This window comes from Gossypium hirsutum, chromosome A01 (assembly GCF_007990345.1).
Source record: "Gossypium hirsutum isolate 1008001.06 chromosome A01, Gossypium_hirsutum_v2.1, whole genome shotgun sequence".
Lineage (NCBI taxonomy): Eukaryota > Viridiplantae > Streptophyta > Magnoliopsida > Malvales > Malvaceae > Gossypium > Gossypium hirsutum.
Genome location: NC_053424.1, coordinates 6,978,528 through 7,050,616, shown reverse-complemented (window position 1 = coordinate 7,050,616; position 72,089 = coordinate 6,978,528). Strand labels below are relative to the sequence as shown.

Sequence of the window (72,089 nt, the reverse complement as noted above, 5' to 3'; positions counted from 1 at the left end):
ATTACTCGATCAATGGTGAGAATCAGATGAAGCAGAGGACAGCTTATTGGCAATGCTGTCGTGCTCATCTTCTTCGCCCTGAATTCGTGCTGGAACGCGAAACCCAGAGAATACACCAGGTGTGGTGAATCCAATGCCAGATAAAGCAGCGTGATGATGGATGTTTTCTGGGATTTGATGGTGGTGATGTTGTTGATGATGATGGTGTTGGTGTTGGTGTTGGTCGGTTGTGGAAATTGGCTGGTCTATCCAAGCACGAACCAAGGGCGTGTTACTGGACTGAAGGGGTCCCCTCTGAGAAAACAATTGGCTGTTTTGGCCAAAAGCCGTCGGCAGTGACTGCGGTGGAGGAGTGCCAAAGATAAATCCTCCTCCTACACCGCTACTGCCGCCAGCACCACCGCCACCGCTACTATCAGCAGCAGCACCGCTATTATTCCAGGCAAACAATCTCTGGAACCTTCCAATCTCCGCTGGGTGTTGGTGGTGATGTTCCCACCCAGCAGATGACCCATCGAAACCAGCTAATGAGCTGGCCCCAGAGAATAAAACAGGTTCACTGTGGTGTGCCTGAGCTGTAGCAGCTTGGGCGTGGTGGTGGTGGTGGTGCAAAAGAATCGGCTCCGGAAACGATTGTAGTGAAAGCCGAAGATCTTGACTGTGACTGCTGGTCCTCGACAACAAATCCGGCGGATAATTCTGGAACTGTATGGAAGAAGACGGCGTCTCACTTGAAGCTCCCAATGGGAAAAAAGACTTAATTGTATCCGCTATCTCATCAGAAACTAAAGAAGGTGGAAGAAAACCCGAATTATTATTGGGGTTATCTCCCATTTCTTGTTGCTGAAGACTTTGAACTTCATTCCCCATTATTGTAGCCGTTCTTCTCCGAGTACCCGACCCAGCAGCAAGGTTTTCCACCAGATTTCCACTATGGTTGATGTGGAACTGATACGGCTTATCATTGTCGGTTGCGGTTGTCGCGTTTTGGTCTTCTTGGTTACTAGTTTTAGCGATCGAAGTGGTTGTATTCAAAGTTTCAGGGTTCCAAGGAGGTAGTTCAGCGAGCTCGTCAATGGCAGGTTTGGCTTTTTTGATAAGCCAATCCACAGCTTTGCTAGGACGGTCGTAGCCAAGTCGGTCCTGGACGTCGTAGAACTGGATGGCGGTGTGAGCTGAGAGACGAACACGTCGGTCTCGAGGACCTTTGGCAGTACAAACTTTGCTGTGACGGTCTTTCCTTCCAGTTGACCGAACAATGTGACCTCCTTGGACCTCAACGATCTCCCCTCCAGAGTGCCTTATCCCCAATCTTGACGATGTTGCAGCTTGGTGGCGGCTATCTCCCATTTTTCTTGCATGTTGGGTTGATTTGGAACCAAAAGTTGAAGTAGAAGCCGACGGCAGATAAGAGCGTTTCTTGGGTGGTTGTGGGTACTCTTGCTGTTGTTGTTGCCCTTGCTGCTCTCGTAGTACTTGAGTTTCCAGGCTTGCATACAACTGTTGCCCTTGCTGTTGTTGATGATGGAGAAACAAGATTTGCTGTTGGTTCCTCGCAATTTCTTCTTCTTCTCCTCCTCCTCCTATATGAGATGGATTCTGATGTTGCTGTTGCTGCTGCTGCTGCTGCTGCTGCTGCTGATGATGATGCCTTTGAGGATCCAGAGTCAGGCCCTGGTGCTTTTGCTGTTCCAGCTTTTAATGGAGGATACCTTTTTTATGTTACTGGGTTGTAGTTGTTGTTCTTTGCTTGCTAATATCCTCTACCTGTATGAGCTACTGCCACCACACTGAAACCTGATACTGTGACCTATCTCAAAAGCCTCTGCCATTCAATGATTCTAATTCCATCATACCACACACACCAAACGGCCGGCCCCCCACCCACCACCACCACCACTCTTCCCTAACCAAGCCTGCCAACTAAAAAAAAAAACAAAAAAACCCCAGCCCCTATTATTCCCCCAGCCTAACCCATCGTTTTTTTCTCCTTGTTTCTCTTTCTATTTTCTCTCTAAAAAACTCAGCTTTTGGCAATATAGGAGCTCTCTGTTATTTATGTACTATTCTATTCAGCAACGAAACGGGTTTTCAAACACTTAGCCACCCACCACCAACAACAACAAAAACAAAATGTTCTCTTCTCAACAAGGATTTTCTTGGGAAACTATACTAACTAGAAACTCTTTCATGACAAGCTACAACTAAACGAAAAGAGAGAAAAAAAACTTGGTTTGTTTAGAAGAGCAAAATATATATAGGGCTTATAGCTTAATAGCTATAGTATAGGGAAGAGTAAACACACTTTTACTTTGGCCTATAGAAACACCCTTGATGTTGATGATGATGCCACTGCTAAGGGTGGCAGTGTTTTTGGGGTCAGACAAAAGATTAAAGATCTCTGTTCATCTCATCACTGCATTTGCTGCTGTTTTATTTTGTACTTTTACCCTAAAACTACACAAATCTAAAACACCATTTTTTCCCACCTCTCTCCCCATTTCAACCAACCTAAAATCCACCCTTTTTTTTTTTCAACTTTTCTCATTTCCAGTATAAATTATATAACCCTTTTTCTTATTTTTTACTAAGTATGGATAGATTTGATTTACATGACTTTAAATTTTCAACCTGTCTTAAAAATTGATAACCTAGTAAGTGGTAAGAAAGTAACAACCTTTTTAGTCTTTTTTCTTTTTTTTTTTTTAACTTAGTTCCATAGCTAGAAGTTAAGAAGTGTTGGTTATAGTTGAAGGGATTTGTCTGGATGCTTTGTTTTGATTAGATCAGATGAATGAATAGATCCTTTCTTTATATGCCACCATCACAACTTTTGACAGTGACCCCAATTCACAGCTTTTTTTAAAAAAATATTTATTTTTATGCTTTATTTATTTATTTTTCTTTATTGCTTCACTTAAAAGAAACAACATCATCTTCCCCACAAATTTCCCTTCTTCCAAACACCCTTTTTTGGGATTGTTGGATTACTCAACATAGCATCTCTTTTATTTTTTTTATTTGTTTACATTTTCTTGTTTTCACTGAGCAAATTGAAGGAAAGGTAGCAGCACTTGCCTTTCATTGTTTTGGAATTGGAATAGTTGTCCTTGTCCTCTTATATGCTTCTCTCAATTACTTACGTACCCTTTATCATTTGTTTACTGTAAACTTTTAAAATATTCATTTATGTAGGATTTAAATCACTTTTGGTTACTCATTAATTTATAATATTTTAATCACTAAATTGTTATTTTGAATAAAAATTTAAATTAAATTGCACATTTAATCCCTATACCCATTACCTTCAACTTTTCTCAGAGTTCTGTTGTTGTCTTGCTCATTGGCAATGAGAAAAACTTAGAGCTAATTGCAAGGGTTGAGTTACTTTATAAATGATAAGACCTAAGACAAAAGTGGAACTCAAAAAAGAAAGGACTAGATGATGGGAATTGGCAAAAGGTAAGAGAATAAGATAATTTTTTTTATATAATATGAATATATTATTAATTCATTTAAAATTGTTTTGGATTCTAATTTTTAGAAATTGTATTTGAGTTTAATTTTATTGATTGGGCTTAAGAATTTTATTATAATTCATGTATGGTTTAAAATATAATAACATCAACCCTTTGCTTTTCAAATTTTTTGTAAAGAAAAATAAAGAATTAAATTGCTTTTAAAGAAAAAGTATAAGGACTAAATGTGTAATTTAATCTAAATTTTTTGTCTAAAATAATTAATCAACATGTAGTTTATAGCTCAATTATCAAAATGTTACAAATCGATAACATTAATAACCATTTTATAACAAATTAAAGTGTAATTAATCTTTTATAACAACAGTCTACTATATTTTTTATATATTTTATTTTTACCTTCTATAACAACTTTTTATTTATGATAACAACAATCATAAAATATTAAGTGCAGTCGTTATTAACTTAGTTCTTTATCACAGCCTATTATCTTCATTTTTAATAAAATTAGTTATATTTCGTTAAGATAATATTTAATCAATGAAACTATTTTTTATATTTTATTAAAGATATATTAAAAATTTCACTAATTAACATTATTAATATATTATAAAATTTTAATTTAAATATTTTAAAAATTCAAATATGAGGTTGAGAGAGATGGATGGATGGATGAATGAGTACAAAAAAGGGCTAATATAACGATTCGTTTAATTCACCTACTTATTTTAATCTCTTGTTTGTTTAATCCTTATGAAATTTTGATTTCTCAATCGTACGGAACACAACATTCCTCTCCTTTTGTATTTCTTAAATAATATAAAACAAACAATGTGTTTCCTAGACAGGCGGCTATTACATTTACAGGTGGTTTTTTTTTCCTTTTATGGCTACTTAATAAATAATTATCGATCAATATGAATATTATTGTCAATATGAAAGAATGTACGTTCGGGTGTATTGAAGTGCATTCTTCTCCTATTTATAAGTTAGGAAAAGTAAATATGATTAAAACTTATAATGAACAATTAATTGTTGAAACTTAACTTATGAGTTAAGATTATACGTATTATATTATTAACAATTTTTTTTATCTATTATCACTCAAATTTTTTTAATTATACAAATTTAACAAATTACATTATGGGTTTTTATATATTTTTATTCTTTTAATCTTTTCTTATTCAACTTGAGACAATGACATTTTTGTCGTGTGTATAGGGAACTATAATTGAACTTAAACAAATATTAAGTCAAGTCCCCGTTAAGCACGAAGTCTTTTTTTTTAAATTAATAATTAATTATTCATCGAATCTTTCCATTTTTGGAGATTATACCATTGTCAGCATAGAGATGAGCAACATTAGCATTCCAAAGGGAAAATTTTTTAATTAATTAAATATGTCGAGAGATAGCATCATGTAAAAAAAACATGTGTAGCTACTTCCATATAATTAAAATTTTTAATGATAAATTTAATTAATAATGTTTACATATTTTATTAAAATAATTTTAGTTGTAATTTTAATTTTTTATCATTAATCTTTATCCTATTTTTTAAACTGTTTTTTTAATATATTTAATGAAAATGTCGTTAAAAAGGTCTAGGGGTGGTGTGAAATTTCATATGCAGAATTAGATGTAATTTATTATTTAGATAACACAATAAAATAATTATATGTGGAAAATAATAAAATAAATAAATAATTTATGAAGTTAAAAAAATAACTTTTATTTTAAAGAAAATAAATGTAATTATCTAAAAAAGAGTTTCAAAATGAATGCATACATTCATTATTTTTTGTTTGATTTATTAATTCTCATTTTGAAACCTTTTAGTAAAAAAACGTGTGCATTCTGTCGAAACCATTTTTTTATTTGAAAGAAAAAAACGGGAATCGACTTTTTTAAAACGAAAATGTGGAGTCGCCACCAATCTCTTGGTTTAGGTGTGATTGGGCCACCTACTAAAATGTTTTGTTCCATTAAAGACAATTTTGGTCCACGTAAAGTCTAAAATGGGTTCGGGAGTCAGTTACGCACGAGGAAGGGTGAGCACCCTCATTACGTCCAAAAATTGGTACCAAATTGATTCGATGCTATCCTTATATCAAAGGTTTTTTTAAAAAAGACCTTTCGAAGTATAATTCTTTTTAAAATGTTTGACTAGTTCAAATTAACAGTCAAATTCTCTCGTTTCAAAGATATGCAGCATCATATCCAGTACGATTGGACACAATCCCTTATACCTTCAAAAATACAATTGATTTTTGACCCTCAAAAAACTCATATGTTAAACTTATAAAAGGATATCCAAATATTTAGTTCACCGAAAAATCATACCCAGCATGGTAGGGCACGATTTCTCGAATTCTCCAAATATTGAATATTTCCTTATTTCAAAATTTTTGACTAATAAGGAAAATTGAAAATTAGCTCAAAACACGTTTATTTGTTTTAAAATAGATGGAATGCTTAATGTATTATAATGAAACATTTGTATAGAAAAGGATTAATAAACATGAAATAATAGGCACACATATAGTACAATAAACCACAATTAATAAATTCAACAATTATGTACAACTATTTTAAGTAAAATGGAACCAGATTCTTAATCATGGATTGAAAACAATTAATATAATGAATAAAACAATGACTAAATGATATACCTCAACAATAAATATGGCACAATATAAAACAACTCACAAAATATTTACAAAATAAAATGGAAATTTGAAGTGGTATAAAACATTTTCAAAGTAATGATGAATTAATAAACGCATAATATATATAATATATAAGTTGACAAATTTACATAAAAACTAAAGGTATATATTTATTGAAGTAAATTATAGAATATAAATTTAAACCAAATTATATGCAAAATGTTTTAAACACCAATTCATTTAAAAAAAAAACTAATAATGTACATGATAACTTAAATAATATATAAAATGTGAAAAGATAATAAAAATACATGATAAGATATAATATACATAATAGATTCACAAAACATGCATATATAAATTGAAGTAGGAATAATTATTTGTAAAAATAGTATGAGATTAATAATATATAAAAATAATAATTATGTATACAATGTATGAATTGAGTGATGCCTATAAATCAAACATATGTTTTAATATATATGTATGTGCAAATAGAATTTTGAAATAAACAATGTATAAATAATTTTACATGAAACAAATAGGTTTAGATTAGTGATACATCTTGATACTACATACATAAGGATAATAAGATATGAAAGTAAATACAATAAGTAAATTGTACGATTTTCTTAAAAGAAATGCCTTATACACATAAATAATGTTATAGGAAAGTATACATAAAAAAAAATATTTACATAAAGTAATATGAAACTAATAACGTGGACTATAGTAAAAATAATTTAATATGGGTAATGTACATGTGAAGAAATTTTAGAAATAATTGTATGTCAAAATAATATTGAATTAAAATATGAATTATAAGATTAACTTAATTTTATCATAAGTTATATATGTAATAAATTTAAAAACACAATTATATACAAATTTGCTAAAAACTATATGTATAAAATAACATAGCTTTAATAACGTATGTAAGTTAAATATAAGTACTAAATATATGCTTAATGATAACTTAAATGACACATAAAATAGATGAATTTCTAAAAAAGAATATAAATATTAAAATATGTGAATAAATTCAAAAGAAATTATAAAATAACATAAAATTAATAGCATACATAAACTAAAATGAACTCTATTACAAATAATATACAAATTATCAAAATGATAGAATAAAATAGGAAATATTATAATAATAGCTTCTAGAGCAAAATTCAATTATTAAAGCAACTCAAAATATCAAAACATGTAATCCAGCATGTAAAAGAGAATAAATGTGCAGTGACTAAAAATAGGATAAAAAGCTTAATTAAAACAAAATTGAAACAAAAGGGTCAATTTACAAATAAAGTAATCACAAATAGGATCAATGTGCAATGTGCGCAAATGTATAGGGACTAGAACTGAGAATAGTCTAGGCCCCAAAACGCAGTGTTGCATCGCAGACCCAATTGCAAAAACGCGCAAATTTTAGGAAAAATTTAAAAAGCAGGTGAAATGCAAAAACGCATAAATATCCCATTTGAAGCACAAAGGTGCGGATCCGGGTCCTGGAACGGGCTGACGCACGGACCCCCCTCCCTTAAACAGCGCCATTTCAATTTTGATTTAAAATTAAAAAGAAACTGAATGGCAATCTGCCATTTTTCAATCCACAATCCAAGCACCAATTTTTAAGGGTTTCGGCGCAGCAGTTCTAGGGTTTTCCACCCCCTTTCGGCCTTTTATCCACCATTTCACTATTGTAGTTAGTGAATGGCAGCGGTGCTCCTTATTTCCATCAAAGCTGGGACTCTCAGCTCATTTTCACTCAGAAATCCCCATTTCAAACTCTGATTTCGTCGGGGGAAACAAGGATTTCGATGGTGCATCTAGGTAAACCCTTTTCATTTCATTCATTCTTTTTTTTTTTAAATATTCTACGAAGCAAAATATATGCAAAAAAATGAAAAACAAAAATATTAAGGACGAAAGAAAGAAAAAAAAACTTGAAATCACCTTATGATTTTTTACTGATTCTTTGTATTATCTCAATATGCGTATAGTGTATGTGTATGCGTAAGATTACAGAGATGAAATCGACGGCTTTTTATAGCCAGATTTTTAGAATAAATAAAAATAAAAATAATTGTAACACCCCGTACCCGAGTCCGTCGCCGGAGTCGGACACGAGTGGTTTGCAGACTTAAATCACTTCTTTGCACAATCCATTTTAAATTTTTCAGGCAAGCTGGCTAACTGCGTCACTGTCACCTTAAAAATCATATCTTGAGTTTTACAACTCGAAAATCAGCTTCGTGATTTTTCCCTGAAACTAGACTCATATATGCATCTACAAATTTTTTTCTAGAATTTTTGGTCGGGCCAATTATTACAGTTTATTAGTCAAAGTCTCCCATGTTACAGGGATCGACTACACTGACCTTTGCGCATTACGACTTGGATATCTCCCTGTACAGGGCTTCAATACTGATGCCGTTTGTTTCTATAGAAACTAGACTCAAAAAGGAATCTATTCATATATGGCATGACTTCTAATTATCTCTGGTTAATTTATAATGAATTTCAAAATTCGGAACAGGGAATCCAGAAACCGTTCTGACCCTGTCTCACGAAAACTTTAGCATCTCATAATATACTGTTCATATGAACGTTTCGTTACTTTCCTATGAAAATAGATTCATCAAGGTTCGTTTGCATAATTTATTCACTATTTAATTCCATTTCTACTATTTTAGTGATTTTCCAAATCTACATCACTGCTGCTGTCAGCATCTGCCTTTAAGGTAGACTTTACCTATTTCATAGTTTCCATGATTCAACTAGCCCTTTTAGCATAAATAGCACAAATTATGATAGTGATTAACCATTCCCATGGCCAATCCTTGTTAAGCATATCCATACCAAATGAGTATAACATTATGCTCAAACATATATAAGCCATTTTCGCATGGCTATCCAAAATTATACAAATCCAAAGGGTCCATGACCCACAACAAAAAGGGTAGTCCTATACATGCCATTTCGAAGTTCAACCAAAATTGTACCAAAAGGGGCTTTGATAGTGTGGGAGACTTCGACTTCCAAAAATCCCGAGTCCGATAGCTGACGAGCCAAAATCTATAAAACAGAGAAACAAAGAAACGGAGTAAGCAATTTATGCTTAGTAAATTTTGAGCAAGGGATTCCAGCACAACAAAAGTATAGCATTCATGTAGCTAAACAGATAATTTCATATGCACAAATTTTCAGTATCATACTTACTTCACATTACCAACCCTTATATTCATACACAAAGATCAACTTAGCCAAAGGCCGGTAGCTCATTTATCAACTGAGCGAATACTTATTTGTAAGGGCTCAACTAATTCAAAGCACATACGAAACATACCTCAATGTTGGGATGTTTCAAGCGTATTAACTGAAATTTTTACAGCAAGATCGTTCATTCCCAAATCACGTACCTTCGGAATTTAACCGGATATAGCTACTCGTTCAAATGCCTTCGGGACATAGCCCGGTTATAATAACTCGCACAAATGCCTTCGGGACTTAACCCGGATTTAGTAACTCGCACAAATGCCTTCGGGACTTAACCCGGATTTAGTAACTCGCACCAATGCCTTCGGGCTTAGCCCGGAATTAGTATCTCGCACAAATGCCTTCGGATCTTAGTCCGGATATGGTCACTTAGCACAAAGCCTTCGGGACTTAGCCCGGACATCATTCGAATAACCATGCACATTTAACAATAAATCATGACACATTCGTATTTCATTTTCATTAGCAAAACTCAAACACAAGACACTTATCACTCTTGCAATTTCGGCTCAATAGCCACACACAAGGAGCATGATTTTGATTTGCTTAAAACATGATCTAATCAAATCATAATTTAAGCTCTATTACTCAAGAACTTACCTCGGATGTTGTCGAACGGTTTCAACGGCTATTCGACCACTTTTTCCTTCCCTTTATCGGATTTAGTTTCCCTTTGCTCTTGAGCTTAATTCAAACAAATTTAATTCATTAAAGTCTCATTTTGCTAGCTTATGGCCGAATATGACAAGGAGTTTGATAGGTCATATGGCCACATTTTAGCTCAAATACACAATGGTCATACGCATTTTTAATCACATCAAGCAATTTAATACAATTCATTCGAACATCAAAAGAGAAGCTCAAGGTACTTAGCCCATATATACATTAGACACTAAAGTCACATATGTACGAAATCACGAATCGAATTCAACATACTAGCTAATATTTCCCCTTAGCCGAATTTTCTAAGTCAAGCTAAAGCCATCAATAAGCTACCTATGGCCGAACATACACATAACTTATGTACTTATTCATGTGGCCGAACATACATGTCTATGTTGGGGCCGATTGCATCACAACACCATACCATTTCAATTTTTGGTCATGGTTAAACAAAGAACTTAATGTCTCACTCAAAAATGCTAAAAAGTAGATTCAAGAATCATTAATCCACCATCACATGCACCATTACAAAGCTTCACTTTTAGCATGCAAATGATATCAACACCAATCCACCTTGGCCGAATATCATCTCCATGACATAGTAAAGATTTGAACCATGGCTATTTAGAACTCAAGCTAACTGCTAAAACATGCATGCATCTCATGGAACATCATCAAACATACCTTAGTCTATCAAACCACCATAGCCGATTTCCTCAAAGCTCTTTTCCTTCTTTTTCTTTCTCCTATTCGGCCAAGAACAACATGAGAGCTTTTCTCTTCTTTTTTTTTGGTCATGCATAAGAATGATGAACACATTTTTTCTCTTTGTTTTCTTCATTCAATTTCTTATTAGTTTATTGCCCATGCTTCTTATTTTATTCTTCCATTAACACAACATGTTTCATGACATGTTTTGCCCATGCTTCTTATTTTATTTTTCCGTTAACACAACATGTTTCATGACATGTTTTGCCCATCATCCCTTGTCATGGCCGGCCACTAGTACTTAAATGGGGAGAAATTGACATGCAAGTCCACCCCTTTGATTACATGCACTATTAGGCCACTTGCATTGGCCTAGCACATTTCTAAATTTTCTCACATAAGTCCTATCAACTAAATTCACATGCAATTAACTAAATCGAAGCTTAAAACTTTCACACATTTATATTCACATACTTTAGGCAATAATTATCACAATCAAATAATTTGGTGACTCGGTCTAGCGGTCCCGAGACCGCTTTCCGACTAGGGTCACTTTAGGGCTGTCACAATAATATTTATTTGCTGTATTCTTGTTAGTGGTTCTTCTGGTGTATTCTTGTGCAGACTCGGCGGTACGGAGGAGCGGGGAGACGTGCGAAGGAGGCCGTGCGAGGAGCCACTCGTGGGAACCCAACTCTCTGGCCTATTCCAGAAGTTTCTGGTGCTCTCAGTTGCTGTACTCCTTTTTAGGTGTATTGGGCCTCGGGTTTGGGCTATTAGAATTAGGTTTTAGGATTTATTTAATTGGGCCGGATTTTATGTAATTGGATTAAGGGATTTTGGGTGTTTGTTTAGGCTATTATTTTTTGGGGCTAAATGAATTGTAAATAGACTTTAAATCCAGAAACATTTTAATTTATTATTTTATTTCTGTTTGGTTTATTATTATTTTTTTGTGTTTTGATTTTTTTCTACTTTTTTGGGTTTTCATAGGCCCGGGCAAATTGGGCCTATTACACATTCATTTTGAAACCTTTTTTTAGATAGTTACGTTTATTTTCTTTAAATTAAGAGTTATTTTTTAAAATTTCATATATGATTTATTTTATTATTTTTTACATGTAATTATCTTATTCAGTTACATCAGTAATAAATTACATCTCATTAAAAATATTCCACATCATCCCTATTAGTTTTTTTAATGATACTTTCCTCAAATTTGTTAGAAAAAATAATTTGAAAAAAAAAGATTAATGGTAAAAAAAGCTCAGAAATACAATTAGGACTATTTTAACAAAACATATAAACGTTAGTGGCCAAATTTATTATTAACCCTTAAAAAAACAATAAATTGTTTATGGTTGAGAACAAGTTTGTTGACTGTGGTTGAAGTTGATTTATTTATTTATTGAATGCATACATTTTTATAATAAAATCAAGGATCAAAAATATAATTTTTAAAGAAATTATAAGTAAACATTACATTTCAACAACTATAATTATAATAAATTATTATAGTACACTGTTTGATTGATAACAAGATTTTGGTTTATAATGTATTTATTATTTATAACAGTGTTTTTTTTCCTCTCTCTCTCTTTTCTGAGAGAAAACAAAATTACAATTATGTATTTTTTGATAATTATTTTTAATAAAAATCTAAAAGGAATTATGTAATGCAAACAAAATGAAGTGGGGAGGCTAAAGGTACAAGGATTAAGTAATACTATCTGTCAGTTTCCGATTTACAGTTTGTGGATAATTCTTATCTTTTGTTTCATTCTTCTTCAAGTTCTTGAAAAAACATGAAAAGAATACTGAATCTTTAGTATAAGATTTCAGAGCTATCTATTAATCACAACAAATTGGGAGCAAAATACGTAAAGATAAAAGGAAACTATGGATTGCGAGTATATTGGGAGTTGCTAGAGTTATGTGACTTAAATCTCAATACTTGTTAAAGAAAAAAAATAGAGAGGCAAAATAAAGGGATTTGTAGTTGCAAGCATATTGGGAGTTGTTAGAGTTATGTGACATTAATCTAGACACTTGTTAAATAAATAAAATAGAGAGGCAAAATAGGGGGATCTGTGGGGGCGAATAATCGAATGCCCGAGGCCATAGCCCGCCATAGCCCGCCATAAATCCTCATTAAGCACAAAAGTTGATTGGGGGGCAACCGGGGGTCCACCCTCGTGGTACGGACCATGCCGCCTGTGATTTTTTCCGATAAGAATTTTTCACATAAAATTTGTATGTTCTTTTTTTTTTCTTTCTTTCTTTCTTATTGCTTTGCAATCATTCTTACTGCCATTATCGACGTATAATATAACAGGAGTGAAGATAGTTCATCAACCAGGGAAAACTCTTATATATAATATGATAATGAAAACTACGAAGATGTTTTCTAGTAGACAATTGATTATATGCAAAACAAACTGGTTGGATGGAAATCTCAGTTGTTGTCGCGAGGAAGATTAACATTGATCAAATTGACTTTATCCTCCATCGCTATCTACTCCTTTACTTGTGTAAAAGCTCTAAAAGTAACAACAAACTAGATGGAGAAAATTTCTTAGGATTTTTGGTGGGGTCATCACAGTAAAGAGAGGAAATTATATATTTGTAGTTGGGGTCTATGCTTGAGATGAATGCATTTAATAAATTACGTTCTCTGTTGATACAATGTACAATAAGGGAGGAAGGAAATGAGGAACAATGAAGAGATTGAGATGGTTCTGTAGAGGTCGGTTCACCTAAAAAGATCGAGATCTTTCTCTTTCACCCATTTACATAGGAGGAGGATGCTCTTTTGATCAAAGCGGATGGTTGAGCAAAGTGTTGTTTTAGGCGGAGTCAATAGGAATGTCAACTCTACCTCTGATGTTGACACATGTCCAAGTGGTAGAGGGATATAATAATACAACTAGATCAAATATTTTTAAGGGATGGCTAATCATATTACAAGATGGTCAATATCTAAGCTACTTGAAAATTATAAAGCATAACCAATTAATTAGAGCAATATTGTAACTATTAAAGTCCACCACAAAAGTTATACCACCTGTACAAACACCATCCTTGCTGTAGGAGGTCAAGAGGAGCCTAAAAATGTCAACACTCCTATTGTCGTTACCATTGTGGCATTTGTTTGCCACACAATTGATCTGCCACAATTCATTGCGCCAAATTAAGGTTTTTTCGACACTTAACGAGCTTGTCTTATAGCAGTTTTATATTTTTTTTATTTTATTTTCAGTTTTTTATTACTTTGTGTTTAATTTATGCAAAATAAGCATTTTTACACAATTTTGAGTTATGTAACAACCTAATAGGCCATTGTGGGCCTAAGGATGATCTAACCACTCTATCTAATGTGCAGGACATCGTCTTTGGGCTTAGAATACGAATGATGACTACAGTGTCACGACATAAGGGAGTGGTGTCGGAACATCAAACTTTGAAGCCAAAATATCTAGAAAATGAAGGCAATGTCGCGACATCGATTCTATGGTGTCGCGACAACAAGTGACGAACTGGAATTTTAATGGATGTCTTATAATTAAGTTATGGAAATTTGAAGTATAATTACATGAAAATATCAAGGAATTAACCCTTGATAATTCGTTGATATCAAGTTCGTCTTTTAACATATCCCAACAGTATTTTTTCGTGTTCGGATGATAAATGAGCTGCTATAATTACAGGTAATGTATTGTTTTCACCAAAATACCCATATTTCAAATGTGTCAGAAATGGTTTCTATTGCAAGTTGGATGGCTTAATGATCGATGGAACCATCTTATCAAGTGAAGAACTTTTCACTTTTAATGGCTTTTTGCAATGTTTCCATTGGTCTATTTTGTAGATTCATTCTAACTGATGTCTTGTCACCTGCTCTTTTATCTCTTCCTCTATCCTATCTTTCAGATTAGATGTGTCTGAATTATCATCTACTGACTCCTCAGTCCTCGACCCAACTTGTTCACTTCTTAAAATTTTCTCCTCTATTTCAAAACCAACTACTTTATCCACTTTCATCGACATATCTATTGGTTTGTACTCGTGAATCTTTCTCCAAGTGTGATCATTGCTGTTTACTTTTTCCAATAACACAACTATTTCATGGATTGATTTAGCCCAAACACTTCTTCCTGCAATAATATCAAATTGATGTCGACTTTCGTAATCTAAACCCCCATAAAAATGTTGTAGTTGAACCACAAGATCAACACCCCCTCCGAGCATTTTTTGAAAAATCATTTTGAATCGGTCTCATACTTGTCTTAATGTTTTTATTGGGCTTTGTTTAAATTTCAACAATTCCTCGTATGTACTCAGAATGGTAGGCATAAGTATCAGTCTTCGCAGAAATAACTGTACAAACTCTTCCCATGACATTATAATGCTTAGTGGTAACGCCTCTAATCATTCATTAACTCGACCTCTAAGTGCAAAAGGGATTAATAATAATTTAATGGCTTCATCAGAAATTTTTGAATATCCTACGGTATTGCAAATTTGTTCAAATCTTCTAAAAAATGCCACTGGATCCAAATCTACCTCGTCACTGTATTGAAGGTTCATTAACACCCAAATTAGCAATATAGGATTAATTTCAAAGTGAATCTATTGTACAATGGGCTTTGCTATACTTGGTTGAATCCAGATCGTGTTGGATATTGTCCATCATAAGAATCTAAGTGGATTTGCACGGCTTAAGTAGCAAGCTCGTGTGGTCCACATGGCCTAGGACACGGCCGTGTGGCTCAAAATAGTGAGTTACACAGTCTAGCACACGGCTAAGCACACACCCGTTCGACTCACAACCCCTCACACTGTAACACCCCATATCTGTAACCCACATCGGAGCAGAATACGAGGCATTACCTAACTCGATCTTATGCACACAAAAGTTCACAAGTCACCCAGACTCGGTCCAATTTAAGTTTTTTCAATTTTTACTTTAAACCTCTTGTGATGGGTCTACGAGCCCCTAATCGACCATTGGGAACTATTTGGGATCAACCCGGTCCCTTAAACCATCTATAGAAAATTTGACTTTGAAACAAGGCACACGTCTGTGTAGAAGGACAACACGCCCGTGGCCCTGTCCCGTGTCCTACACACGGCCATGACATGCCCGTGTCCTAGCCCGTGTGTAAAAACATGGACATTCTGTTTCTGACGTCAGCATCCCCAAAATGACACAAGGCCAAGGCACACGCCCGTATGCTAGGCCGTGTCTCACACACGGCTGAGACACATGGCCATGTCTCTGCCTGTGTGTTTACTATCATGTATACTGACTTGGAATTTTTACGTGCAGAGGACACACAACCGGACCACACGCTCGTAGGGCAGATTGTGTGTCACATGCTGCCTAGACACATGCCCGTGTGTCTACCCGTGTGGACAATATAAGGCTATTTACCAAGCCTATTTGCCACCCTTACTTACACAACCTACACAAAGACAACCAAACCAATACAAGGATAACTTATTTAAACCAATCAGCCATAATAGACAACATTCCAATAATGCATTTTATTCATCTATGAAAATACATCTTTACATACAAATCAAAATGAATATTTGCCACCATTCAAAGCTTAATACAAAATGAAGGGTTTCCAACCCAAGGTAACACATTTGGCCAGTTCTTAATGACACAAAAACAGTAAAGTCTAAGCCCTATACATGCCATATTCAAAAATATAAATCAAACTATACCGAATGCTTTGATTGATAGTGTGATCGATATCTCTGACTTCATTTGATCCTTGAGCTAGATAGGCGGCACTATAAGAAAATGGAAAAGGAAATGGAGTAAGCATAAAGTTTAGTAAGTTGCACATAATTAATTATACAATATAACTTTACCATTTATCAACAGGCTCATAACATACGATTGGGCATAAGCAAAACTTACTCATCAATATTCAGTACACATCGTATATCATAAAAATTGGGCTCATATTCTATATATATACCAAAGAGGATACCTGTACCGCTCACAACACAGTTATACTTTCTTCGTCATCTTGGAATCGTAACTCACCGTTGAATTGTTTGGAACACTATCAGATATTCATTAAGCCTCAAACATGGGGTAAGGTGCCGATGCCATGTCCCAGACATAGTCTTACACTGACACATCTCGTAGCCGATGCATGTCCCAGACATATTTTACACTAACTTACGTCTCGAGGCCGATGCATGTCCTAGACATGTATTACACTAGCACTTGTCTCAATGCCGATGCCATGTCCCAGACATGGTCTTATACTGGCTCTTATAATGTGGCAGATGCATGTCCTAGACATGTCTTACACTAGATCACAATAGCCCATATGCTATGGCATAAATATCCGATTTATTTCCTAGGTTCAAATGGGAACTCTACTATCTCTATTATCATCTTGCTTTCTCAATTCCACAATCAAGCAATTCATGCTATATTAAGTTCAAGTATAATTCAACACATACATTAAAATTGTAGTTGTACTATTTACATACAACTTACCTCGGATTACAAAATGTGGCGATTAGTCGAAGTTGATTTACTTGGCTTTCCCCTGGTCTAGGTTCGGATTCGGCATTTCTTGATCTATAATAGCAAAATACACTGATTTAGTCACTAAATAAAATTAAACAATTAAGAATTCATATCTTTGGTAAAATGACAATTTTACCCCTATGCACGAAAATTGATTTTTATTCGAATTTCTTCATATCTTAAGCCTATTCAAACCCTTTTTACTCATATAGCAACTCCAAATTCCCACTATTTCACATACTTAACATCTATTTTACAACTTATGCAATATAGTCCTTTTAGGTGTTTTCATGTTAACACATTTCACAAAAATTGTTCATATTACACCCAAGACTTATTTTCTTCCATACAAAATTAGCAAACATTACAAACCCTTTCATGGAAAAACCCTACACTCTTAATCATATTGCAAAATAGTACCCTCATTTGAAAGCTCATGCTTCAAGGGTTTCAAAAGTACAAAAATATTCAACAAAGGGTTGGAAAATCACTTACTTGTGAAGGCTTAAAGTTTGCTGAAATTTTTAAGCTTTCAAACCCTTAACAATAGCTGAAAAATCAGTGGGAATGAAGAGAGAATGAAAGAAAAAGATGGTAGCTAGGCTTAGGTGTTATTTTATCACATAACATGACATTACTTACCTAACATTTTGACCATTCACCCTTCCTTGTCTCATGGCCGGTCAAGCTCTTTTAAAGGGGTCTAATTGCCCTTTAAAGACCCTAAAAATTTATCCTCTAGTTATTTGACACTTTTAGCTATCAAATTAGAACTTTTGCACATTATGCGATTTAGTCCTTTTACGCAATTAGACTCACAAACGTTAAAATTACTTCACCAAATTTTTCATTCACTATTAAAAACATGCTAAAATATCAAAATAATTATAAAAAAAATTATTCAACTCTGGATTTTTAATCCAGGGATCATTATTTCGACTAGGCCCTAAATCGGGCTGTTACACACACGGCCTAGACACATGCTTGTGCCCCTGACTTGTATGAACCTAAATCCAAAACAATGAATTACACAGCCTAGACACACGCCCATATCCCTAGCTTGTGTGTCACAAAATACAAACAATGAGTAATGCGACCTAGACACACGACTATGTCCCTAGTCCGTGTACCTGCAATTTGAAAACAATGAATTACACGGCCTGACACATGATCATATGGTGTCAAAAGCTATGTTTTTCGATGTTTGAAATTTACAAAAATTCAAATTTTTGTTACACACCTATTAGAGATTCGACGTAGAAGCAATAAGAAATGATCCAAGGCCCTAAAAACGACAATCAGAAGTTCAATCAATGACAAAAATGAAATAGTTAGCACAAACAACAGTCAACCAACTATGTCAAAAGTTCGACGCAAACCCCCAACTTAAAAACAACCAGTACCTTCGCACGATACAATAATTCACGAACCCAAGGTATTTAGGGAACGCTTTTCCTCAAGACATTCTCCTAACGAACACCAATTGATGATTTAGATAGAGAATTCGAGCAGTTTAATCAAAATACCAATTTTTGATCGAAAGCTAATAACAATGAACGTTAGCAGAAATTTAACACCAGAACTTATAGAATTAACTTTCAGTCTAAGAACAATGAAAACCGAAACTTTCCCGACCACAATAGTAAAAAATTTATCAAGTAGAATTCAAGAATCTTTATGGCGAAAGAGAAAAGAAAAAAAAGAAAAGAGAAAGAACAAAAAAAAAGGAACAAAAGAGGGAAGAAGGAATGCACGTTTAAAATAAAAATAAAACATATATTTCAAAGCAAAACTAAACTAATTCTGCTTAGTAGTAAAAACATATCTCCGCTTCACTTGCCTAAAGACTCGAATCCTTAACCACCAACACCTAATCAGGCCACAACACCACAAGTACAAAAGTTTGATATGTCATGATAATTGTATGAACTGTTATAATAATTGTATGCCTCATTGATTGATTGTATGTTTATTTTTGCTTAGATCACATTGACCCCCTAGGTGGCTCCTAATAGATAACCCACAAGATTAGGATCAAGCTCGACTTACAGAGTTCTCATCTTGGAATTTCAATTAATATAATATTTTCAAACTTACTTTATTTATTTTGGTTTTAATTTTGGGACTATAAATTATGTTAACATGGATTGTAAATTATGGGTTGTTTTACTTGGATTTTGCATGCATGAAATTTTGGTTAAAAATCGATCAAGTCTAATAACCGGCTTAATGCGGCCTAAAACATGGATTTTTATACAAAAATCAAATGCAACACTTTTTTCGCTGCGTAACGATAAAACAAAGTTTTAAAATGTTTGTTGGCAAAATCAATTGGTTTTTTTTTCAAATGACACAACCTTCTAATAAATTGAACTTGAATTATAGATGACCTAACAATCTGATGTTTTTAACGAACCTAATGCAACCGTGCTAAGTTTTTCGAAAATTGATCAAAATCTCGAATTCTAAACCAAATGTTGTTACTTGGCCATTTCGGTGGCTAATGTAACCTTCAAGATTCGACCATAACGTCTAGGTTGGGTTTGAGAGGTACAAGAACCTTTTTTTATGTTTTACTTTTACTTTTTGTAATAGCTTTTCATCTATAACAACAATATCCATAAATGATGAAGTACACTTTTTTACTAATTTAATCCTATATAAGAACCTCTTATCTAAAGTAAAATTAATTCTATTTTTAATTGAAATAAAAATAATATATTTTAATTAAGATATTATTTCAAAAATATTTAAATTTTATATAAAATATATTAACAACATTTTATTGAATAAAAATAAAATTTAATAAATAAAATTATTTCTAATAATATTAATAATATTTTATTAAATGAAAATAAAATTTAATAAATAGAATTATATTTGCAAATTTTGTTAAGATATAATCTAAATCTCACTAGTATTATAATTTTTTAATTTTAAAATTTTAAAAAATCAAATATAGTCAAAATCTTGAATGTTATTACGAGTGTTTGAAATTTTGTTAGAGATATATAACAATCATCTCTATATCTATATATATAAATATAATATTCTCAACTCCTAAGTGAGTAAATAAGGGTAAATAAGTAAAAACGAAGCTTTGATTTTGAGTATAATTATTTAAGTAAATAGGATTAATTGGATATAATGTTTTGTAACACCTCAAATTTTGGGTTGGAAGTTTTGAGTTTTGTGGTTAGGGTCAGTAAGAAGGTTGCGTCATTGTGTTTAGTTGCGCATTTAAGTGGTAAAATGAGTTTGCTAGTCTGGTGGTTTGTTGTGTGTTAATTTGTCTCTAGGTTTTGGGTTCGAGTCCATGTGTGTACGTCTTGAAGAAATATTTTTATGTTGTTTTGTTTTGTTAAATAATAGTTTTGTTTTAAGTTAAAAAAATATAACTATTTAATTTTGATAGTTCTTTTTATTTTATTTTTTTTCCTGGACGTTTCCCTTTCTTTTTCTTTTTCTCTGTTTTTTTTCCTTTAAAAACGGTTTTTGCTAGCGAAGTCTTCAAGTCAGCATCTGGATGTTTTCGATCGCGAATCAGGTGTGGGTTCTGTATCTTTTCTTATTTATTTGCGAATTCTAGATTCGACTTTGTGAGAGTCAACAATTTATGTGTGTGTTCACAAATCGGTTAGTTATGATGTTGTACCACTATTTTCATACTTAGAACTCATTTGATTTGGTATAGTTTTGGAGTTATCAAGGGCTAAAAAGTGCTTCAAGGGTGAAAGCACGTTTTTTGGGCCTGTATTTGGGTGGTTTCGTGACCACATGGTTGGTCACACGAGCGTGTGTCGATTCTCACAACTGTGTGCAGTTAGGAATTAGAGTTTTCAGGCAAAATTTTGTACCACATGACTTGCTCACACAGTCATGTGGCCGATTTGGGGATTTTTGTCTATTTTCACATGGCTGTGTCCCTTGGGCACAAGGGCATGTATGTTTGGGAACTAGGGATTTAGTGATTTGGTGCTACATGACTGTGTGGCTAATTTGGGGATTTAGGGATCCCACAAGGACGTGTGAGACTTTCACAAGTTCGTGTATGCCCTGCACTTTATTTTAGCACAAATGAACAGAGAGTTACACGGCCTGTCCACACGTCCGTGTCCCTGGTTCACACGGGCGTATGCCTCTGTGACACGGCCGTGTACTTCCATCCACACGGGTGTTTTGACCCTCACATAGCTTAGGTTTTTCCACACGGCCGGTGCACACGGCCGGGTGGCCTTAAGACACCAAATTTTAGTTTATGTATACTTTTTATCTGAAAATGTGTTTGTGTATTCTGACCCTTGGCTAGGCTTAAGTGAGGGTATTTAAATCTCTGTATTTTTAGGTCATGTACTCTACTTATGTGTTGTTTGTGACGGTGATGTGAGATGACTGATCCTGAACCTGGTTAGCTAGGTGTGTCTACATATCTGTTTCTGTCTAATTGTCTGTCAATGTGTTCATTATTTCTATGAGACTGTAAGCATTCATGCATTTGCATAAAGTATTTTGGTTATGAAGAGAAGGAAGACTAATTCTGTATCTAATCTGGCAGTCTTACTGCAACCTATTTGTACAGCAGTTTACCGCACTGTACCGTACGTACGTTAGCTATGCTGCATACCATTATCTGATCTGGCAGTTTAAACTACAAAGTGTTTGTACAACGGTTTACTGCACTATATCGTATGTACATCAGCTATGCTGCGTACCATTATCTGACCTGGCAGTTTAAACTGTAAAGTATTTGTACAGCGAATTACCGCATTACACTATACTACAAATACGCCAGCCCTGTAACACCCCAAACCTGGCCTAGACATTATGGCCGAATCTGGCGATGTCACATGATAGCGTGTAAAACTAGGTTGTTACGAAAAATCGTTCCGTCGCGATAAAACCATTTCCATTGAATTTCTTATCTTAATACCTTATTAGTTCCAAAATCGTGTTACTTGTTTAGTCGATAGTTTCAAAATGTTATCCGATGCGAAAGCTTTTAAAACAGTTAAAACAATCGTGCATTTTTGAAAATCATTTTTTTCCTTTAAAACCAAGGTTTCCTACTACTAGCAGTTGTAGTCTATAAAGTAAAGATATTTAAACCCAAACCAAACCAAAGTCCGCAAGTCCAATTACAACCCAAAATTTAACCAGTAAAAATAGACTAAAAATAAAACCATGACAGCCTAGAACTGTAGTCACCATTGAGTCTTCCGCCGCACCGATCCGTCTAGGTCTAGAGATTACCTGTGTAAATTTAAACAAAAGGGTGAGTTAACGTAAACTTAGTGTGTAATCACACAGAAAGCAAACAATAGTAAATCACAGTGCACAGTTAAAACAGTCCTGGACTTAAGCCCTTTTCAGTATCATTGGCAGTTGGGTCGTAGCCCATTATAGTATCAGTATCAGTCATGCATAGGGCCTTAGCCCATCACAGTATCAGTAACATATATACAGTATTCAGTAACAAATTCCTACCCAACCAGCCTTTACACACCATCTCAGTCTAACCCACACTCCATGTGGAGATTATATCAACCCACCCATCCCTACACTCTAGGTAGTTCCTAATGCAGCACGACAGTAGTTTGCAGCTAAGCTGCCAGTATATTAGGCTAAAGAGCCTTTCAGTACACTATCTCCAAATAATATCAATCCACCCCAATGCAATGCAACATATAATGGAATGTCATGCTATTACAGGTCTATCAGATGCACATACAGTTCAGTATACATACTTATATATAACAAGCTCGGTACATAATTCATATAATCAATTTCACACAGTTAAGGGTCTAAGTAGTACTTATCGACCCTACGGAAGTTTCACAGTCAACTTGAGTGACCCGTGTAACCTTAACAAATATTTCAGTAGAAATGGGCTCGCACGCCTATATGGCCTGCCCATATAGGCCCACATGCTCAGATTGGTCTTGGCTCGTGTGGATCACACGGCCTAACCTAAATTTCCATACGGCCGTGTAGACCGTCTGTGTGGGCCCACCCGCTTGTGTGGCCCACACGACCCAAATTAGTTTAGCTCGTGTGTCGCACACGGCCTACTTGGCTATCACATTGCTGTGTCTTATGAGCACGGCCTGGCCTCGTCGATCACACGCCCGTGTTAGGGTACACGGTCTAACATACAGGCGACCACGCGCTTGTGTAGCGTCGATAGTAAAGTTTTCAGCTTTCGCTGAAACCTCATTTTTTGTGCAATTGAATACACACCTGGTACATTTTCGATGAAGGAGTACTCTCGAGCCTTCCAAAACCTATAATTGACACACAATGCTCTAAATCAGTCATAATTCCATGGTAAAACTGAAACCAACCAACTCCAAAACAATCCAAATCCACATTTGTTACTTACCCAAACTCCGACTGATTAGATTACGATTCCATGAATGAAGGTTCTCATTCCTCACGATTCTCTACTTCCAAGAATTCAAAATTACTAGTGAAATGAAATCATAAAACAAACGATTGAGCACATAAAGAACGGCTCTTCCAGTCCACGCGAAACGCACCTCTTACTTTTATCAAAAGTACAAGGACGTCGAAGAACTAAAAATCAAAATTGCACAAATAGAATTTTTACAGAACTCCCTTGCAAGAAGCAAAAAGGATTTTCTTATTTGCCAGAATAAAAGAAAAACGTTAAAAGCCAAAACTGGAGACTAGCAAGAGAGAAGGAAGATATCAGATACCCAAATCCTCTATTTTTCTCCCACTAATCCCACTAACATAAAATCCCAATCCCATCCAGCCTCTTTCAGGAAACTGAGCAAAATCCCTCGCTCGCGTAGGGATTTGAACCTAGGACCTCCAACACTCTAACACTCCACTTAACCATCAAACCAACAGGCCCATTCTATTAATTACTTGCAAACTTTTAACTAAAAGCCTACTGACCAGGGATGGGGCTTAATTCATAAAAATGTCAAAATTTTGCCTAAGCTAAGGCTTGAACTTGGGACTTCTCAGACACACCGAGAACACTTAACCACTGGATCAGATACACAGTTGTGTCACATTTTAGCAAAAACAAAAATTAAAAATTTTTGGGGCGTTACAAGCTCTGTTGCGTATTAATATCTGAGTGGCTTAGTCCACATGCATGGTGTGTAGGGTTGGATAGGCCTTTCAGGGTCCTATGTGGTGTGTTTGGTTGGATGAGCTTAATCAGCTCTTATGGGGTGTGATCAGGGGACGGAGAGGTGTGTTGGCTGGACAGGTGGGTTTTATTATTTGATTGCTTTCATACGCATCTGTTTGAGTGTTCTGGGTGAAGATTATTTGACTGTGTTCTGTCTGATTGATTAACATTTGTGACTGAGTATCTGTGTGGGACATGGTATGCTTGAATTGTTTCCTTCTGTTGGGACGTTGGCTCCAAGTTCACTTTTTGGTTCTTTGTATATCTGTATGTATGTTTTGCTTTTGATTTGGTTTTCGAAAATTTGTTATTATTCATTTGGAACTTACACTGAGCTCATGTCGCTCACCCCCTTAGTGTTTCTCCCTTGCAGGTACGTTTCTGAACTCTGACGCTAGACTCGGTATGCGAAGGTCTCGGACAGTCTCTGTTGAAAATAATTTATCGGTTATCTTTTCAGTTTTCGTTTTGATTTACCGTATTGATTTGTAGGATTTTATAAAAAACTGTGGTACAAGTTTTGTTTGGAATTTTTTTCTCGTACATTTTATGTTGTTTATTTATTAAGCTTGACTGTAATTCTTCTGATTGAAAGCCAACGTTTAATTGTTTTTGGTTTGTTAAACTTAAAATGTTGCAGCGGAATTTGAGACAATATTTTTTATAAAATTTTCCTACGATCACTTCGGTGACCAATGTAACCTCCAGAATTCGGTCTAAACTTTTAGGCAAGATTGAGGGTATTACATATTTATTTATGAAGTTTTAAGTATAATAAATTTTTTTTAATGATTTAAACCATAGTTGCCCTTAAATATAATGCTCATAAACTAGAATCATCAGTTTCCTTTTCGTTCTTAGGTATTTTCCGTAATAATTTTTGTTTTGTAAGTGACTTTTTAGTTTAACTTTACCATTTACAATTTCTGTTGATTCCAAATGCAAAGGTTTCAACTCCAAAATATAATTTTTTATTATTCATATAGAATTAAATAAATATTTTTAATATTTACAAAAAATTTTCTGATTCAACTACTCATGCATATTACTTTTAGAGTTACCGATCATTCATATATATATATATGCATATTGTAAAATTGGTCACCCAATAAATTAAACCTTTTGCGGTGCTTTGAAAGAACTGTGGTGGTGTTCTCCGAACCTTTTTATTGCTGCAATGTTGATTTAGCTCAGTTTAATGTCATTAGATTTGCATTGGAGATCTTTATCAAGACCAAGTGCTTGAATTCTCATAATTTAATTGTTGAGTCAAACTCCAATGTTGTTGTTTCATGGTATTTTGAATCACTTCCTCAACTTTGGAAATACGATGAAACTTTTAAAGTTACTATTTATTGTATTATAGTGATTCCTAATGTCAAAATTACTCATGTTTTGTGGGAAGCTAATAGTTCGACAGATTCTTTAGATAAGGCAGGCATAAACAAAAACATTATGTTCATGGCTCGGATTAAATGTTATCATCGTGTATTGTTGTAGTTACAAATAAGGTTTTCTCTTTTTTATTTTAATAAATTTTCTTGATTGAGAAAAAAATAAAATAAATTATGTCTTTAAATTTTTGTCCAATCTATATAATATTTATAATTTTTAAATTTAATAAAAAAATCATAGATTGACATCAATGCTGCTTGATATATTTTGGATTTGCTATTTCAAGGAATAAATAAATTTTATTAATGCATAGAACAAATATAATATTCTATTGACGTGTTTTATTATTTATTATAAAATAATAGTAGTAATATTAAATTGGTACACAAAATTTTATTCCATATCAAATAGGATATATTATGTATATGTAATTAAATGAAAAATAAATTTTATTTAACTAATTGGTTTAAATTTTTAATTTAATTTTTTTGTCCACACTTACTTTTTCTTTTTTTCTTTTATTGTGTATTTATTTGGTCTTTACCAAATTATTAAATAGGTTTAATTATCAATTGAATTTTAGATGAAATTAGAATTAAAAATAATATTTACTAAAATAAAAATCTATTATTTTAAAATTATCTACCTCTACATAACATTTACTTAATAAATAATTGATTGGACCAATTTAAATAGTTTGGAAGGTATTATAATTAAGTTACGAGAAATTACTTACTTTTTGTTGTTACAATTTAATATGATAATTTTTTTGCATTTTAACTGTGAGAATTTATTTTATTTTATTTTTTTATTCTCACAATACTTTTGAAAAAAATTTAGAATATTGTACTTAAAACATATTGGTAAATTGCATACTTAAATATTTCATTACTCAATAAAATTTAACAAATACTTTGAAAAAAATCCTAAATATTATTTTACATTTAATCAAATTGAAAAAGCCAATATAGCCTTGGCAAATAAAACTAAGAGTACAAATTTTTGTCAATAAATCTAAACTCCTAAATTATAAAATGCAAAAAAATAAAAAGAATAAAATTTAATATAGAGGGGCTGTATTCCTACTAACATTTAAAATTATAAATGAATATGTTGTAAAATAATGGACTGTAATTAATGCTAAAATTAAAAACAGCATCGCACATGAATCATACAGTTTTCCTTATATGGTAAAATTTCCTACCGTATCATATCATATCTCTGAATAGTTGTTTATTTTTTTTAAAATTTAAAATTGATGATGTTTTAATGATTTTGTGTAAAATATATATTTTTTTAAAGGTAAATTTATTAATTCATTCAATGATTGAAATTATATAATTTAGAGAAAACAAATAGCATAGACTCCTTATAGATGGTGAAAGACAAGCTTCATCAATACAACAAATGTACTAGGCTTAGCATCAATAGAACATTATAACACGTTGACAATTGGCTTTGTCATAACTCAAGCACGACATATCTAGAGTGATTGCAAATAGTTAATACGATAAGGAAATCAACCTCAAACGGTCCAAAGCAACGAGCAAAAATTGACAAAAGAATCGAGCATTCACCAAATTTGAGAGGTCGACAACAAAATCATCCCTAAAATCACTTGTAAAACTAAGATTATATGCATAAGCAAGACTAAAAAACGTGCTACAAGAGCAAATAAAAACCTTTAAAATTGAAGACTTATTAAAAATGAAAAAACAAACAAAAAAAATATAAAACTTAAGACAAAATGGGTCTAAATCAACACGTGAAATTATTTATTTTCCTAAAATACTCTCAATACAGAGACAGATTAAGAAGTTGATGAAGAGCTACCCACTTTCCAAGAAAAACTACTGGTGACCAGTGGAGTTTTAACAAACGACAGGCAACATCATCTGTCCATTACAACTTGTGAAGACAACAAAGATACCTAGAAAATAGATTTACAAACTAAAAAGAGAGAAGACATGTGTAGCAGATGAGAAGAAAAAAGAAAGAAAGGGCTGATGGGAGAGAAAAAAGGTGGGCGATAGTTAATTCGAAGGCTGGCACTGTCTTTGAGTAAAACAAAAGATAAGAAGCAAATGGCTTGGAGAAAAAAAAGTTTTTTTTTATTTGACAAATTTTCCTAAAATCATTTTTTAAAAGTTGTTTTTAGTGAAACCAATATGACATAAATATATTTGTTACAAAATATTATAGTACACTTTCCTTTTAACAATAAAAATTTAATTTATAATAAGATAATATTTTTTTAATAATTAATACCATATATAAACTTATTAATAAATAGTGCCTAATTAAAACTTAATTTAAATTTCATATATTACATATATGATAGTGCATATTGACATACTAGAGTTGGAAGGGATAAATGAAGCTAAGTATTGTTTAAAAAAATAATTATATTTGTATAATTAAAATATTCATATTTTATACTAGGTTAAAATATGTCATTAGTCCATGTACCCTTCATAAATTTGGAATTTAGTCCCTATAATTTTATTTTTGGGAATTTAGTCCTTCTACTTTTTAAATTTCAAAGTTCAAGTCCAACTGTTAACACTATTAATTGTTTTATTAAATATAAGTTCATTGCAACACCATTTTTTAGTTACATAGCTATCGAGCGAGTATTTTTTATTTAAAAATGTCAAATAAACAAAATTGGCAAAAAATTTAACAATATTAACAATTGGACCTAAATTTTAAAATTTTAAAAACAGAGGGACTAAATTACTAAAAATAAAAGTATAATGACTAAATTTCAAATTTATGAATGAATTAGGACATATTTTAGCATTTATACTAAAAAATTTATTATTAATATATTTATATTATTAATATATATTTATCATTAAAATATTAATATAAATATTTTTCACTAATATATGAAGAATATTATTTAAAAATTGAAATTATTATTAAAATAAAATTTTAATATTAATTAATTTATTGAAATAATTAGTTATATTAATAATTTGTTATATTATTAAATATGTATGCTTAATAATATTAAAAATTATCATATTTGATATATTAATATGTTAAATATTTTTAAAATAAAAATAAAAAAATATTATTAATATAATAATATTAGGTTTATTCAAGTTAATTTTTATATTAACTTTTTTAGTCTCTTTATTAATTGTTTTTTTAGTGATTTTTCTTTCATTTACACCAAATACAAATTCAACTGGCTTTTGAAAAAAATACAAAGAAAAAACATTTGTAACATTATGCAAAAACTAAGGAGTTTATTCCCAAAATATTGCTCAGTCCAACTATCATCATCTATATGGCTTCCTTGATCAATTTAATAGTATTGAACGAAAATGATGCAAGTTGCATGATAATGGAGGTCATGCATGATAATGAAGGCCATAGCTTTTCCTTTCAATCTACTTATATTCCACAGGACTACTTGCTACTAGCTTGCCTCACTCCTCTACTAGTTGCAAAGTTTGAAAAATTCTTGCCAAATCCTCCCGGAGTAGCTACATTCGAAGAATACATGGTTTTTGGTCTTTTGTTCAATCTTGCAAAACTTGCATCTTCCATCAATTCTCAGATCTCTTAAGATCAATTCTCAATTCTCAGAATTGCCATACAAGCTACTATCGAGTGTTTTAGGGATGTAATGAGGAAAACAAATCAGTCAATCCCACCCCACTTTCTCATGCCTGCTCCTGAGATCATTCCATACTCTTGTTACCTAGTATTTATTTCCAAAATGGCATGCCATTCTAATGGCTTTGAACTGTTGAGTAAGATTCCTCGTTTGCATTAACTTCTACGTCCAACTACTTTCTTGTGTAATAGATACCTGTCATAGATTGTTATCCTTAAGAACATAAGCATGTATCTAGGCAACCCATAAATAATCTGCCTGAGTATGTGCTCTATTTATCTTATTTATTAAGATATGCAATTCAAGAATATGTGAGTTAACTTTATGATTCTTTTATATCCTTATATAAAAAATAATTGATTTAATGAGATTTGGGCAGATCAAGATGGATTGAAGTTTGCTTATTGAAATTGGATTCATGCTCTAAATATGAAAGGCTTGTCCAATCTTGATAGAGGTTTTATTGTTGAGGCAATTATGAAAGAAATGCCTAGAATAGTGCCACGACTAGTGCCCATTATAGTTTGGCACTGCTAAACCTTTGTTAACAAATCTTTGGGTCATGACCTTTGCTAATTATGTGGACATATGTAAGTCTATCTATGATACCCAAACCTATTTTAGGAACATATTTTAAGCATTGGTTTGGATTAAATCAAGCAAATTGACTTTCCTTGTTAAGGAGATTGGATTGAATCAGGTAACTTAGTAACAAATCCTGAAGATTTGAAAACTTATCTTAAACTTATTAAAGATATATTATAGGTTGATTATCTAGCTATTTTGATGGGAAGATTGATGGTAATCGATCTTTATGTTAACAAGTCTTAAAACTCTTATATATTGAAAGGTTTGTGTAGGTAAATGGGGTGGCGAATTTTAGCACTTATTTTTTCAAAGTATATTTTGTAAGTAATCAAGTGAATCCCTTCGTTTTATTCGTAGTTTTTAGAGAGAAAACTTAGAAGAGAGTGATCATAGATCTTAGGTGAAAAAATGAGGTTGCTAATATGGTGAATTTTTAAGGCTTGTAATCACTTTGATAAGTATCAAAAGTAACATATTTTAGTCTCATTCTTAGTGCATTTTTGGTCGATTATGTGGTATTAATTATGAATTATATGCTCATAATCCTTTATATTCATGTTTTGATGCTTAATAGGGCACTTGGGATAAATAAGAGTGAAAAACAGTGGGAATTAAAACATTGGAGCATTCCAAGAGTTGTACACATGTACCAGATTTTCACACAACAATCCACATAGCCTGTAACACCCTAAACCCGGCCTAGATGAAAAGACTAAGTTTAGAATGTCAGGACGTCTCACCAGACCACAGTCATACTTAAAGCAAGTCATTTACTATAGTTAGGTTATAAAACATTCAATATCCAAAACATAGTCAAATCCTAAAAGTTTTGAAATACGAATTCCAAGTTATAGATTTACACAAATATAATTATAGTAAGTCTTACAGATGACCGAGTCCCCCGTCTTCCAACCGCTAGTCCTGAGAGTTCCCTGAAATTCATATGAATAGTTAGAGCATTGCATCATAGAATGAAACATAATTGAACTATTCTATGTATAAGTAGTTGGATAATATTGAGTGTCCAGATACAATTCGGTATCAACATTCATGTGGTGACCTAAAACAGATTCAAACACAAGACAGCCCGAAAATATAGTAGATCAGTTACAGTTACACATATAGCACAAACGCATTAGCAGATATATGTATCATATTGATACAGATACAAATGCAAATTCCCTAGTCCAACCGCTCCACACCATCTCCACCTTCCCTCCCCCTTACACACCAATAGGTATATAATACCCGTGCATCCCTACACACCTCATAGTGTCAGTATAACATGTTGCACTGTTTACAATCTCACTGCCAAATTAACATAATATATGAGTGGTTTGACCATTAATTCAATACAAAAAACTTCATTCACTTCATAACCTCCCCACATGCAGTTTCAGAACAGATATCAGTCACATATATATATACATCTATATATATCTATATAACACAGTTGCAAAAAAAGTTACACATTTTAGTAAAACAAAATGCTAATATCAGTAACGTCTATCTCATTCCAATGTCCAGGATCAAAAAACATTCATGATAAATAAATTCATGCAACTCAGTTCAAATTCATACGACGACTTACCCTGTCTTGCACGTCAATTACCACACTAATAGGGATTCAAAATCCAGGCTCACATACCCACACGGCCTGGCGCACACCCATGTCTCTCAAATATAAACTCAGTGAGTTACACAGCCTAGACACATGCCCGTGTGTTTTACTCGTGTGACTCTAATATAAACTTAGTTAGTTACACGTCCTAGACACACGTTTGTGTGTCTTACTCGTGTGACCCCTGCATCTTATTACCCACACATGGCTTCTCCCACCCCTGTGTGTCCATAAATTCGAAGTTAGAGAGGTATACGAACAGCCACACAACCTTTCACATGGTTATCTAGCTTACATGGCCAGCACACACACCCATGCGACCACTAGTTTGTCATCGACAGTCCCGATTCTAGCAAAGTAAAAACTCAGAAAAAAGAGGGGTTTTGGTACCTACTTGATAAAGATTGAACGTAGGAGCAACAGCGACACTTTGAAACCTAAAAACGGTAAACAACTGTCTAGATACACAACTTAATCGAACTTACAAGACCAATTAAACAATCAACCAAACATGTCAAAATCTCGACGCAAACCCCAACTCAAACAACCGTTACCTTCGCTCGATACAACAAATTCATGAACGTAAGGTGTCTGAGGAACAATTTTCCTTGAAACCTTCTCTTAACGAACATAAATTGAACGTTTAGACAGAAAAATCAAACAATGTACTCAGGAACCAACTTTGATTGAAAATAAATGACAACAAATGTTAGCAGAATTTAACACCGAAACTTACTAAATTGACTTCCAGTGAAAGAACAACAGAAGCAAAACTCTTACAACTACAACAGAAAATTTGATAGGCAGAATTTGAGAATTCAACAATGAAATTGAGAAGAAGAAAAATAAAAGAAGAGTAAATAAAAGAATGAGAGAAGGAGAAAATTAAGTTCACATAAAAAATGATTATTTTAAAAGCCAACTAACTAATCTCGTAAAATAATAAAAACATATTCTCGTTTTGCTTATGCTAGGATTTCAGCACGAGACTAGAGAATAGGCAGCTGCTTAACCAGTGAACCAGTAAGCTCGTTCTTGATACAAAAAGGCACAAAATTAAACTTAAGGAAGGAACCTAGGCTAAGGTTCTAATAAAGAAATTAAAAATTCCAAAATTAATGCGTCTTGAACCTCCGATCACAAGTAAGTAAACAAAATACACAACCACGGAAGCAGACACATATCTACTGACACAACTTAACATCAAAACTCAAATTTTAGGGCGTTACACAGCCGTGTGTCCAAGGTGTGTCAATCTCGAGAACTGTGTGCGTTGATGGCTAAAAATTACAATTTTTAGGGTTTTTAGAACTTTAAGAGGATATAAATAAGAAAATAAAAGGGAAAAGAGGTAGTCACCAAGAGAGAGCACGAAATTACCTTGAGAACACCATTGAAGCAAGTTTCTAAGCAATTTTCCACCAAGATTCAAGAGTCCAAGTTGATTTTCAAAGGAGTTACCATAGATTTCTTTCATTCTAGTGGTTATATTGTATTTTTGGTGTTTACACTTGCCATTATGAACTAAATCTCTTAATACCTAGGGGAGATGAACCCTAGGATGGATTCTAGTGTTTGATTTCTATGTTTTATGCAATAAAACCTTAGTCTTTTTGTTTTCAATTATGAATGCTTTATTATTCTTGGGTTAACAATTCTAGAGTGTTAATTCATGTTTGATGTGCATAATTTTGAGCTTGAATAGACCTTTCTTGTGATTAGATATTGCATAATTGATTGGAGTTACATGCAATCCTATAAAATAAAACAACATAAATCTACTAGATTAGAGTCAAATCTAATAGGGGCATCCATATAGCGAATTAATGCGATAATAGGTGTTTTAATTAGAAATAAATTTCAATTAATCAAACTATGAGTTAGTTGCTCTTATGCTTGAAGGAGATATTAGCATAAATTAGAGATTTCTACGGATCAAAGCGCTAAGATAATAAATTGCATAAATTAGATTGAGAATTATAGATGAAATCTGGGTGGATTCTTACCTAGGTATTCTTGTCATTTGATTGATACTTGATTATTTTTGTGTTTCATTTTTTATTAGTTAGTTTAGTGGAAATCATTTGATTGAAATCTAGGTGCATTTACCTTGGTCAATTTATTAGTTAGTTTAGTAGACATTACACTTGTTATACAAAATTTAAGATAGTGAATTATCTCTCTGGATAAGGCCCGGCAGGCATAGGAAAATCGAACTAATACACCTATCATTATGTTATTTTGTTCTTCACCAGTGCGTGAAGCAATTGACACTGCTTGTAGCACTGCTCAATTTACTTGTAATTATTGTTTGAATTCTTTCAAAATTGAATCAGAACAATAATTTATATGCAATATTAAACAATTAATTCATTAAATAAACTAAACATAATATAAATGAATAAAAAATAAGAGAAAAAACAATAACAAATACAACATGAATAAAAAAATATGTCAATATTAATATATATGAATTATTATTCCATATATAAACTATTATATTACTCCTTTAGAAAAAACATTATATATTGTTTAAAAGAAAAGAAACTATAATATTTTAAACAAAAAATAATTCAAATTTTCTCTTTCCATTTCCTTTTTTTTCTTCTTCCCTCCTTACACGTAACTGAAAAAAGCCAAGTGTCAAAAGCTCAAAACCTCACATATCTTTAAAGTAATTTAAATTTTCAAGATTATATATGCTAATTGAAAAAAAAATTATACCCACAAATACTAATTTTGTATTTTATAAAAATATTTATAGATACTGCTATACTATACATCAGATAATGACAGTAAGAATGATCATAAAGTAATAAGAAAGAAAAATAAGAACATATAGATTTTATGTGAAAAACTCTTTTTGGAAAAATTACGGGTAGCAAAGGAGAAATTAACTAATGTTGAAAAACAACAATTCAAGAGATTTTTGACTACACATATTTTAAGGGTTAAATAACTCTGATATAATTAATGTCTAATGGAAGAAATATAGTTCTAAACAAATTCAACTTGTGCGACATGGTTCGTACCGCGGGGGCTTTGTCCCTACATCCCTGGTCACACCTTCAGTCGAGTTTAGTGATGGATGGGGATCTGTGGCCTCAAGCCTTTTTTATTTTATTTCTTTAATAAGTGAGTTGCACCTTAAACTTTTCAGATCGAATCAAACGAAAATTAAATTACACAACTCTAACAAACACCCTTCAAAATTAAAATTTGTATTAAATTTTGACCTAATCTAATTTTAGATTGGTGCAAAAACATTGCAATTAAAAAAATAATAACATAGAAAAAGAAGGGAGAATAGGACATACTCCATTTAATTAGAAAAAAAAAACCATAAACATCATTTGTTTCAACGGTTCAACTTGAATGAGTAGGACGTTGAACAATTTTATAAATTTAGATTAGACTTCACTTAGAATATTTTTTCCCAATAATTTCAAAGTAATAATTGATTTAAATATATTAATAATGTTTAAAATAGTTAAATATGAATTAAAATGTAAAAAAGAAAATCATTAAATTGGTGTTACATTTGGTTAAAAATTAAAATAAAAATTTCTCTTGCTTTATTCATTCTTTAGGAAAATGACAAGAAATCTGAGAAGTTTTGTGCGACTCTGCTATATGTAGTCTCTTTCACTTATTCGCCGCCCATTTATCTTTTACAAATGAGAGCGACAACTCCTTACCAATTTATCTGTATTTGCACTAATTCCTTTTTGTTTGCCTTTTCCATTTACTTTATAACACAACAAATTACTTGGATTTATAACTAATCAATCAAAAATATATATAATATATATCTTTTACCAGAATACTTTTTGTTATTAATTATATTACTAAATTAAATATTAAATAATAATTTATTAGTGTTATATTAATATAAAATTAATTAATTTGATCAAATCTTTTAAAATATCAGCATCATATAAATATATAAAATCATAGAATAGGATTGAATAAATTAAAAATAATAGAATAAAATTTTTTAATTTATTTTATTTTAAATTTGAAAATAATTAATAATGTTAAAATTAATTTTTATAATTAATAAAAATTAAATGTGCGAGATTAACATTATATAAATAAATAATATCCAGATATTGGTAATTTAGTCTATATCGTATAAATTTATTTATTAATAATGTTTTCATTATCAATGTAATAGTTATCATCACTAGACACGTGACAATTTTTTGAGGTTATTTATAGAATTAAAAAAGTACATTACCAATGTATCAAATACTAACCTTTAAATTAATGATTCTTCGTAGGTGAAATTTTTACTCACATTCAAATGACAAGTTATTTTTATCTAATTGCCTTAAATTATACCATCGGTTATTTCTCCTTTTTTTATTACTTTTAAAATTTTATTTTAATATCTCAATTATTTTTCAAAATTAATGGACTTTTATTACAAATTAGACATGTTCTTATTTAATTAGAAAATATATATTTTTTAAAAATTATAAAAATATATTATGTAGTAAATTTACTAATTAAACATGTAAAATCATGTAGAATGCATATTACGTGTTGAAATATTTGAAGTTGTCGCAGTGTGCTAAAAGAAGTGCCACTTCATTCACTATTGCAACAAAACAACAACTTACCTCTTTTGAAAGATTGACAAATCATTGAACTGAATCTTTGATCTATGTTGATAATGTGGAATTCAAGCCTATAAATGAAGATCAATCCACTTAGAGAAACATATCAAGAAGATTGGATCGAATGAGATCATATATATCAAATCCCTTGGATCAGGGAAGTTGGATCAGATCAAACTTGAATACTTATCTATCAACAGTTCATTTTACTTTGATCATTAATATTATACTGTATTTTGCTATTTTAGCTTTTGTTAGCAAGTCTCAAAAACCTATATAAATGAGAGAATTGTATATGTTAATGTATTGATTTTAGAGAACACTTATTTGTTCAATTAGGAACACTATTTTCTGAAAATACATTTGTTATTGTAAAACCTCTGTGTGGTTAGTTTTACATGCTAAGTTCTTAGGGGAAACTTTAGTGGTGAGAGGTTTAGTCTTTAAGATATAACAGTGAGGATTCTTCGTTGAGGTGTGTTAGAACTAGGACCATTGGTTGTATTTGACTCAAAGATAGTAGATTCATCTCATTGAGCTAGGCTCCATAGGCATAGAGAAATCAAACAACTTAAACAACTTTGTTGTTCCCTCATTTTATTGTGCTTGTCATAGTTTTCGTAGAAATGCACGCTTCCATAGCCATTTTTTCTCATACTTTGTTACTAGCAGATTTAGCTACTTTCAGACTTAACAATTATTTTAGGTTAATAATTGGTATCAGAACCTTTCACTTAATATAACTAATATAGGTTCTTGTTGTTGTTAACTACAAGTTATGAAAGAATCATCAACTACTAGTCCCCCAATGTTGGAGATTGGTAATTATGCTACTAGAAGGCTGACTTGAAAGCCTATATCAAATCTATTGATGAGAAGGCTTGATTCTTAATTATTATAAAGTGAAAGGCTGATCTGATTGTCACTAAAGGTGGAAAAGTGGTTAAGCTTAAAGTATGATGGACAACTAAAGAAGAACTACTTGCTAATGCTACTTCCAAAGTTTTGTACGCCATCTTCTGTGGAGTAGATCTGCAAGAGTCCAAGAGAATTGCAAAGTGTACCGTTGCCAAAATAGCTTGGGATATTTTAAAGATTGCCTATGAAAAAACTACTAATGTGAAGCAGTAAAAATTGCATATGCTAAACCTCCAATTTTGAGAACTTAAGGATGCAAATGTCAAAGACTGGAGGAGAGTTCTACGCTAAACTCTACGATTTGTCAAATTAGACTTTCGCACTAGAAGAGGAATATTGTAATACCAAACTGGTAAAGAAGGTGCTAAGATTTAAACTTGAGAGATTTTCCATTAACGTCACTACTACTGAAGAGGCTAAAGACCTTAAATGTAACACTCCAAATTTCTATAATTTCGGATTTTGTGAAATTACAGCATAGGAAAATATCTGAATATGTTTTTGCATGAATTTGCATAATATCTGTCTACTTTTGTGTTTAAGTGCTTTGGGGGTATGTTAGGGAAGTCTCAAGTTTAAGTATCAACTTGGGCAAAATTTTGGTTTTTTATTTAAATAAAGCCTAGCTTTTGGTTAATGGGCTTATAAGAATTTATTGGTAAAAACTTAACAGAATGGGCCTGTTGGTCTAGTGGTGAAGTGGCAAGGGTTTATGCTAGAGGTCCTGTGTTCAAATCCTGGCTTGCATTATTTTTGCTATTAAGGCCGTGATAGAATTGGAGGTGAGCTAAAACACTGAAGTGGTAGAGTTTATTAAAATTTTCGGAGTAGTTTCCCCAAAAGAACCCTCTCTGCCAAAATTCACTTCTATTTTTTCCCCTCTCCACGTTTTTTTTCTTTTCTTTTACCAAAATTTCCCTTGCCTTCCTCCCATTCATTTTGATTTCGTATTAACGGGCTTCTGCGACTCATTGACGTTCTCCTCATTGGTAAGTTTCTGCTTGTCGTTCGCAAACATCATTTGATTAAGAGATTAAGGGGGAATTTTCTTTGGGTGTTTAGGTACTGATCAAGGGGCTGTTCTTTGTTCCTGAACAGTGAATTAAGCGCATTGTATACGCTGGTTTTCGCTCGAGGTTCTGGAGTGCTCGAGATTGCGTTAGGCTTCAATCAAAACTAGGTGTGTACTCCAATCGATTTGAAATCATGTTTCGGTGAAAGCCAAAAATGCTACTGTCGACACCACACAGACGTGTAGACTACCCGTGTGGAGGCTGTGTGGCGAGACACAGTCGTATGGTCAACGAAGTAGGTCGTGCGCAAGCCACATAGGCACGATGGACACGAACGTGTGAGGCTGGCGAGGCCGTGTGTGAGGCACGAGCTTGACTAATGAGACTGTATGGGCCACACGGGTGAACCACATGGGCATGGGAGTTTTAGGGCCAGGCTGTGTGATCCACACGGGCAAGGCCAATCTGGGCAGTGTGAGCCACACGGGCAGGGCACACGGTTATGTGAGCCCGATTTGTTTGAAATGTTCTGCAAGGTTGTACAGGTCGCCCAAGTCGATGTGACTTGATTATAGGGTTGGTAAGCGTTACTTAGACCCCTATACTCTGATTTGATACTAAGATGTATGTAAAAGCTTGATAATTAAAGCATGTGTGTCTGTTCTGATTTGATGATGTTATGATTTGATATCTGCACATGAGCATGCCTTATTATTTATGTCGCATTGTATTGGGTTGGGTATTTCGTTGAAGAGAAGGAAGATTGAAAGGCTATTAGCTTGTCATTTCGCAACTATGCTACATATACTTGATACGTGTCGTATACGGTACCCTTTGGTGTGTAGGGTTGGATGGGTTGATTTAATCCCCATACTTGGTGTGTAGGGCTGGGTGGGTCACTTTTATCCCCACATGGTGTGTTGGGTGGGACGGAGATGGTGTGTAGGGTTGGTGGGCATTACTGTTCTGATTGATATGCATGATGTATGTATAGGCTAAGACCCAAATGTATCTGATACTGTTCTGAGTGGGCTAAGGCCTACACTACTCTTGTTAAGAGCTTAGGCTTGATTATGACTGTTTGACTGTTATCCGGTTACATGTATACTATTTTGTGGGGATGTACACACTGAGTTTACGAAAACTCACCCCTTATTTTGTTTGTTTGTCAGGTAATCCCTAGTAGTAGGTGGATTGCTACAGCGGAAGGGCTCGACGGTGACTACTACTACATACACTTTGGTTTTAAAGGTTTTTTAATGTTTTTATTATTTTAATTGCTATAGTTAGGAGTAATTATGTAATTTCTGGTTTCAGATTATTTGGTTTAAGTTCAAAATTTTGAAATACTGTTTCTGGCTTTTGGAACTGCAACTTTATTTGTTCTTAAGCTTCCGCGAACTAAGAAATGTTTTCAAGCAAATTAATCAATATATGTTTTCTGAGTTAAGTAAAAAGTGGTAACTTGAACGATTTTTGGGTAAACACGGTTTTAAATACATTCTCATGTGACTTCGCCAAATTCGGCCATAACATCTAGGCCGGTTTTGGGGCGTTACATTTAGTGTTATCAGAGCTAGGTTGCAAAATCTGGCTGTAAATTTAGGTTTCAAAATTTGGTTTTTGTAAAATAATTTGTAAAGTGATTTGAAATAATTTTGATAACAGGTATGTGGTACTTCGAGCCTCTAACACTGATCCTGTAAGTTCTTTGAAACTCTGATATGTCTGTCTGAAAGCATGTTTATACTGAAATTTTGTTTGTATCTGTCTGAAATACTGTGTATGTGTTATGAGACTACTATGGGTAGTACGTTACTAAAACACTTTAGGTAGTGTAAATTGAAAACCATAGTGAGCTTATTACTCGCGATAACTGACTTTGAAACTTTAATAATGTTCTGCATAAGATACCTGCTAATAATTATCGAAACTGTAAATTGATGTACATAAAACTTCTAAATACAGATTAATTCGATAGTTACGATGAGCGCACGTGGTACTCTTGAACGGGGTACTAGAGACCAAAGTAGAGCCGTAGAGGGATTCGAGCTAAGTCCTTCACATCTGATACGATTCCTAATCTGGACACTAGCGAGACACCAGTGTCACCTATTACTGAGGCTGGTGTTGAGTCTCATGACAGTGCAGCTAAGGACGACGCATTGTCCCAAGCCATTATGTGAATTCTAGAGAGGGTCGCTAGTGCCAATACTAGATCTGGAGGCCTGAGTCAGTTACAGAATTACTAAGGTCGAATAGGGCTGAGATATTCAGAGGCATCACTAGAGTTGCTCTGAATTTGGCTGAGTACTAGATGGAGGCCACGGAGTGCATAATAGATGATTTGGACTTCACTAATGAGCAGAAGCTCAAGGGGGCAGTGTCTCTACTTCGTGATGAGGCGTACCAGTGGTGGTTGACTGTTAAGGAGGGCACTTAGCCCGATTAATTGTCATGGGATTTGTTTAAGACCACCTATCAAAGTAGGTATGTGGGAGCTAGCTACACTGACGCTAGGTGACGTGAGTTCTTGAAACTTACTCAGGGGGACCATTCGGTGGCTGAGTATGAGGCCGAATTTTTAAAACTGAGCTGTTATGCGAGGGGCATGGTGGCGATAGAGTATGAGCGTTGTGTTCGATTCGAGGATGGTCTTCGAGATAGTTTGTTAGTTCTGATAGCTCCTGAGAGTGAGCGAGATTTCTTAAACTTGGTCGAAAAGGCCAAGATAGCCGAGGAGGTGAAGCGCTCTGAGCACCAAAATCGTGAAAAAGGGAAGGCTATGAGGGATTCTGAGTCTTCTAATGCTGGGATAAGGTCCAAAAATAAGGCCAGGACAAACAGACCGGCGAGAGTTGGGCCTATAGCTGCACTTACTGGGGTGGCAATCTGTCAGCTTTGTAGTAGGCATCATTCGGGTGAGTGTTGGAGAGCTACTAGGTTTGTTTTAAGTGTGGGTTGATTGAGCATCGAGTTAAGGATTGTCCACTAAGGGCTAATCAGATGCAAGCTCCGGTTGCTGAGACTACACAACCAACGAGAGGGGTACAGCAGCCACCTAAGGGTCGAGGACAGGCTAGGGGTTGTAACGGTATGGGTCGAGGTCAGAGAGCACCGGGCAGAGGTGCTGGGCCGACTGAGACGAAGCAATCTGCACTTGTCTATCCTGTACATCGTCATGAAGATGGAGTTGCTCCGAACATCAGCACGGGTATGTTTTTTATCCTTAATGTACCTTATGTTGCATTAATAGACATAGGCTCTACACATTTCTTCGTTGCATGTTCTGTGTTTGAGATACTGGAATTCCGAATGAGAGCATTTTTAGTGAGATTTCAGTGGTAAGCCCGTTGGGGCAGTCCATTAGGGTTAGTAAATTGTTTAGAGACGTTCCGTTGGAAGTCCAAGGGACGATATTTTTTGCTGATCTGTTAGAACTTCCATTTGGGGAGTTCGACTTAATTTTGGGAATGGACTGGTTGGTGAAGCATCGTGTAAGTCTGGTTTGTGCTGAAAAGAGGGTTGTTCTGAAGACCGATGAGGATAATGAGATAGTCATGATTGGAGAACGACGGAATTATTTGTCTAATGTGATATCTGCGTTAATGGAAAAGAAGCTGGCGAGGAAAGGATGTGAGGCTTTAATGGCTTACATCAGTATTTCTGATTCTGTGGACTCTTTGGTTAAGGACATCCGTACTGTGAGGAACTTTCCAGATGTTTTTCCAGAGGAATTACTAGGATTGCCTCCGAGTCGTGAGGTAAAATTTGGTATCAATTTGATTCCTGGTATAGCTCCAGTGTCTATTGCCTCTTATCGAATGGCACCGAAGGAGCTGGTAGAACTGAAGGCTCAAATACAAGAGCTGTTGGATCGTAGGTTTATTCGTCCCAGTGTGTCTCCATGGGGAGCACCTATTTTATTCGTAAAGAAAAATGACGGTACGATGAGGATGTGTATCGATTACCGTCAGTTGAATAAGTTGACATTAAGAATAAATACATACTTCTGAGGATAGACGATTTATTCGATCAGTTCAAAGGGACTTCTGTGTTCTTCAAGATCGATCTGCGATCAGGTTATCATCAGTAAAGGGTCAAGAAGGCTGATGTGCATAAGACGATATTTAGGACTCGTTATGGACATTACGAGTGTCTAGTAATACCCTCTGGGTTAACTAATGCACCAACGATATTTATGGATCTGATGAACCGTCTGTTCTAGCCCTACTTGGATCGGTTTGTTGTGGTGTTTATAGACGACATTCTAGTGTATTCTAAGACTGAGGACGAATACGATGGGCATCTTAGGGTTGTTCTGCAAATCTTTCGTGAGAAACAGCTTTACCGAAAGTTCTCTAAATGTGAATTTTGGCTTAAAGAGGTAACCTTTTTGGGACATGTAGTGTCTGTTGGGGGAATTCGTGTTGATCCTCGTAAGATTGAGGCTGTGTTTGATTAGAAACAGCCAAAAAATGTGTCGGAGATCCGTAGTTTTCTGAGACTGGCAAGATATTACTGATGCTTCGTAGAAGAGTTCTCGTTGATCGCAACGCTGTTGACTAAGTTACTGCGTAAATGAGTTCCTTTTATTTGGACTGACACACAGCAGGAGAGCTTTGAGAAGCTCAAGACAATTTTGACTCAAGCTCCAGTTCTGATACAGCCTGAGCCTGGTAGGGACTTCGTGGTTTACAGTGATGCGTCACATATGGGTTTAGGTTGCGTCTTGATGCAAGACGGTAAGGTAGTTGCCTATGCATCTCAACAGCTTAAGACTCACGAGGCTAATTATCCGACTCATGATTTGGAGTTGGATGCAGTTGTCTTTGCATTAAAGATTTAGAGGTATTATCTATACGGTGAGAAGTGTACCATCTACATTGATTACAAGAGCCTTAAGGGTCTCCTCACTTAGAAGGAGTTGAATCTTAGGCAACGACGATGGGTTGAGCTGCTTAAGGATTATGACTGCAGTATAGAATATCACCCTAGAAAGGCCAATATGGTGGCTGATGCATTAAGCCATAGGGCAGTGGCTGATTTGAGAGCGTTGTTTGTTCGACTGAGTCTTTATGACAATGGGAGTCTTCTGGTAGAGCTACAAGTGAAGCCGACATAAATTGAGAAGATTAGAGCTAAGTAGTCAGAGGATAAGACTCTCGAGAGACGATTTCGTCAGCTTGAGACTGAGACTACTATAGATTTTGGGTTGAATAATGATGGGATATTATGCTTCCGAGATAAGATCTGTGTACCTAATGATAGGGATTTGATGCTTTTGATTTTGAGAGAAGCGCATAGTAGTCCGTACGCTATGCATCCTTGTGAAAATAAGATGTATAAAGATCTCCGAGAATTGTACTGGTGGCCAGGGTTGAAGCGTGATGTGACTGATTTCGTTACTCGTTATCTGACTTGTCAGCAGGTTAAGGCTGAGCATCAGTTGCCTTCGGGGTTGGTACAGCTGGTTAAGATACCGACGTGGAAATAGGAGCGAGTGATGATGGATTTCGTTAGTGGGTTGCCCCTAACACCCACTAAGAAGGATTCTATTTGGGTCAGCGTGGATCGACTGACCAAGTCTGCACACATCATTTCTGTTAGGACAGACTTCTCTTTACAGAAGTTGGCTAAACTTTACATCTTAGAGATAGTAAGACTGCATGGCATTCTAGTGTCGATTATCTCCGATAGAGATCCTCAGTTTACTTTTTGATTTTGGCAGAAGTTTCATGAGGCTTTGGGTTAACGACTTGACTTAAGTACTGCATTTCATCCTAAGGCAGATAGTCAGTCAGAGAGGGTAATTCAGATACTGGAGGATATGTTGAGGGGTTATGTTATGGATTTCCGAGGTAGTTGGGAGGAGTACTTACCTTTGGCAGAGTTCGCTTACAATAACAGTTATCAGTCTAGTATTCAGATGGCACCTTATGAGGCACTTTATGGTTATAAGTGTCGCACCCCTTTGTGCTGGAGCGATGTATCCTGGGTCTAGAGTTGATTTCAGAGACCATTGATAAGGTCCGGTTGATTCAAGAGCGTCTGAAAGCGGCTTTTGATAGTCAGAAGTTTTATGTTGATTTGAAGAGGAAGGATATTGAGTATTCTGTGGGGGACGTGGTCTTCCTTAAAGTTTCACCATGGAAGAAGGTTCTGGGGTTCGGACGCAATGGTAAGTTGAGTCCTCGGTTTATTGTGCCGTACCAAATTCTGAAGCAAGTTAGGACAGTCGCGTACCAGTTAGAGTTACCTCCAGAGTTAGATCGTATTCACGATGTTTTTCATGTCTCGATGTTGAGACGTTACCACTTTGGTCCCACGCACATTGTGCTTGTGAAGGATGTTGAGGTTAGACCAAATCTAACGTTCGAGGATGAGCCAGTTCAAATTTTGGATTGCAATATCAAAGTTTTACGTAAGAAGTCTATTCTCTTAGTGAATGTGCTGTGGCAGAATCATAGCACTGAGGAGGCTACTTGGGAGCTAGAGGATTTAATGCTTCAGCAGTATCCTCACCTTTTCTGACCAAGTAAAATTCGAAGACGAATATTCTTTAAGGGGGTAGAGTTGTAACACCCTAAATTTCTGTAATTTCGGCTTTTGTGAAATTATACTATAGGAAAATATCTGAATATGTTTTGCATGAATTTGCATAATATCTATTTGCTTTTGCATTTAAGTGCTTTGGGGGTGTGTTAGGAATGTCCCAGGTTTAAGTCTCAACTTGGGCAAAATTTTGGTTTTTTATTTAAATAAAGCCTGGGTTTTGGTTAATGAGGTTATAAGAATTTATTAGTAAAAACTTAACAGAATGGGTCTGTTGGTCTAGTGGTTAAGTGGCAAGGGTTTACACTAGAAGTCATGTGTTCGAATCTTGAATTGGGCATTATTTTTGCCACTAAGGCCGTGATAGAATTGGAGGTGAGCTAAAACACTGAAGTGGTAGGGTTTATCAGATTTTACTGAGTAGTTTCCCCAGAAGAACTCTCTCTACGGAAATTCTCTTCTATTTTTTCCCCACTCCACTTTCTTTTTCTTTTCTTTTCGCCAAAATTTCCCTTGCCTTCCTCCCATTCGTTTTGATTTCATATTAACGGGCTTCTGCGATTCATTGACGTTCTCCTCATTGGTAAGTTTCTGCTTGTCGTTCGTAAACATCGTTTGATTAAGAGAATAAGGGAGAATTTTCTTTGGGTGCTTAAGTACTGATCAATGGGCTATTTTTCGTTCCTGAATAGTGAATTAAGCACGTTGTATTCGTTGGTTTTCGCTCGAGGTAAGAAATTTAACGATTTCGGGGTAGAATACTCGTTTAGTTTCAATAAAAAATTGTTTAAGTGACTGAAATGGGTCATGACATTGTGAAATATAGGTTCTGGAGTACTCGGGATTGCGTTAGGCTTCAATCGAAACCAGGTGTGTACTCCAATCGATCTGAAACTATGTTTTGGCGAAAGCCAAAAATGCTACTGTCGACGCCACACAGGCGTGTGGACTGCCTGTGTGGAGGCTGTGCGGTCGACGAAGTAGGTTGTGTGCGCGCCACACAGGCACGAAGGACACGGGCCTGTGAGGCTGGCGAGGCCGTGTGCGAGGCATGGGCTTGACCAATTGGGCCGTGTAGGAAACACGAGCGTGTGGGCTACACAAGTGAATCACACGGGCGAATCACACGGGTGTGTAGGATCTTGGGCCAAGCCGTGTGATCCACACGGGCAATGCCAATCTGGGCTGTGTGAACCACACAGCATGTGGGCCCACACGGGTAGGGCACACGGGCGTGTGAGCCCGATTTGTTTGAAATGTTCTGCAAAGTTGCACGGGTCACCCAAGTCGACTGTTGGTAAGTGTTACTCAGACCCCTATACTCTGATCTGATACTAAGATGTATGTAAAAGCATGATAATTAAAGCTTGTGTATCTGTTCTAATTTGATTATAATGTTATGATTTGATATCTGCACATGAGCATGCCTTATTATTTATGTTGCATTGCATTGGGTTGGGTATGTCATTGAAGAGAAGGAAAACTGAAAGGCTATTAGCCTGTCATCTGGCAGCTATGCTGCATATATCTGATACGTGCCGTATACGGTACCATTTGGTGTGTAGGGTTGGATGAGTTGATTTTATCCTTATACTATGTGTGTAGGGCTAGGTGGGTCGATTTTATCCTCACATGATGTGTTGGGTTGGACGGAGATAGTGTGCAGGGTTGGTGGGCATTACTGTTCTGATTGATATGCATGTATGTCTGTATGGGCTAAGGTCTGAATGTACCTGATACTGTTCTGAGTGGGCTAAGGCCTACACTGATCCTGTTAAGAGCTCAGGCTCGATTATCACTGTTTGACTGCTATTCGGTTACATGCATAATTTACTGTGGGGATGTACACACTGAGTTTACGAAAACTCACCCCTTATTTCATTTGTCTGTCAGGTAATCCCCAGTAGTAGATGGATCGGTGCAGTGGAAGGGCTCGACAGTGACTTCTGCTACATACACTTTGGTTTTAAAGTTTTTTTTAATGTTTTTATTATTTTAATTGTTATAGTTGTGAGTAATTATGTAATTTCTGGTTTCAGACTGTTTAGTTTAAGTTCGGAATTTTAAAATACTGTTTATGGATTTTGGAACTGCAACTTTATTTTTCTTAAGCTTCCGTGAACTAAGAAATGTTTTCAAGCAAATTAATCAATATATGTTTTCTAAGTTAAGCAAATGGTGGTAACATGAACGGTTTTTGGGTAAACACGGTTTTAAAGACATTCTCATGTGACTTTGCCAAATTCAGCCATAACGTCTAGGCCGGGTTTCGGGCATTACATTGAAAGCCTAACTAATTGATGAACTCATTCATTCTCTGCAGACTTACGAAATGAACTTTGACGAGGTCAAACGTAGTAGGACAAAGGAAGAGAGAAATATTGCTTTTCCGATGGGAGAATGATGGTCACTAAACTAACTATAATTACGGCAAAGGCAAGCGCACCAATCGAATAATGTATAGCTATGGTGAGTAGGGAATATTTATCCATGAGGACTAAAGTACTAGTAATTATCATTTTTCTATTATTTAGCCGATAAATTGAATTGATTGTTTTTATTCTAAAATTACTAATCTAATTTAACTACGAGCACAACAGAAAATGAAATGGTAAAATAATCGAAGATAACCAAAGAAAAGGACAATACTCAGGAAAGAATCCACCTAGACTTCACCTATTATTCTGAATCTGAATTAAACGATTTATTCACTTCTGTCTTGATCCATAGAAATCCCTAAATTATGTTAATATCTCTTTCGAGAGTAAGAACAACTGACTCTAGGTTGATTAATTAAAATCTCTTTTTAATTAAAACCCCTATTGTCACATTAACTCGATCTATGGACTCCCCTATTAGATTTGACTCTAATCTGGTAGATTTATGTCGTCCTATTTCTAGGATTGCGTGCAACTCCACTCAATTATGCTAGATCTACTCTTAAACAGGGACTTTTGCTATACTGAAATAAGCACATTAAACATGGATTAATATCCTGAAAATATTAAAGCACGAAATAAGCATACATAATTGAGAACAAGAATCAAGTATTTATCATGTAAGTTAGAAATCAAATAATAAGATTCATCATAGGTTTCATCTTCCCTATATATCTAAGGAATTTAGTTCATAATTTGGAATAAAAACATCTCAAAATTAGGATAACAACAAGACATAAAGAAACTAAAAAAAACTTCTAAGGAAATTAAATTGAGATCTTTAATCTTGAAGGAGATCCACTTCTGAGTTGATTTCGATGGTGTTCTTCAAGTGATTTCTTCAATCTTCTCTAAGTACTTCCTTAGATCTTCTTCTAATTGGTATTTACAGACTTTAGAATCCTCAGAAAGCCTAAAAAATGGGTTTTTTTCGCGTATTTGGGAAGCAGGGTGCGATATTGACCCGGGCTAGCACATGGGCGTAGGGCCAGCCCGTGTGGCTCACACGGGGATGTGTGAATTCTAAAAATAGCTCATTTTGTCTAATTTTGGCTTGTTTTCCGCTCCTTTCACTCCCCTATGCTCACCTAAGTATAAAAACATGAATTTAAAGGATTTAGGAGCATCAAATTCACTAATTTACATAATAAATCATCCAAAAACGCATCAAGAATGATATTAAAAATGTTATTTTGATGGCTTATCAGAGAAGAAGTGCCAACTTCATACAACATTGTGATTGAAGAACTTCGGGAGTAGATTTTGTTACTCATATAAAACATTAACAAAGCTTTTAAGAAGAAATCAGAAAGAATAAAAAAGTTTAAATTCATCACAAATGCGCCCAAAAACAATCATTAACGAATAAACTAAAAAAGTATATAAGAAGAAAGGCTATGAATTCCAAGGATATGGTTATATCTAGCCTGAGTTTGCTAACAAGGATATGGTTATATCTAGCCTGAATGTGCTAACACTCTAAAGAAGGAGGAGGAGTTATTGTATGTGACTTGGAGCGATGAAGATTCATCCAACAACTTGAATTTAGATTAAGATCATCTTAAGAACCATGCGGCGTTGCAGCAAATACTGTTAAAGGATCTGAGAGTGATTTAGATTCTGATGAAGAATTCCTAAAAACATATAGGAACATGCTAGGAAGTGTTGTGCCAATTGAACAATTCTTTAAAGGAAGAAGTTGCTATCCTTGAAGGAGAAAAAGAAAGGCTCTAAGCCAATAGGTAACACTTGTGTTCATTGATGGGGTTGCAATTACTTCTTTATGTAGGAGTAAATTGGATTTAAACCAATAGGTAAGCCAGACAATTGTTGAATAGAATCATTCGCTAAGCGAAGCTCGGTAGAGTAGGATTAGTGAATCCATACTGCATTAACAAATATCGTGTGTTGATTTCTTTCCTTACTTTGCTTCTTGCCTTGTTTAAATTGTTCTATTCACACATATATTCAAACATTATTTGTCTAAACATTTGCCTGAACATGTGTCTGAACATTGAATTAGATAGAGAACAAATCGAGACTTATAAAAGATTTTATCTTAATGGCCTCATAGGAATAAAATGGTCTTCGAAGGATCTCAATGTAACCCAATTTCTGTCATACAAGCATCCAAATCCATCCTAGCCACAGTGAGTGCCTTCGAAAGTAAGGTGATCAAAGACACAATTGGAAACTTAAAAAGTATTAAAACATCCACAGCACACTTTTAATGGATGTAATGATTTGTTTATCGGTTGTAAACGGCATAATTCAGTTATGGAAGTAACCTTACTATTGAAATCAATGGGTAATCACTCCTTGTGGATGGATAGTGAAGTCTTCAATAATGATTAGGGTTACCAGAAGGAAATTTATCACCTTAGGCTTTTGCCTGGCAAAACTTACAGTGTTTGGTGTGAGAAATTATTTCGGTCCGTGCAGCTGAAGCATTGGGGAGCGTTTAGACAGGGAGAACATCCGTAGACCCTCCTACTTTAACATGTTTTACCAGTTTTTTCTGTGAGCTTTCTATCGAAAAAAAATAGATAGAATTTGAGATAAATGCAAGTTATAAGATGTTGTGGAGGTGATTATGTGGGTCATTAAAAGCATGCTTAAAATTGGCTGTGAGGCCCTCAAGGCATGTGACCAATGGCCCCACTAGAAATGATTGGTACTATTTTCTCAAAAAAAAAAAATTCTGATTTCTGTTGCAGGGATGCTTTTCAAGAGAAAAGTCAATTCTGCAGGATACTTTATTAAGTTGGATTTCATTTAATATTTTAGTATTAAAAATAATTATATGGAAAGTAAATAGTTTATAATTTAAATACATATATTTGTATTGCATTCGACCTTGTTTTATTCTTTTTATTGGTTAGGTCACTACAATTTAAGTTAATATGTAATTGTACTTTCAATTACCTGAATTTTAATCAATTAACATTCTTTTATTACATGAATAATCGTCGTACAGAAAAATTCAAATTAAATTTCATCTAAACTTTTTTGGTTGTAAATTGTGATAAAGTGATGGTGATGTTTCACATTTTGATTATTTTTATAAGTTATGTTTTCCCCTTTATTGTTATTATTGATATGTGTATAGGTTGACTAGTGATGGCTATAGGGAGGCAGGGGAAATTAAGAAGTGAAAGAAATTATTAAAAGAACCAAAAATAAAAGGAAAAGGTAGCAAAAGTAGAGGAAAAAAGGATTGGTTTATAATGTATCCACATGCATGGAACATGCAATGGATATTCTTCAAAAAAAAAAATCAAAATCAAAATCAAAATTGCCTAACATCAGAAATAAAAGTAATAATTAAGGCTAATAGAAAACAAATTAAAAGGTTTGGGGGGAGTGGAGTCAAATTAATCATTAATAACAAATTAAGAAGATAATAAAAGTTCTTTACTAATCATTATTATTGAGTTGTTAGTTTAAGGTATGTATGCCAAACTAAAGTATATTTAAAATAATTTTGTGCGTTGATCCGTCCTTGAGTTTAAATTAAATTAATCTCGTTACTTATTTCTCTATTATAATTAAAATATATATATACTTCAGATTATTCAATTCATTATTTTCATATCAATTATATTTTGTTTTTGTTTTTATTTTTATGTTTATTTTTACTATAATAGCAACATCTCCTTGCAATGTGAAGCAAAGTCTGAAACTGATTAAACTTTAATGAAGGAGTATCTCTAAACGTATTAATTGAGGCCTGAAGCTGACATATCCAGCTGCTACACAATGAATTTTATGACTTATCAATTTTTTTTTTAAAAAGAACAGTTGTTTCTCTGTCTGAAATCCATGAAGATATCAGTTAGGGTAAGTGTTTTATCTTAGTTGGGTCTCCGTAAGTTAAAAAAAATTAAAATCATCCATGAATTTTAGATTTCATTCCTAATTAAAAAGGCGATGTCAGAATATTTTTGTTAAAAATACTTAAATCAATTTATTATTTTTAGGAAAGATAAAAAGGTTATTATAATTTGATGAATTCCTTAATTTTATGGGTTAATCATTTTATAAAAAAAAATATAAGCATAACATGAATCGTGTCAAGGATTATTAATTCTATAATTATTCCTTGGAAATGACCAAATTGAAAATTATGCTTCTCCCTTATCATACAAAAGTCAAATCCCGATATTAGTGATTACATTATGTGTTAATTGGGAATTTAATTATTATATTTTAGTTTAGTCATTTTAGTTGTTTTATTTTTTAAATAGATATCTATGATAATTAAATTCGTTTGATTAAATTTATGTGTAAATTTGTAGATGTAGTTTATGTTTTTTAATTTAATTATTCTTAATTTTTATATTTTTCGAATATTGAAATTTCAGTCTTGACAAAAAATGATTGTCATTAAATGAGTTAACAAACCTTTTTATGTTACACCCTAAAATTTAGAGTTAGAAGAATCAACGTTTGTAGGAGTTATTGGGTGCATATGGACTCTTAAGTTTATTTCTTGTGTTTGAAGGATAGAATGAGTTTGTTAGTTTGATGGTAAGGATTTTGTTAGCATACCCTTAAATCTCGTGTTTGAGTCATTGTGTGTGTAGGGGAAATTCTTTTTGGTTCCAATTCTGGAAAAAACCTGATAGGATTTTGTTAATTATTATTCTGTCTATTTTATTTTATTATTTTTGTTTTTTTATTTTTGAAAAGGAAATGGCCTACAAATTTTTGATTTTGACTTTTTGGTGTTCAATATTATTTCTTTTCCAACGTTCTATATTTCTTTTTCTTTGTTCTTCAATTTTTCCCCTTTTTGTTCCAATACCGTTCTTGATTTCCGTCTCGTTGGAGGTTCGCGTGCCTTTTTCATCTTCGCTCAATTTGGATTCGAGTAGGAGAAGAGTAAGTGTGTTGCTTTGGTATTGATCAAATTTTCTCTTAGTTGTGTCTATTTCATTTTAATCGATTCCTTATTAGGTTTTATGTGTTTTTTCTAATCAAGTTTCAAATCGGTATAATTGAGGCGCGTCCGTCGATTGTTAGTACTTTGGAATTGTCTTTCAAGTGTGTTTTCTTAAACATATTTAATTGAGGGTACCTATTTTGTGAATTTTCGTGTTTTTACTATAGATTTAGGGGTGGTTTTTGGATCACATGGACATGTGCCGCTTTAGAAGCTAGGGCAATTTTCTTGTCACATGGCTTGAGATGGGTCACACAGGCTGGCCACATGGTTGTGTGACCCTTGTTGGGAAAATTTGTCGATCGCACACGGACGTGTCTTTCAGCCACATAGTTGTGTCTTCCCTGCATCTGAATTGACAGTGAGTTACACGGTCTGTCCACATGATCGTGTACCTCAATCACTCAAGCGTGTCCCTCAACCACACGCTTGTGTACCCCTGTCACTCGGTCTAAACCCTCCCATATGGCCATGAGGTCCTGTTTTTATAGTTTTTCTTTTGTTTTTACAAATTGATTCGTTTTAGTCCCTAGTTGATTTCTTGCATGTTTAAGCTTCTGTAGAGGTGTTTGGAACACTAATTTTGTTCACGAAAGGTGAATTACTGTTAGAATAATTTATTTATAATTGTTTGTAAGGTTTAGTTTTGATATTCGTATTGGTTGAAAATATGATTATGTTATGGAAACTTTGGTATACGTAAATGTCAGGATATGATTTTCAGAAATTTATGCATACTGTTGATTCTGCTATTTTATAATTGCATATGAGAATGTCTAGTTTGATATACATATTTGTATTGAAAGTTTTACATATGCATTTTGGGTTGGGATTTGATGATGAAGAGAAGGATGTTCGATTTTAGCAGTTAAACTACATTATTATAATTCAGCGATAAAACCACAATAGTGTTAGCAGCTTGACTGCCTAACATTCTAGTGGCAAATGACCACTTAATGGTGTGAATTGGCTGGAAAGGTCCACCGTAACCCAATATTGGTATGTAGAGGTTGGAAAGGGTCTAATATACTCTTAATGGTGTGTGTTGGATTAAGGAGTTAGTGTGTAGAGGTTGGATAGATAGGGTTTTCTTTTATGCCATTTTATATTTAAACACGGTACCCGTATTTGTTTGGTGATAAAATACTGTGATTCTTGATATGATTATAAATTGATTATTGTATGGCTGTTTGACCATTTGTCATTACATTGTATGCTTTTGTAAGTTTGAGCGATTGTATGTATTGCTTTTGTAACACCCCCTAACCCCAAGCCGTCACCAGAATAGGGCTATGAGGCATTACCAGACTTATACACTAACATTTATACAAAACCGAGTCATAAACTTTACATTTCAGATCAATTCTTATCAAATTTCATCTTAAAGCCGTTAATATGGGCTTACGGGGCCCTATATATGTTTTAGAAGTGATTTGAGACTAAACCGAGAACTTTGGAAAATTTTCCTTGAAGATAGGGGCACATGCCCGTGTGGCTTGGGACACGCCCGTGTGGCCTGGAACATGCCCGTGTGGCCTGCCCATGTGCAGATTCTGACTTTTCCACACGGCCTGGGCACACGTCCATGTGATTTAGCCGTGTGAAAACATAATTTTTGACCATTTTAAAGCTATTTTCACATACTAAACACATCCTATTCATGCCCAAAACATTTACTTATATATCTTAATCAAATATCATTCTTTTTATCCATTTCTTGTACCTAAATACAATTATACACTAATAGAATCTAACCAATCAATTATCCCAACCAAAACATATGTATATTTCATTTTCCAATCACAAAACATCACATTCAACATAGTTTGTATACTTAATTATTCATATAATTACATTCCTAAATCAAATCCTATACATGCCATATAAACCAAAAAGTTGTTTAACAAAATCTACAGGAGTAAATCTGGATAGTGTGACCCTTGATGTAGATTCGATCCTCCGTATGTATATAAGTCAATCTAGAAAACAAATCAGATACACAAGTAAGCTTACAAAAGCTTAGTAAACTCATAGGTATAATAACACAAATCTTACCGAACACTGTACACAATTATATTTATATTAGTTAAACAATTTCATCCTGCAATTCACAACTTCATTAATAAACTCATTTGAAAAATTTTCATGATGCAATTCACGAACTTAATTCTTTTGGGCCCATTTCTTATTTATTTCCATTGTCAAATTAGGAAACAGTAGTGGAATTGAGTGTTTCATTATCACATTGCCATAGTAAACTATGGACTTTCACATTGTCACACATCACACACTGAAGCCATAGCCCTTCCGTGGTCTTATACGTATCACAAGCTTAGTAAACTCATAGGCATAATAACACAAATCTTACAGAACACTGTACACAATTATATATATATATTAGTTAAACAATTTCATCCTGCAATTCACAACTTCATTAATAAACTCATTTGAAAAATTTTCATAATGCAATTCACGAACTTAATTCTTTTGAGCCCATTTCTTATTTATTTCCATTGTCAAATTAGGGAAAAATAGTGGAATTGAGTGTTTTATTATCACATTGCCATAGTAAACTATGGACTTTCACATTGTCACACATCACACACCGATGCCATATCCTAGGTATGGTCTTATACGGAATCACATTAACACATCATACCGATGCCATAGCCTAGCTGTGGTCTTATACGGGAACACGAATCACATTGTACCGATGCCATAGCTCGGATATGGTCTTATACGGAATCATATATCATATCTTTTCCGTCAATTCATTATAGTAAAAAAATGAAAGCACTCAAACCATTATTCCAACTAATTTGTTCTTTTAGTTACACATTATTCATTAGTTAATACAATTTGATAATATTCATCTACAATCAAATACTTTAACAATCATAAGATTTTCATATCAAACATTGAACTTCGTCATATGAACTTACCTGGGCTAATTTGCAAAAATTGTAGAAATTCAGAGACTATTCTTAAATTTTCTCCTTTCCACGATTCACTTCGTTTTCTTGATCTATAATTATAAAATCATTCCTTCATTAGCATCTCTTTCAATTCAATTCTATTTCACAATTTAGGCCCTTAATTTTTAAAATTACACAATTACCCCAAACTTTTCAATTTTTACAATTTAGTCCCTATTCAATTTATTCATCAATCAAACTAATTCCTTTCAAATATCATTTTATATAAACACTAAAAACTACTTCACAGCCTTTGACATTCCAAGCTTCAACACAAAACCCTAATTCCAACAACTTTCACAATTAGGTCCTAAAATAAATTTCTATGCAAATCTCTTCATAAAAACATCATATAATGAAATTAAAACCTTAATTCCATGATAAATCATCATAAAATTTCAGCACTTACTCATGATAACTTTCTAAAATATTCATAAAATAAAAAACTATTGAATTAGATATTAGGACCTAGTTGCAAAAGTCTCAAAATCACAAAAATCATAAGAAATAATCAAGAATTGAGCTTACATGTAATAGAAATATGAGAGACCAGCTTAAAAGAACCCTTCAATGGTGTTTTTGCTGGAGAAGATGAAGAAAATTAAAGAAAACTCTAGATTTTTACCTAATATACATATTTTACAATTTAATATTTATCCAATTCCAATTTTGCCCCTTGTTCACACTTGATTTTTATTTTTCCAGCACACACCTGCCGTCGAGCCCAACAATAGGTGTTTAATTGACTATTTAGCCCTCCTTTAATAATTACTAGAGCTATTTAATCATATTTCACAATTTTGCACTTAATTCAATTTAGTCCTTTTTACCTAATTCACTAACGAAACCTTAAAATTTCTTAACAAAACTTTAATACTAACTTACTAACACTTCACAAATATTTATAAAAATATTTATGGCTCATTTTATGAATTCAAGGTCTCAAAACCTCGTTTTTATCTTATTTAATCTACAAATTTCTTTTAATTCATAATTTCACTAATTCGAAATTATTTCTAAAACCACACTTAACTTTTACTTACTAATATATAAACTCACATGTCGGATTTAGTGATCTCAAATCACTATTCCGATATCACTGAAATTTGGGCCATTACAACTTTTGTTCAACTCTGCTTAATTACATTTATTTATACTCACACTGAGCTTCTGTAGCTCATTCCCTTAGTTTTCCCCCTTTTTTAGGTAATTCATGAGGTTAGGTTTTAGATTTAGCAAATCAAAGATCACGGAGTTTCACATTTTTCATGGTTTGGTTTAATAAGTTTTCTCTAAGATTCGGTAAATTACTTTCAATTGGTTTGTAAGTAAGATTATATAAAATGTGGTATGATTTTGATTTTGGACTTGTAAACTTTTGGGATTTGGACTAAATTTGTGATTTCATGCATGGGATTTTAGCTAAGTGAAATGTTATCTATTGGACAAAACAAGTTAGCGAAAAAAATAAATTAATTATAACTAAAAATATATTAAATAAAATATGAATAGAATTATTTATAGTTAATTTATCAAACATGAAAATAAAATAAAACCATAATAAACAATTGAAACAAAGGAGAATTGAGATTTTACGAAATGTTGAGGCCTGTGAAACACGATTTCCTTAAGACATATCCGGTCGCTCCTACGGTACTTGGAGTAACGTTGGTCGAAAGTCTCCCAGGATACAAAAACAGCAGTGATCAAAGTAGTAGCACCTCTACCACGATCAATCGAACGAACAATGCATTTTTCTATCACCGAAATATTTATAAAACATGAAGGATGGAAAAAGAGATTTTGAGAGAAACAGAATTTCAGGAAGAGAAATTCTAAGATAGCATGAAAACTGTCTAAAAACCCTTCAGAAGCATGGTCTTACTACAAGACGCTTACCTAGCCAACATTTAGATCTGGCTCTGCCCAAACTTTTTTGGTTCACCCCAACTTTCCCCACCTGTCTGACTGTTGCTGAGCAGTTTTTTGGATATCAAACGGACCTCCCTAAAAGGTAATTTCAATGTGGTCGATTTCCCCTCCTTTGCAATCAATTTTGCAACAACACCCACTACTCTAGCTAATTGTCCACCCCTTCCAAGTGTGATTTCTATGTTATCTATGGTCGTGCCTAAGGGCATATCGGTTGAAGTAGATTCTTTTTTTTGGTCAATCAATCAAAACCTCTTCCCAAACTGTACAAGCTTCTTCCAAAGAATACGGCTTTCTGGATGTAGATGATGATATCTATACAGATAGATTCGTATAATTCTTATCGTATAATTCTTATATATATTGTACAATGAAGTACCACATAAGTGGATATATAGGAATCCAAATCTGTCAAACCACTCATGTTATGATCTTCTACATCCTAGGTCTTCTCGTTCCGTCATCTGGCTTATGTTCTTCATGTAGCATTCAGACTGAATGACTCTATGAAATTACGTCGATACTTCTATATATTATGGGTAACGTAGGAGACATTTCTATTTTTCCTATGAGGAATCTTTAGAATTACCATTGCTTAGCTTTCAATTCGTCTCTGGCCATCAAACGACATGTGAATAACCCATCCTTCTCTTTTTGAAACAATGGGTGCTTTAGGTTCTGGTTCTGTCGGTGCTTGAAACAATTTTGTCTTCTCCATATTACTATATCTCTAGAGTCAATAATTTTATATAAGGAACTACTGTACTCAATCACTTGCTGCTGTTACTCTTCAGTTTTCTGTTGAGGTCTATCCTGTAAAGGTACTCAAATTGATCTGTGATTGATTTTTAGGTTTCATCGTAAACCTAATTGGTTCCTTACAATTACGTAAATTAATAGTTCAAACCGCACTCAAAGGTAGGGCATTTCCTATTTTTATAGGAACTTCTGTACCAAAAATAATGGTATCTCCAATTATAGCCCTTCTGAGATGTAAAATATATCTATTCTCACCATTCCCATAATGTATGAGACAAATGTATGCATTTCGATTAGGGTCATATTTTATTGTTACGATTCTACCATATATGTCTTTTTTATTTCATCGAAAATCAATTTTACGGTATAGACGCTTATGACCTCCCCCTCTATACCTTGCGGTAATGGTTTCTCTGGCATTACGACCTTTACCACAACGATGCTATCCATAGATCAAATTATTTCATGAATTGGATTTCACTTGATTATCTACGGCTCCGTTACGTGTGCCCGGGGTAGAAGTTTTGTATAAATGTATCGCCATGCTATTAAGTATTTTGATATAAGTTCTTTTCATTTTAAGAGGTGGAATAGAATAACCCGATTGAAGTGTAATGATCATATGCCTGTAATGCATTTTATGTCCCATAATAGGTCCCATTCTTCTACCCTTTTCAGGGAGTCGATGACTATTTATAGCTATTACCTTGACACCAAAGAATAGTTCGACCCAATGCTTCATTTCTGTCCTAGTTGATCCTTATTCTACATTAAAAATATATTTATTTTTACCAATAATCAAATACTTTTATCTGTAACTAGTACATATTTGATTCCATCCATAAATCTATTTTCTTCCCTATGAGTTCGAGTCTCAATAAGAATGCTAGTTCTTACTATTCATATGTTATGATATGAATATACTACACCAATTCGTTATGTATAGATGATGAGATTTTATGAAATGTTAAGGCCTATGAAACACGGTTTCCTTAAGACAGATTCGGCCACTCCTACGGTACTTGGAGTAACGTTGGTCGAAAGTCTCCCAGGATATAACGACAGTAGTGATCGAAGTAGCAACACCTTTACCACAATCAATCGAACGAATAATGCATTTTTCTATCATCGGCATATTTATAAAACATGAAGGATGGGAAAAGAGATTTTGAGAGCAACAGAATTTCAGCAAGAAAAATTCTAAAATAGTATGAAAAGTGTGTAAAAACCCTTCATAATCATGGCCTTTTATAGGCATGGAAAGTGTTGGAATTTTGGAAAAAAATATCCCCAAAATCTTCCATTAAATAAAAATTTTAAACAGATTTATTGGAATCAAATCAATAAGATAAGTTTCCATATATAAACAGATTTTTTCTACTGAGGAAAATAAATTCGTGTTGGGCTAAAAAATTCGTGAGCCCATTTGGGCCCAACCAATTCGGACATTTCACGTCGCCCACGTTATGCGAGTGCGCCCCAATCCCGTTGGGTTTGGACTTGCTCCCTCTTGCACACGAGGCAAGGTTACAAGCTTAGTCATTGAATTACCCTTCAAGAGAGTTCACAGTTGTAAACACATCCTACACTTGGTATTTAACCAATGTGGGATCTAAACCTTTTATTTTTCCTCAGCAATATTTCCAAGTAGCTTACTTTGAGCATCAATTTCTCATTCATCACTCAACCATTTTGAGCATATGATATACCGTTGTAAAAGACTCATGGAGTAGAATGGAGTAGAATATGAAACTATATATAAAAATATGATTCAACTCTTCACCTTTACCTATTGAGAATATGCCTCAAAGTTACCATAAAATACAATTTTTTCAACATTATCTTCATTAATAGTCACTCGGTTTTTAAGTAACTATTTATGGTTTTCAAACAAGGTAAAAGGTTAAAACTCTATGTTGCAAATTATGGTTTGAAACTTCAGTTAACAAGAATTACTATTTCATTTTGGCCGCAAAATTAAAATATGAGATCTAAATTTAGTATCAAATTGTTTTAAGCGATAATTAAATTTAATGTTTGCAAAACATAAGTTAAACTCACTATCGGTTTCAGTAAGATACAGGTAAGAGTGGTTTTCGAAATGTATTTTAGAATTTAGTTGGTATTTTGTTGAGAGACATTTCGGTGGTCAATGTAAACTCCAGAATCCGGTCGAAACTTCTGAGTCAAGTTTTGAGATATTACATTTTATGTGTACCATACAAAAATAGCAAGTTTACTTTAACATTACACGTGATAAATAGTTTACTGCATAAATTTAAAAAAAATTGCAGAACTTATGAACTTAACATATATTATTTGATAGGACTAAATTTTTAAAAACTAAAAAGTATCTAATAATAAAAATTAACCTAAATTCGACTTTTTAGTGATCATGATATTTAAGTTTCTTCAATTTATTGTATAAAAGTGCCGAAACGTAACAATTTATCATAACAAAAGATCAAGATATACGCATGAAAAAAATTATTCATTACAGTAAGCTCAGAAACTACGTAAACTTTGGGGTAATTAATTCTGCAACTATATATTGTTGGACATGACATGATTATGAAATGTAGCTCTCAAGTAGCTCAACTATCCAAACGAAATAAAAACATGCAACAGTCAAGGAAACTGAAAAATATTGTCCTTTATTCTTACTACACCATGCAGGCTCGTGATCCGACACCAAAATATCACAAAAAAACAAACATAAATCATAATTACAAGCTATTTTATTCGGATTCAATTATAAATATTAAATAAAGATATTTTTTAAAAAATATTTGAATTAGCACGTGCCGAATATGGACGGCAGACAAAAATGTTTCAAATATAATGTATTTGTTTGAAACATGAGTTTAAAACAAAACATTATGTTTGGACGGTTTTGTGATTTCGATTTTGGAGGATGTAATGGATAGTGAAGTTCAGAAGTAATAAAATAACAATCTTGCTAATGTTTCTCTATTGACCAAGTGATATAGAAATTTGGTGTTTGGAAAATTTTTACCTCGTTAATTTTATTCGGCTTAAAATTTACTCGAAATTAATATTGTTGACACCATTTTTTATATGAAAACGGGGTCGACTTGGATTAAAAAAGAATGAAAACGGGAGTCGCCACCGATCCTTTTTGATGAGGTGTGATCGGGTCACCTTGAAAAGTGGTTGTTTTTAATAAACGATTTAATTTTTATTAAAACAAAGATTTTGGTCTATGAAATTTTTTTTAAAAAAACGGGTTCGGGAGTCGGTTACGCACGAGGAAGGATTAGCACCCTCGATACGCCCAAAATTGGTACCTAGTTGATTAATTAGTGTCTTAGTGTCGAAAATTGAAAATTTGAAGGGTTTTAAAAATACGATCCTTAAAAGAAAATTCTGATAACGTGAATTGAAATATAAGATTCTCTTGTTCCGAAGGAATATCACATCCAGCACATTAGGACACGATACCCTAAACCATCGAAACCAAGATCACCTTATAGTTTAATGAAACCATATTTTGAAGCTTTAAGAGGATATTTGGCTGTTTAGTCGAACGAGAAATCGAAACCCAGCACGTTAGGGCACGTTTCCTCGATTTTCCAAACGCGAAATATTGCCTTATTTAAAAGTTTAAAAAGGATATTTGGCTATTTGGTCGAACAAGAAATCGAAACCCAGCACGTTAGGGCACGTTTTCTCGATTTTCCAAACGCGAAATATTGCCTTATTTAGAAAAATTTTCCTTTTGGTGTTTAGTGTCGATGCTTGACAAAACAATAACGAATACAACGAGGTGAGCAAAGTAAAGTGAGTAACAACAATACAATAGGCAAAATGAAATGACGAGGCGATTACAAAGCATACAAATAAATAAATAGGACTAACATTTTAGAAAAAGCACATGTGTACATAAATAAACAAACAACAACTAACAATAATGACAATAAATACAATTATGTAAAAATGTATATGCATATAATTTTAAGCCATAAGATAAGAAATGCATATAAATTAAGAATATGAAAACATAGATAAGTATGTACACATATATGAAATCGGTAAATACTATAAAAAATGTAAATGTGTATTTATATATTTACAAATCGTGATAATATAAAATATATGTATGTGAATTATAAAATATGTGAAATATACAAAAGCATTTTTAAGAGTGTAAAATATATAAGTATGTATATGATGTAAAATATGCATAAATATATGTAAGTGTATAAAAATTATGAAATGTAAAAAAATATATTTAAGTATGTATAAGTACGTATATATACATATTATAAATATATAGATATATAACAAAGCATAAACTAATAATAATAATAATAATAATAATAATAATAATAATAATAACATTGGAATATAAAAGAAACGTACATAAAATTAATAAAATATTAAAATAAAGTGAAATGAAAAACGTTAAATACAAAAATATATGTGTATACACATACGTAATAAAAATATACACTAGTACATAGTTATAATAATAGTAATACTAATAATACTAATAATATAAAAATAACAAGGATATTTGATAAAAATACAAAAATAAACGAAAAAAGGATTAAAATCGAATTAAAAACGAAGTTGTAGGGCCAATTTAAAATGAAAACAAAGAAAAGGGACTTGATTGTAACGCGCGTGCAACTTGGAGGGTCAAAAGCGCAATAAACCCAAGTATTAAAACGCTGCGCAGCATGGGGGACCAGAATGAATTCGGGGCGAAACCATGGAGCCAGATTAAAAATAAAGAAAAGCTTGATTGTAAACTCCCGAAAAAGCGGAAGGGCTAAAAGTGCAATTAGCCCTTCCAAAGAAAAACACGCGGATCCTCCCTGGTGCGGGTCGGGTCGACCCGACCCGCGTTCAAAACGACGTCGTTTTATTTGTTTAAACTGGGGGTCCAAAACGGTGCGTTTTGACCCCCTATAAAAGTCAAAAAAATTTCAAAAAAATCATTTGTAAAGCTGAGGGAGAAAAAAAGAAAAGGGAGAGAGGAGAGCGGAGCCCGGAGCGATTTCCGGCAAAGGGGGGGGTCACCGGACGGCCACCGGAGGCTCGCCGGCGCCGGCGCCGGCCACCGCACGCGGTGGCCGGAAAGGTAAAATTTTTTATTTTTTTTGTTATTCTTTTTTTTTATAAATTTATGCTATGTATAGATATATATAATAGATGAATTTTCGAATAAAAATAAAAGAAACCTTAGATCTCTGCCTTTTCTGTTTCGGATCTTTTTCTCGTTTCAATCTGCTTTTTTGTATTCTAAGTAGTATTACAACTGAAAAATGAAAGGAAAAAAAAATCATCTCCCTATTCCCATGACCGATTTCGGCTTTTAAAGCCAATACATTTGTTTTGTTTATTGTTTTCCCCATCATTTGCATGCTCTCCTTGCTGTGGTGTCTGTTCTTGTTGCAGGTGGTGGGCACGGTGGAGTGTCAGACGCGTGGGCGTCGTGGTGGCCAAGGCCGAGGCGTGCGAGCGTGAGGGGGACAGACGAGGCTGAGCGGCGCGCCCTAGGCATGCTGCGCCTAGGGTTTTCTGCTGCAAACATTTGTTTTTTTATTTGGGCTATTGGGCTAGGTAGTGGGTTGGTTTGTTATTTTGTAATTGGACTGTTGTTTATTGTTTTAATATTCGGGCCTGGGCATAAAATTGGGCCTTACAAATATGATTATCACATACAAAAAGTCTTGGAAAAAAAGCCTAACAGTGTTATTTCGGTTCCAGTCAAAATTTTAATTCCAGCAACTTGTTTCTATTGAAATTATTAGTACTTAGAAAAGAAAATACAAACACACATGTCTAGTTGATACAAGAATTCAATAAGACAGGAAATAAAGACGATAAGGAGGTAGGGGTTTAGAACAGTTTATCCTTATAAGGTGGAGAATTGTAAATGGAGGACATAAGGAGAAAAAGTAATGGAGAGCTTCCATGGTGAAAAGGGAACTAAGAGGTACCTTTGGTGGCTCAAAAGTAAAAGAGTGGATAATCCCAAGAAATATATATATATATATATAAGGATCTTTTGTGGACTCACATTGTGATTATTTTTTTTTTCTTGAAACGAGGGTAGACATTACTAGGAGTAATGATTAATTCTCTCATTATGAGTACTCTTTAAAAAAGTAAATGTTTGGCTGTGAAATGTGCACTAATTAATATATAATATGTTCATTTATTTATGTTAAAAATTTTAAATATAATTTTTTTATATAAAATCTATAAAAATCAAATTAAGCCTTGAGATTTTAACTTAAACATATTACTAATTAAACCAAAACCTCGTATATTATGTATGTTTTTTTTAAATATTTTATGATTTAATTTAAATGTAAGAGAGGGCATCAAATGTAAACCGTGACTGAGTCAGAAAAATTTTTTTGGGCCGAAATTAATTTATATATTTTGACGATAGTAAAATTACAAGTTCATTATTTTAATAGTATATATTTTTATAATTTTTAAAATGTTAAATTAATTTTTTATTATTTAGAGAGTCAAAGTATAATTTTATTATTATTAATTTAAAATTTTATAAATTATAAAGAACTTAAATTAAAAATTTACCCTTTTAAAAGGGCCATGCCGCTGGATCTCTTTGTGGCTCTGCCATTGAATGTAACGTATTGAATTAATGCTCAAAATTAATGAAAACAAAAGGTTAGTGTAACGTAGAGTTAGATCATACACAAATATAGACCAACTATAACCCCTAAAAACTAACAAAGAGTTAGATAAAACCTAGAGATCTCAATTAGATGCCTAGGCTTTCTCCTAGTAATTAAGGCAATGCTACATTGCCAATTTCAGCATATTTGAACTGAATCGTATGACTGCCACTCTAGTATCCATGCATCTTAAAATTATACATAAATGATAGTGAAGTATGTAATATGATGTATTAATTTTGATTTTGTGTGATTTTATATATAAAATTTTAATTTAATTTAATTTTCATAAATTATAAATATAACATCATTTTATGTTTACATATGTATATAGAAATAGATATATTTATCCAACATGAAAAATAAATGAACGTATTTATTTTTTCTTAAAATATGTTTATTTAAAACAAAACCAAGGTTTTTTGCGCCTAATTGAACAAAAATAAAAATTTCATAAATATAATCACACTAAATAACCACCATACTATTTTATGTCTACCTGCCAAGAAATCTTTATCAATAATGTTTATTTATTAATTAATAAAATCAATATTAATGTTTGTTGGGTTGAGTTGTAATTAGTTTGATATTTTTTAAGTAATTTTTGAAATTGAAGTCTTATGAACGGATAAAACAACATTGAGAGAGTTTTACCCCATTTAGAGATTTGATCCGACTCGATTTTGAATTTAGTGGTATCAAATATGTAAGCGTATCAAATGATAGAAGGTTTAGTTTTGCTCCTAGTTCCTGGACAGATTGCACACTTGAAATCAGTCCCCCTACATTTTTTTATTTAATATAGAAGTACAATTAGTAATATCATATAAAGGCTTTAGTTAAATTAGATTATATGACATTTTTAAAATAAAGAATGCACTAAGTAGTTAATATAACACACGTGGAAGGTCAAATAAACAATGAAAATATTGAATACGAGGTTGTAAGGTTTGTGGTTATTATAATTGTTCATGAAAAAGCAAGGTGAAAGTGAATATATTTTTACTTTGCATGGCTTTCACATAGCTTTAAATTGGCTACATGAGTTTCGTTTTAAAGACCACGTAATCCAATTGAACGAAAATCATTTAATTGTCTTCTCAATTGAAGTTCAATTGTTAAATAAAAAAGAGTGAAAATATTAAGTTGTTGAAATTAAAAATAATATGTCTAAATTTTAAATGTGAGAAAAGTAGAGAAACTGGGAGTGTAATTAAAACATTACAAATGATAAAATTAATTAATACTTAAAAAAATTAAAAACACCTGCCTAATCTAATTAACTTAAAAAGTTAATATAATTTCTAACCCCTAAACTTAGAAATTAAGTTGACTTTGGTATTTGTATTTTTTTATGTTCACTTTGATATCTAAATTTTGACAAATATTTGCATTTTGATCCATGAATTTGGGCTCCGTAAAAGTGTGATGGCATTATCTCCTAGTGTCATGGCATCACTTGAAACTTAAAAAGCAATATAATTTGTATTATTTTCATTATATATTTTTCAAATTTCAGGCAATAATTGTATACACAAATTTCGAATCAAAATACAACTTCAAAAATCGGAATAAATCAAAGAATTTTATTTATAAAATTGAGTTACAATTTTTGGACAATTCCTTTAATTCTCCTCTTCAAATAAACTTTGATCCAATGGTTGTGTAGATATGATCTTGGATGCATACAATCCGCTTCAAGAGATGCTTAATTGAGAAAGATTTGGATTCAAGGGTCTTTGAGACTTGATCTTGAGTCAATGAAGTACGCTTCAAGAGTCGTCAAGACTTGATAATGAAAACGAGCTTCAAGAGAGTTTAGATCCAAGGCTCTTTGAGGCTTGATCTTGGATTGATGATTCTACTTCAAAGGTCATCAAGACTTGATCTTGAAAATAAGTTTTATCTCATTTATGCCACTGCAACTTGATTGGGGAGAGTTTTGATCTAAGAGTCGTCTAAACTTGATCTTGAAAAACGAATTTAGCCTCCTTTATGTTGGTTGAACAAGATCAATTTTTTGAAGAGCTGATGCGGTGTTTTTTAGGATTTTTTGACTTCTTCAAAGATTTCTTGAGCTTTTGAAGAAAACTTTCTAATCAAAATCTTCTCTTCGAGCTTCAACTTCTGATCTTCTAAACTTCTAAACTTGTGAGGTTTTGTTGAATGGCTTAGAAGTGACCATCTTTTATAGTGTCAATTAATCGTGTAAAAAATATTTGTTATAGAATACAAATTATTCAATTAAGTGATCCACAAAGATTAAACTCTTTTATTTATTATTTATCTCATATTAATTTAATTAATTAGAGATAAAATAACTTTTAAAGAAAATAATATATGAATTCTGAAAGAATTTAACTTCTTGATTCATCTCTTAATTAATTAATTTAGTTAGAGATAAATAATAATGATACATTATGAATTTTGATTGGTCCAAAATTTTTTTCATTTTATAATGACATAACACAATATCAAAATAACACATCACTATATTTTTACGTAATTTAAATTTAAGTATAAAAATAAACCTAATTATGAAATTTAGGCACTAAAATATATAAAATTAGGGAACAAATTATACTAACCCTAATTTAAATATTTACCTTCTTAAAGTTTTGTTTTTTTTAAATAATTTTATTATGAATTCTAATCATATTTGTTCCTTTTAATCCATAGATTTTCTCCGATTCATAAATAGGAAGATAATACGTTTTAGTATACTCAAATCTACATGATTTGTCAATAAAATTAAAACTTAAATTCCATTCTTAAAAGTTAATAATAAATAAAAGGCAAATGGGGTCCATTATATCCTGGGCAAAAAGTCTATTTGAATAGGTGCATTGCAAATGTTAAAAAATATAACTCCACGGCTGTTTTCTTTTAAAAACCTTGGCAACTAGCTAGGTAGCCATTGAGACCAATTAACGAAGGGCATTTTTTCCTTTTGAGTTTTATATGTGTCCAGCTGTTAGAGGAAATTCGTGTGCAATCCACAACCAAATATATTTTATTCATACAATGCCTTGATTGATGTTGCAATCAGTGCCAGTCATCTTCAATGGTGGAATTGCACAGTTGTCTGAGCACGCCCTTATTGAAACCTCCGGTAAAAGTAACATAGGTTAAAATTATAGTTTTGGTCCTCTATTTGCTCAACTTTAGTGTTTAGTTCTCTTATCTGTTAATAAAAATAATTAAAGATTTATTTTAGTTAAAATAATGATGTGAGTTTTTCTATAAAATACTCGTTCCGAGACAAAATCTATTTAGCATTTAAAAAAGGAGAGGTTATTTTATTACTAAAACAACCTCAAGAACAATGATGAGCAAGGATGGATAAAAGACCCAAGCATGCAACAAGAACATCACCAAAACAATATGTAATATTACAAAAGAAAATAGCAGGGATAAATCATAACATGATTAATGCAAGGTCAGAACTCCAGTTAAGAAGGCATTAATTAGGGTGTACAAATTTTGGATAAAACCGAATTAATTTGATTAATCGATGAGTTAATAATATTTTAGAAGTTCGATTAATGGTTAATTCGGTTTGAAATCGATTAATTAACCGAAATTTTATATTTTTATATATATTTTACATATATTAAATTTGATTAATTTTTTATATGTTTTATACTTATTTTAACTAAATATATATATAAATTTCGGTTAATTCGGTTAACTAAATGAATTAACCGAAAAAGTTTGGTTCGGTTAACGGTTAAAGATTTAAAAGGGTTAGTTAATTCGGTTAATAATAGTTCGGGTTGGTTAACCGATTGAACACTCCTAGTATTGATAGCTACACAATGGATTTGCAAGTGTTGAGAAAAGCGTAAAAAAGCTTGTGACCAAGGCACGCCTAATAGCTCAAGCCAATCATTTAAGTAAATTGGGCTTACTTAACCACCAAGATTGACCCAATTCTTGGAACATTTTAAACATTTCATTTACTTGAAGCCTAGTGACCCAATAAACACTTTAGTAAGTTGTAGTTATTAGTTTAATTTAAATTCTACGGGATATGTATACTAGAAAGTTTAAGTTTCCTTAGAACTTTATTTTATAGATAGGTTTAAAATCTGAGTCGTTAATATAATTCAATTTATATCATTGATGTAAGGAGGACTCAACTATAAATAGAGGTCTTTTTTACCCTCATTTTTATTATTCAACATTGAGTAATCAATACACTGAGAGCATTTACTCTAAGCTTTCTTGAGTCTTCTTCTTGCTTGTTTCACTTTAGTAGCTTTCTAGCCTTAGTGCCTTAGAGAATTCTTTAAGATTATCAAATCTGAGAGTTTAGCTGACTTATGCAATTTGAAGTGAATTCTCTTCCCAAGGTTGCATGGTTTGCTTGTTTAAAGTCCAAGCTTGTGACAGTTGATGTCAGAGTCAAGCTCGATTAAGGTGCTAAGTTGAGATAGTGACTTATGCAAAAGGTCAAGATGTCCCACCAAAGATGGAAGGACTAATAAAGCTAGTAGTTCGAGGGACATCCTATTGTTGAAGGAAGGTAGAGTTGCCAAACTTGAGGAATCCATGTGAGATATGAAAAAAATCATCGATATTGTTGAGAGCCACATCAAGGAGCTAGACTCTACAAAAGATGAGCTCAAGGGTGAGATGCATGGTACTCTTAATGCCACTATGGATATGTTGACCCAGATAAATAATGTGCTTGAACCTGTGGTAGAGGCCTTGAAGAAAGAGATGGACGAGCTTAAGGGGGAGCTTGTATTATGCAATGCAATCGTGGGTAGTGATTTGCTAACTATGACATCCAGACATAAGATTGAGGTCCCTAAATTGAAAGAGTTCCAAGGGTGCCAAGTCTACAAAGGATGTAGACAACAATTTTTAGGGAATGGAACAATACTTCTGAACTATTGGCATCGATGATGATGTCACCAAGGTAAATATTGTTTTTATGTATTTTACTAATGTCACTCTTTTATGGTGATGCCGTAGATGTAAAGATGAAAAGTGTGATGTCACCACTATTAGGACTTGGGTGGAGTTTCGAATAAAGTTCAAAAAGTTGTTTTACCCAAAGTATGCAAAAGATAAGGCTCGTGCCAAGTTGCAAATGCTTACACAACAAGGCTCAGTTCAAGAGTTTTGTGAACTAATGCTCAAAATTTTTAACTTTAGTGAAAAAGAGACATTCTTTTCCTTTATGGATGGATTTAAGTTTTGAGACAAGCAAGAATTACAACAAAGAAGTGTCTAGGATCTTACATTTTAATTCACGTTAGAGCTTTGATCAAAATACTTAAATTTCAAAACTAAAATGAAAAAAATCAATTCATGCTAAATTAAGATATAGGAATCATATCTTAACTTTCAAAATTATAATTTGGATCAAAAAGGGTAGAAAAAAGCTTTTAATTGTTTGGTTGTTTCAGCTTCTGTTGCGAAAACTTCCAATCTCACATGGAATTGAAGACAAAAAGGTTTAACTTGAACCCTTCCATTAATTATAGAGCATTTATGAACACCTATTCATGGCAATTTTATTTTAAGTGAGTTGAAACTGATATAATTTGTAAATATTATTTCAAATTATTTTTAAAATTTTTTTTGGGGAATATATTATTTTAAAAACTTAAATATGATAATATGGTATATTTATAGGTTAAAGTCTAGTATGAGTCCTTAAACTACTATATAAAGTTTATTTTAATCTCTTTACTAGAAATTGTTCTAAATTAATTTTTGTATATTATTTTTTGTAAATCATGATACTATTAAAATTTGTCATTAAGTTATTGATAATTTGAACAAAGTATATCAGAACCAATTAATTTCCTTATGACCTGATACGACCTATAAAAAAAAACTCAATCATCTCTCAAAAATATCCATATATCTTTGAATTATCATATAGCTAAAATAAATAAATAAAAAACAAAAACAACCCCTTAACAATCATGACTTATTCGTACCTGAGGCAAAGATTTTTTTTAGGAGGTAAAAAATGAATTATAAATTTTTGAGAGGTTAAAATATAATTTTATCATGTATTAATTTATGATTTCATTATTTTCTAAAAAGACTTAATAGAATTTCTTTTCTATTTTTGAGGATCAAAATATAATTTAATCATACATTAATTTCTAATTTATTTTTCTACTGGGGGGGTGAGAGACCCGTACCAAATTCACCCCTGCTGTCTTGCGTAGGAATTTGATGATTCATCTCGAATCAATGATGGAGAACAATCTACAGTCTTAGCTCAAATTAGGCCATATATATCTCTTCTCAGCTTAATCTTTTCAACCACACGATAGTTCAAAGATGTATAGAATTCTTTTAAAAAAGAGAATGATTGGATTTTTACGGATCGAGTGATCATGATTGAGTATAATATATTTTGTCCAAATTATTATTAACCTGACAATAAATTTTAATGTGATATGATATGAATAAGTTTTTGATGTATAAAGATTAATCTAAAGCAAGTTTTAGTAGAAAATTTAAGATGAAATTTACATAATAATATCTAGAGGGCTGATAAGAGCAGGTCCGCCCCTAAAATAAAAAATTATCTATTTAAATTATTTAATAATTTTAAAATTTTAAATTAATAAAAATAAAATTACACTTTAAACTTTTAAAATAATAAAAAATTAATTTAATTTTTTAAAAATTAAAAAAAATTAAAATTTAGTTTCAGCCCTTAAAAAATTTTTAATACTCGTCATGATATATTGGCCCGCGGTAAGCTTTGACCAATATTTATATGTATTCAACATCACGTTTAAAATTCAAAATTCAAGTAACATTAACAAATTCCTTTTTATATATGTTTACTATTGACTCACATGAAGGAATTTTTATGCATAAATAATATGTAATTTTTGTGCTTCAAACCTAGAATTTTAAGTTCAACATTTAATGTTGATGGGCTATGGGATGAACTAGCAAGTTTTGTGTGGTGAAAGATGGAAATGTGTCGATCCAACTTTTATTGTGATGGTAAGAGTTTCTTCAGAAAAGGGTATGCAAGTAGTACTCATATCAAAGGTCCTTCGTCGTTTCCATGTGCTGTGGGACAATGACACAAAAATACCCATTTCACTCTTCAAATTTTCTAACCCTTATTCTCTTTCTCTCTCTCTGTTGTGACCCACATCTCCCCTCACAACCTGGAAGCCACAACTTCACATGGATGCAATATTTTCATTGAAAATGATGTGAAAATCATGTCCCCAAATTTCCATAATATATAACCTTCCTCCCATTTTGCTGCTTTTTAAACATGATATATAAGTATAATATGGTTTCAGGGCTTGCTCTCCCCCAATCTGTTCCAAAGTGTGCTTTTCTTTATTTTTGGCTTTCAAAGACTACTGTTTTGGGGAAATTCATGAAAATACAACTTCCAAAAGTTTGGTTCTACAATTTGCAATCTTTCCTTTATAATTTACTTCTTGTTGGGTCGATCTAGAACGAATTAAATAATCTAAAAAGT

General features: G+C 33.1%; 3 protein-coding genes across 3 annotated transcripts in view; 2 read left to right on the top strand and 1 right to left on the bottom strand.

The window, feature by feature from the left end:
- Positions 1–2,547, bottom strand: part of LOC107917737 (transcription factor TCP4) — a 2,979-nt gene extending 432 nt beyond the window's left edge. Inside the window, exon 1 of the mRNA XM_016847026.2 lies at positions 1–2,547. This exon is cut by the window's left edge and continues 35 nt beyond it. Coding sequence (XP_016702515.1) covers positions 10–1,350 — 1,341 coding nt within the window. The 5' untranslated portion in view covers positions 1,351–2,547 and the 3' untranslated portion in view covers positions 1–9.
- Positions 2,548–6,896: 4,349 nt separating this feature from the next.
- LOC107917677 (uncharacterized) lies at positions 6,897–11,748 on the top strand. Its single transcript, XM_041078279.1, has 3 exons — positions 6,897–6,900; positions 7,735–7,987; positions 11,429–11,748. Exons 1-3 carry the CDS (start codon positions 6,897–6,899, stop codon positions 11,595–11,597), a joined length of 426 nt encoding a protein of 141 aa, XP_040934213.1. The 3' UTR covers positions 11,598–11,748.
- Positions 11,749–43,324: 31,576 nt separating this feature from the next.
- Positions 43,325–63,432, top strand: LOC121207814 (uncharacterized). Its single transcript, XM_041078224.1, has 6 exons — positions 43,325–43,414; positions 43,502–43,789; positions 44,105–44,177; positions 44,279–44,433; positions 44,665–44,831; positions 63,345–63,432. The coding sequence occupies exons 1-6, from the start codon at positions 43,325–43,327 to the stop codon at positions 63,430–63,432; spliced, it is 861 nt and encodes a 286-aa protein (XP_040934158.1).
- The last annotated feature ends 8,657 nt before the right edge of the window (positions 63,433–72,089 follow it).

Excerpts from the sequence above, each read along its gene's own strand:
- LOC107917677 (XM_041078279.1), top strand. Across the intron at positions 7,988-11,428 it reads GATTTCGATGGTGCATCTAG|ACTCGGCGGTACGGAGGAGC; the intron begins GTAAACCCTTTT and ends ATTCTTGTGCAG.
- LOC121207814 (XM_041078224.1), top strand. The coding sequence starts at position 43,325 with ATGGTGGCTGATGCATTAAGCCATAGGGCAGTGGCTGATTTGAGAGCG. Across the intron at positions 43,415-43,501 it reads ATGACAATGGGAGTCTTCTG|CTTGAGACTGAGACTACTAT; the intron begins GTAGAGCTACAA and ends CGATTTCGTCAG. Across the intron at positions 44,178-44,278 it reads TTATGTTATGGATTTCCGAG|TGTCGCACCCCTTTGTGCTG; the intron begins GTAGTTGGGAGG and ends TATGGTTATAAG.